The 63,611-nt window shown below is 41.4% G+C and overlaps 1 protein-coding gene across 1 annotated transcript; it reads right to left on the bottom strand.

The window, feature by feature from the left end:
* Positions 1-4,229: 4,229 nt before the first annotated feature.
* LOC117526489 (globoside alpha-1,3-N-acetylgalactosaminyltransferase 1-like) lies at positions 4,230-36,545 on the bottom strand. The gene is made up of 5 exons (XM_034188559.1): positions 36,454-36,545; positions 33,830-33,946; positions 28,509-28,642; positions 21,712-21,789; positions 4,230-4,557 (listed from the first exon to the last, which is right to left on the bottom strand). Exons 1-5 carry the CDS (start codon positions 36,484-36,486, stop codon positions 4,410-4,412), a joined length of 510 nt encoding a protein of 169 aa, XP_034044450.1. The 5' UTR covers positions 36,487-36,545; the 3' UTR covers positions 4,230-4,409.
* Between the last annotated feature and the right edge of the window lie 27,066 nt (positions 36,546-63,611).

Consider the following 63,611-nt stretch of genomic DNA (forward strand, 5'->3'; position numbering starts at 1 on the left):
TCCAGCCACAACCTGCAGGAGTACACTGACACCGTACTGTCTTACATTAAGAACTGTGTTGACACTATCACCATCAACAAAAGGGTCAGGGTTTTTTCCAACCAGAAACCCTGGATGAACAGCGTAGTCCAGTCCCTATTAAAAAGCCGCAACATCACCTTTAAATCAGGGGACAGGGCCCTGTACAGCGCAGCCAGGTCTGACCTGAAAAGAAGCACATATTGCGCCATTTTGGGATTATTTTTCATTGATATGCTTATAATACTCAGTTATACATGCTGATAACTGCTGGTAATCTCATCCATATAAAATCCTAACAACAGTGGTGGGCATCTTGTTCCAGAAAGTGTGGAATTCAACCTGTACACCACTTTTTAAATTTTGTGAATAGGCCGAGTATAACTTGAATTATGATTAATAATTTATGCAATTTTTTTTTCCTGGATAATATGCTCATATTTGCTGTGCATATTGTAGACACCTGCAGGAAACGGCTCATTTCCTCATTCTACTGCTGGAGAGAGAGGGGTGGGAAGAAACACGACTCCCTCATCTTCTGCAGGAGAAAGGGTTGTGAAGAAACATGACTGCCACTTTACCATTGGTGGAAAACTGAGACGCGAACTAATCAAAATCACCAACTCTGCATGGGTTTGATGACAACACACAGATCCCATGTAGCTGTGCGTGTGTGTGCATGCATGTGTGTGTGTGTGTGTGTGTGTGTGTGTGTTTTGCAAACCGACCTTTTCTTCCTTCTCTCTCTGTCTGCTACGGAACCTGGGAGAGGTCACTTAGAGTGATTTTTTTTTTTTTTCTGGCTCTGATAATTTATGCAGACATTTTCCTTTAACTGAGCCCTCGAATTAATAAAATCTGTGCACGTTTTCCTTTTTCTCTGGCAATAATTTGTGAGAACATTTTCCTTTATTTGAGCCCTCAAATTAATAAAACATGAGCAAATTAAAGGCCAAAACTGAGCTCTTAAAATATGTATTTCATGCTCACATTAAGTCATTTCTGACATTTTCTGACAAATGTCTCCTGCTTGTTCACCAAAAGCAGATAATTTAATAATTAGAATTTTTTCTGTCATCTGACTTGTTGTTGTGTGGGCCGCTGAAGAGGAGGTACTGCTGGCCCACCACCACCAGAGGGCGCCCCGCCTGGATTGCGGGCTCCAGGCACCAGAGGGCGCTGCCGCCTCACAGGAGCAGCCCAGGTGACAGCCGTCACCCATCACCTGAAACAGCTGGCATCCATCAGCTGAGGGGTATATCAGCTGGACGGCATCTCCATCTCATTGCCGAGATATCGTTCTACCAGGAAGGTAACGCACTCAGCCAGTCATCTCATTTCTGAGGAATAACCTTTTTGCTTGTGCTTAAGACAGCTGAAGACTGAACTAGATTCATATCGGATAAGTACCCTACACTGCAGTATTGTTTGTGACTAGAGGTGGAGGTGGTGTTTCCACCCTACGTGTTGCTGGGTGCAGCCGCACCCACATCTGACTGTTTCTGTTCCTCGCCAGCAGTACCGGATCCGACGAGCGGAGGCAGTGGCCACCTGGGAGTTCGGGACTTGGCGGCTCCAGTATTCCCGGGGTTCGGTGGCAGAGGAAATCGGGTGGTTCCGGTTCGACTCGGACGGACGTCTCCTATCGTCGAGCCTGCCCACACGACACCAGTGGAATTGGTTTATTTTTACAATTGTGATCTGTTGTGTTTGTGGTGCGAATTCACAACAGTAAAACCTTGTTATTTGACTTCTTCATTGTCCGTTCATTTGCACCCCCTGTTGTGGGTCCGTGTTCCTCACTTTCCCCAACACTTGTTGTGCGTTTCAATCTTCAAACTACTGTTTCACTCCTTAAAAAAGTTAGAATTTCTTTTATGGAGAAATTTCTGGGATTAATCCAACATCACTACACTTCAACAGCACGAAGCTCGGCGTTTTGAAGCACATAACACAGCCCAGCCACTCACTTATGGTGTCAAGTTGTTTCATAATTTAAACATCAAAAGCACCTCCAGACATAATTTTAACAAGCTCTAAGAAACTTCAACTACAGCAGCAGCATAAAGCATTACAATCTGCAGAATTACACATTTATTTCTAAGTACATTTTACCCAGAATACATTGCATTGGTCCAACTTGAAGTGGTGGTGTCAGTGATTATTCACGTTTCGGCACGAGTCAGTAAATAGAAATCAATGGTATGGCCTTTGAAAATTAAGGGACTGCGCATAAAAATGTCTGCAACTCCTTAATAGTTAATCCAAAGTTTCTGATAAGCCCTTTAAATGAAATCACTTCTTCTTCACTTCTTTAATCAGTAAATAAATGAATAAAGGCTTTTGAGTTTAGGTAGGTAGTGAATTTATTTGTCTTTCAATCACCAAAATTGATCACAATTGTTTGCCAGTCAATATGAAGACTGGCAGAACCAGATAAATTGAGGTACTGATCAGTATGTGGATATGGACTGATTTTTTTTTTTTTTTTTTTTACATTTTCATCACATTTACAATAACAAGATCACCAATGTAATATTTAATTGTTAAGCATCAGAATTAATCTGAACTGTAACCCAGTCCCATTTATTTCTTATGGTGTTAGACCCAATCTCAATTCTTTTTTCTACCCCTTCCCCTTCCCCTTGGCCCTACCCCTACCCCTACTTTTACTCCTTTAGAACAAGGGGTAAAGCGAAGGGGTATGCCTCTTGCCCTATGAATTGAGACATCCCTCCGCCTTAGGGGAAAAAAAATTGCCTATCTCATGAGTTTGACGTTATCATGTTGCGTCGCTTAAAGTGCCGTCTTCACTGTTTGTCAACATGGCAACCGAAGTGCAACTTGTTGCAGTAGCCTGTTTGCTCTTTTTATTTTCTCGCCTTTCTGCATCAATGCAAAGAAATAGAAGGAGTCGCAGATTTCTTTGTAATCATGTCAGAGAATTTTGTGGTATTAATAATTAATTTAATTAATTAGTAATTGATAATAATAATAATAATAATAATTAATAGTATTAACAGTTGATTAGTTAATTAGGAATTAATGTTAATCACACTAATAATAATAATTAATCATTAATAATAGTAATAATTAATATTGTTAATTGATTAATAATTAATTTATTGATTAGTAATTAATTAATTAGTAATTAAAATAAATAAACACTTGAAATATATCAGTCTGTATGGAATGAATGTATACATTATACAAGTTTCACTTTTTGAATGGACTTACTGAAATAAATCAATTTTTTCATGATATTCTAATTATATGACCAGCACCTGTATGTAAGATATGGGCTGCATCTAGTTCTGTTAACCTAATATTCCCATTTTTTTGCATCCAACACTATTTCCTTTAGAAATTTCCTTGACAAAAATAATAGCAGTCTATTAGGACGTCAGGTTATGTGTTTGCACATATACGTGTGTGTAATATTTTCCAACTTACTCCGATTGGTGAAACTCCTCATTTTCTGCCCGAAAGCGAATTAGGAGATGAGTGTGCTCAGCGCTCCCTGTTTCTTTACAAAATACACACGGGTTACAGGCGTTGAAATCCAGGGATCGTTATCATCTAAAGATTTATAACCATACAAATTAACGTGCTTATCTTTTATCATGATTTTCTCCATTGTGAGATATAAAAGTGTCTTATTGTAGCGTTCTTGTGTATATGTATTATAACGCCTCAGCACACGAGCGGTGTTACGATATTCCTCAGAACGACAATATACGCAACATGCATCCAGCAGCATACACGTTGCTGTCATAGACAATTACCTGTAAAGTTTTTTGGCAAGTTATAACTTTCTAAACAGTGTAAGTTGTAATGAAAGCCACTTACGTTTGTGCGATTCTTTTGGTGCCATGTTTGTTTCTTTGGAGACAGCAGTAAGCTCCTCCAACCCCTCTAAATGGAGTGTGCATCCAGATCCACTCCGTTTGGAGGGGTTTGTAGCCCTCCGCCTCCCCCTCCACCTTGCTCCAAAAAGAGAATTGAGACACCCCTCTGTCTCTCGTGCCCGCGTAAAACCAAGGGGAAAGGGTAAGGGTAAGGGCCAAGGGGTAGAATTGAGATTCAGCCTTAATCCCCGCATAATAGACCCAGCCCATTCATTATGTCCTCTGTAGGGGACCAAAAAGTTAAACTGAAAGATACCTTTTCCCACTCAGTTATCAGGAGGATATGCATGGTACGTATGCCATTTAGAAACAACAAGAAAGCTGGAGCTTAATAATTACCCCACAAATGATTAAACCCTGTCAAGAATAGACACATTTTTTGATATTGTGAAATAAAGCATGTTGGACCTAGGTATAGGTCTGTATTGTGATGAGTGCCCTTCCTTAAAACCCATAACCAATGGTTGTCTTCTGATAACTATGTCAGTGCCCACCATTAGGCCGCACTTCTTTATAGTTCTTGACCAGTTGAGAAATCCTGATGACTCTGAGGTTGTCTGGTTTACGATCATAGTCGGACCACAGATACTCTGGAGACAGCACCTTGGTTGGTTTGTTGTCTAAGAAGTACCTGCATGGCAAACACATATACATACATTTACTTTCTCTGAAACATGAGAATCCAACTTTTCCAGTGATATTAAAAAATATAACATAACACATAACACTTAATTGGGCGAAAGAAGGAGAAACCGGCCGAAAATCTGCAAACAAAAAAACAAAATGGGGAACCGCGAAACATTCCACCTGCTGTAGGGAGGGACACATACATGAATACAGTGCGAGCACAGCAGCGAAGCAAACAAATAAAAAAACTCCACAATTTATAATACTTAATTCCTGTTATAAAGAGTGGACTTAGCCGCGTAGACGTACACCAGGAAGTAATGAAATGATGTGGATTATTATGCCAGTATGGCTGGCATAGTATCTTACTATGCTTTTCACCCTTTTAATTTCATCTTATTAGGAAAGAGGGTGACCCTCTGCTTGGGCCATGCTACAGACATAAATTACAGAACAATTCACAAAAACAAATATACAGGAAATGCTGTTGGTGCACAGGACAGGAGGGTCTTCAGCACAAATACCACACCCATCTCTGGATGGAGCTGCACCTTAAACAGAGAGAAAAAACAGAATCAGGCATCAGAAAGACAAGAAATACAGTATAATTTGCCAGCATTAAACAACAAGAAAAACAGAAGAAATACTAAGGTGATCGCCGGCCATTAGCCCTAAGCATCACGAAAAGAGAAAGCTCTATGACCTGCAGACTTCTTATTCACCTTAGAGACACAAAGTTTTAACGCAAGTGGCGCAATCATGTTAATTGTACTTTTGAGCACTGAGTTTAAAGTATCCACAAGTCTGTCAACTGATTGGGTATTTACCAAATGTGAAGCTAAGACATCAGGCAGTCTAGCTTTGAGTTCAGTCTTAGTTGAGGAGTTCATGCATCGCCGTAGTGATATATAAGGTTGTTGTTCCACTCAACACGGCAGCGAAACTGTAAACTTAATAAGTGAGTGATCAGAGACCACTGATGTAAGAGGCATGATGTCAATATTCATGACAGCAATGCCACGTGCGAGAACCAGATCCAGGGTATTTCCACTAATGTGCGTCGAGTCCCGAATGCATTGCTGAAATCCTAATGTATCCACAATTTGTTATGTGTCGACGCGGGTTGAGGAGCGAACCTGCGTCTGACGGAACCCAGCGCTAAAATAACCAGAAAGTGGTTCCAATAACAAAAACAATTTATTTATTCACCCTCTGGTGCATAATAAAGTGTAAAAACTAAAATAGCATCATTATGGTGGAGTGAAGGCTGGCACGCTCTCCAGCGCCCAAAAGGATCGAAGCCCGGCGTTTCTGGACTCACAATCACCGCCAAACACCCCCCAGGTGGACACGACAAACCGACTCTCTGCGAAGGATAGAAGAGATGAGGTAAGTCAGCAGTTACAACTAATATCCTTCAAAAGACACACACCATCAGCAACACATTCAGGTCTGCATTTTAAGCTTTATGCAAATGAGCAGCTTCTCACAACAGGTGGAGGATCACTTGTCCGCACGCCACAGCAGTGAGAAGCGAGCTGCACAATGCAAATCTACTGCGTAACAAAATACCAAGTTACTATCAACAAGTAGTCAAACAATTAATCACCTCTGATGTGTGCTGACAGCATGTGTCCGTCACCCCTCCTGCCTCACAGGCTCGATGCGTCAAACCCAGGCGCGGGTCCTCAGCGTCTCACAAACGAACATCACAAGGTCGAGTTCCCGGCAATTCTGCTTGAATCACACATGACTTAAATGCAGAACTCCATCCAATTATCTGCTTCAGCTGAAAGTCTTTAAGGCTGCACGTGAGCACCATTCACAGGTGCTGCACATGATGTTGATGAGGGTGAAGGACTCTTCAGCCAGCACCTTCTCCACAGACAAATCAGTTTTCATGCCACCTGGAGAGCAAAGAAAAGAAAAGAACACCAAAATGTCCAGCCACACCCCCCAACACACAACACAATTTCCATAAATGATTTGCAGAGGGAATCAGAAGGCTTATTTATATGAACATTAAAGTCACCAATGATCAGAATGTTATCTGCACTAGTTGACAAGTTAGAGATGAACGCACCAAATTCATCTAAGAATTCAGAATATGGGCCAGGAAGCCTATATACAGTGACAAAGTAATACGACTGATTTTTATTCTTCTGACCTTGGCAATGCGTAGTATCCTGAGCAGAGCGGAGAATCAGATGCTCAAACAAGTTATATTTGTGACCCCCAACAGCTAATAAGCTAAAACCTGGATTTATAAATAAGAGCAACAACCCCCGCCTTGCTTCGGCATCACGAGGGACATGACTAAATGCATATGCTGGTGGGCATGCCTCATTTAAGGGGAGAACAGCTGTAGGTTTAAGCCAGGTTTCACATACCCAATCATATCTAAGTGATGATCAATAATTAGATCATTAATCAACAATGATTTTGAGGACAGTGATCTTATGTTAATGAGACCCAGACTAAGGACCTCAGTGGTGTTGACAGTTGAACTGGTTGGGTTTAGGGGTGGTTCCAGAGTAGCATATATAAGATGCCTAGAAGTAGGTTTAGGTTTGAGACATTCCACGCGCGTTGTAGGTAGCAGACACGAAATCTCAACTATTGTGGGAACAACCACTGGGCCATCCTCAATTTCAACATCATCCAATGTAGTAATGGGTATTAAGGTTTGCAAGCATATCCCTCTATGATTTTATGGACATGTCTACGGAAGCAGGCCACAGTCTCAACTTGCTGAATTTCCCTCCCTGGCAGATAAACTGCACTATCACCATAGGGGATTTTCTGCACTAATTTCCCCGCTAAGGTAATGGATTCCACATCCACATTTGTCATAAGCCTTGCAGGGTCTCTAATCTCTTGCTCCATGGCCTGCTGTAAATTCCTAATGTTACCCTCCCTGTAGACCTCTATCTATGTTTGCAGACAAGATGGTGGCGGCTTCCCCAGTGGGGTGTAGGCCATCTGGTATCAGCAAGCCATGGCGGCCCCAGAACGAAGGCCAGTTATCAATAAAGCTAAAGCCTTGCTGCCTACAAAATTGCACCCAGCCACCTATTTAAATGATGTCCAGCCTGCTAAATGTCTCATCAATACCCCGGGAGGGGAGGGAACCAGAGACTATTAATCGATGCTGACACATCTTTCTGGCAAGGAAACAAGTCCTCTCTATGTCCATTTTTGTGACCTCTGAGTCCCTCATCCTGACATCATTGGTGCCTACGTGAATAACTATGTGACTATATCTCTTCATGTTCCTTAGTCTGTCTTCCCTTCTGCAGTGTCAGCACCCTAAGATGGGATGCAATGTCGGAAGCTCTGGCCCCAGGAATACATTTAACATCAGCCGGCGTCTGTAACCTGACTTTGCGGGTGATAGAATCGCCTATCACTAAAGTCCGGTGTTTCGGCCTAGAGACAGAAGTGGAAGTCACTTGTGGGCTCAGAGAATTCACATCAGGCAATTCCAAGGGGGAGAACTGATTCACAGTTCGTAGTGGTGAGTGTGATCGGGGTACCACAACCAGGCACCAAGCCCTACGGGGCTTCTTCGCCTAGCCACAGTCCGAAAGCTGTCCTCCACAGCTGGCATTTCTAGGCTAATGCTAATGGGCTCACTTGCCGGCCCAACACTAACCTCATCTGGAGTGCCCGTAACATCTAACTCCACTGCACTAAGAAGCTGCTCTAACTTATAGGCACGGCTCTCTAAGAGAGCCACCCTATCTTCCAACATCACGCAGGATTTTCAGAGGGCGTAAAATAGGTAATGTCGTGTACTTTGTGCAATAAGAAATTCAAGAGTAGAGCCAAGCAAGCACGAGCTACACAATACGGATAAGCTAACCACTCCTAAGGCTCACACAGGATTCACACAGACGTAAATAAATTAATTAAAATTCACAGCAGTTACACTGAAAAGGTGCAGAAGTATTAGCTTGTAGGAACAGTTAAAAAAAAAAACTCCTCCAAGTAAACCACTCGTAAGATAGAGTAAAGTACCAAGCTAAAATTCACAGCAGTCACACTAAAAAACTAACAGAAGTCTTAAAGTAGACCTGCATTGAAATAAATTGCAGTCAGATCTTGGACCAAAAAAATGACTTATATTTACACAATAAGATCCTTCTGAATGTAGTAAAGTAAATCTGCAAGCCCAGCTCTGTCATTCAACAGAGAAATCTTAGTTTAAAAATTACAAATTTACAGCAAAAATTTAGCCCTCCGCAAAACTGTCAGCACATCCGGGACGCTGCCGAGACGTCAGAGAGAAGACACTATCCCGGCATGCATTGCGCGCGCCAACTGTAATTTGTGGATTTACATCAGTTTGCATCTCTTACAAAAGCATCGTTTTATTGTCTTATAGAGGGTTTTCACGTGACGTATCTGTCACGTAATTTGTGTCCCGTGGCCATTCTGGATTACAACGTGGTGGCTGCTGTGGATTACACTTCGTGCATTTGGCAAACAATTGCAGAAGTTTCAACGTCGGCGTGAGAAGCCTCACGGCACCGTGGCGCTGTGAGAGATCCGCCGCAAGAAATCCCTGGCTCCAAGAATTTATTTTATTTGGCAACAAATTATATACAATACAATAAAATACCGCAGAGGATAACACAAGAACGCTTCCAATATGAATGCTTATTACAATTGTTCCTCATTGTTATTACATACATTTAATCAGGTCCCATCTTATCTTTGGGACCTCATAGTACCATATCACCCCAATAGAGCGCTTCGCTCTCAGACTGCAGGCTTACTTGTAGTTCCTAGGGTTTGTAAGAGTAGAATGGAGGGCAGAACCTTCAGCTTCAGGCTCCTCTCCTGTGGAACCAGCTCCCAATTCAGATCAGGGAGGCAGACACCCTCTCTACTTTTAAGATTAGGCTTAAAACTTTCCTTTTTGCTAAAGCTTATAGTTAGGGCTGGATCAGGTGACCCTGAACCTCCCTTAGTTATGCTGCTATAGACTTAGACTGCTGGGGGTTCCCATGATGCACTGAGTGTTCTTTCTCTTTTGCTCTGTATGCACCACTTCTGCATTTAATCATTAGTGATTGATCTCTGCTCCCCTCCACAGCATGTCTTTTTCCTGGTTCTCTCCCTCAGCCCAAACCAGTCCCAGCAGAAGACTGCCCCTCCCTGAGCCTGGTTCTGCTGGAGGTTTCTTCCTGTTAAAGGGAGTTTTTCCTTCCCACTGTTGCCAAGTGCTTGCTCACAGGGGGGTCGTTTGACCGTTGGGGTTTTTCCGTAAGTATTGCATGGCCTTGCCTTACAATATAAAGCACCTTGGGGCAACTGTTTGTTGTGATTTGGTGCTATATAAATAAAATTGATTTGATTTGATTGTGGTCCTCGAGCACCGAGCTGCTGATCCGCAAGCTGCCCTTCCAGCGCCTGGTGAGAGAAATCGCTCAGGACTTCAAGACCGACCTCCGCTGTCTTGCGGTACGTTTGGTGGTATACATTTCTTTTATTGTTGCTTGAAAATGATTTTTGGGACTTTTCCATACGCCCTTTGATTGAGTGGGTGTCGCATTGAAAATGTACTGTCTTTAGCCTCCGGTGTTACCGTCGCGGGGTACGGATGCAGGACCTGCAAGAATTCAAGTCATTAAAAGATATAAACCCTTTCTCAGTGGCCACGGAGCTCTGCAGCTCCGATTACCGACACCGTGCGGCGCTGCGGATTTTTGCCGCAAGAAGTCTGTCCTTGCGGGCAACAGGTGTTACTGGCCGCTCCGCATCAAAACAGAGAAGAACGTCGCCCGCTGTCGATGTCGCCGCTGATCTGAGCATGCAGAGCTGTATCTCGCATTCATTGCAGCTTACTTTGGATGTTGAAATCCGGATGTGTATAACAGTAACATTACTAACAGATAAAATCAATTTCAATGCGGGATCGGACTGAAGGCTTTTTTTTTTTTTTTTTTTTTATCGGACTGAAGGTGCAAGCGCGTCGTCTTCTCCCCGACGTCATGGAAATGACCCGGATGTACAAACTGTTTTCACGGAGGGCTAAATTTTAGTGCAAATTTGTCATTTTAAACGAAGATTTCTCTGCTGAATTACAAATTTGGGCTTACAGATTACTTTACTGCATTCATAAGGGTCTTATAAATACATATCAGCTATTTCTTCTGAGATCTGACCACATTTATTTCAATGCAGGTCTACTTTAAAACAGGAGGGGTCAAACTAGCTAACACAAGCTAACCTCTAGCGAAAATGCAAGCCACTCCTAAGATTTACACAGAGAAAAAATAACGACCTAAAATTCACAGCTGAAAAACTAACAGAAGTATTAAACAGATAAAAAAGAACAGCTATAAAAGTAACTGTGGGGGAAGGGGGGGAGTTTGACCTAGCTAGCGAAAGCTAACTGCTAGTGACTGCTAACTGCTAGCGAATGCAAACCACTTGCGATTCACAACAGGACTGTAGTTAAATAAGGTTCAGAGGAGATACACTTAACAACCAGAAGAGTGCTAAACAGAAATAAAAGAAACGTATACAACCGTGTAAAGTTCAGATGAGCGTCACAACAGCAAACAATCCCTCAGAAGCAAGTTGCCAGATCTATGAGCCAAACAAGCCAATGTCATTTACCATTTTACCATTTATAAATGAAAATTAATTGAAAATTACAGTTCAATTTCAATTCATCTCATGAAGACATCAGCCGGGCTCTCATCTCATGAAGAGCCGGCCCTGTTTCATGAAAACATCAGCCAGCATGGCATGTCCAGTGTACAGTGGTCCGCCGGTGACCGCGTTGTAAATGTGATATTTGTTTTCATTATTACAATGTGGGGAAATACCGCAGCTGAAGTGATATGTGTTCTAATTTATTTCCACATAAGGACAGCATGCCAACGTCCACACCTCATGGTGAAGTTATGTTAGGTCATATTCTCGAAGCCACTACAGGTGTTGTCCAGCTGTGACTTGCGAGCCCAGACATCTGAATAGCTGCAGGTGGCAGGAACACACCCACCTTTGTCTGTGGATTTCGTCAGCTCACAGATAAAAAGGCTCACTCTCTGTTCCTTTGTTCTGTGATTTTTATTTTATGTATGTATTATTATTTTTCATCATTATTTTTCTGTCTGATGTCTGTGTTTTTAATTTGACACCTTGCGTGCACGGTCAGGTCCAGCTGGCAGGCATCGTATGTCTGTCGTGTGTGTATACGAGGTCTGTGAGAAAAGTATCTGACCTTTTTATTTTTTTCAAAAACCATATGGATTTGAATCACGTGTGATTGCATCAGCCAAGCTTGAACCTTTGTGCGCATGCGTGAGTGGTTTTTCACGCCTGTCGGTTGCGTCATTCGCCTGTGAGCAGGCTTTGTGTGAGCACTGGTCCACCCCTCTCGTCGTTTTTTTATTGCGAATAAATGTCTGAACGATTTGGAGCTTTGCTGCATCAATTTTTTTCCAGAACCTGTGAGAGACCTCCAGGTGGACACCGTTCGGAAAATTAATATGGCTTTCAGGGACGATTTTGTGGGGATTACACAGATTAAGGAGTGTTAGTGCCACTTTAAGGACGGCCCACAGCGTCTGAGAGCGCTGAGAGCGGACATCAGCACTTTTTCGGTGCATTCCACTGTGACAGAAGATTTGGCCATGAAAAGAGTGGCTGTGAAATTAATGCCGATGGCTTCGGCACGAAGCTGCCGACGGCAAAAGCGCCTTTGTGTTGAAGTCTCACAGGACATGTTGTGACATGCCCACCTCTTCCACAATTTCTCGGATAGTCACACGACTGAAAAGTCCCGAAAGCCGTCTGAATCATCCGAATGGTTTCCACCTGGTTGTCACCCAGTTTCTGGCAAAATTTGATGCGGCGCTGCTCCAGTTGTTCCGTCTTTTTCCTTGAAATGAAAATCAGCCGAGCGCGCTGCACACGTGCCACACAAAGGCTGCTTACCAGGAATGATGCAATCGACAGCGTGAAAAAGTTCACGTATGCGCAAGAAGGTTCAAGGTTTCCTCATGCAAACACGTGATTCAAATCCATCAGGTTTTTGAAAAATAAAAAGGTCTGATACTTTTCTAACAGACCTCATATATGTCTGATCTTGTGTACCCGGAATAAAAGTTTTACTGTAAGCAGGCCATTGAAGTAATGAGAGTTCTTTTTCTAATTTATATTGCCGTATTATTTTCAGCCACGTTTCCAAGTACAACATGTTATCACATCCACTTTATTAGATTATTCTTTTATTACATCTGTTTCTGCAATAATACTTGAAATTTCTCTTCCCTGTTGTAGCAGAAAGCTGTGATCAAACAACCAACATCTTAAGCTTGCATTAAGAAGAGGCCTTGGACTCCTTCAAAGAAAAGAAGGAACCCATACAGCAAGGCCTGGTATATCTCCAGGTACCAAAGAGGAGACAGTTTAAGCCATGCACGCTTGGATCTGTCAACAAAACCCACCATATTCAGGATTTAAGATTACCCCAAAGTACATTTCACACATAGCTGCGAATCCTTATCAGATTCCCAGACCAGAGCAACTCAAACTTCCCCCTCACATAACAAACGAAACCTCCACAGAAGACACCTTTTTCACCAAAAGTCCTGAAAAATGTTTTTCACACTAAACTCAAAAGAAAACAGCTCACTGAAAGATTACTCTTAAGGTGACGATATTGCAAAGGTTTTTGTGGTTGAAATCAACCCAAAAATTACCTATTTTGCATTTCTGCTAGATAAATCCAGGTCTACCATGGAACAAGAGTGACCCCTGTGGAACGACTTGGGAAGGACAGGTTAATTGATTTCCTGCAAGACTCAAACTCCTAACCTCATTTAAAAAGGGAGTTCATTGTATTGTTGTAGTAAAAGAACAAAAAAAAAAAAAAAAAAAAAAAAAAAGAGAAAAGGAAACATGTCACTCTTTTCTATGCATGCATGAAAGTGTTATATTTGATGTGTTTATACCTCTGTTCATTGGGAATGTTTACTTAATGTGTTCTCTTTTATATTATATATAATATGTATATATAATATATATATATATATATATATATATATATATATATGTGTGTTGCGTGTGTGTGTGTGGTATATAATTCCAGGTAAACCAGTTACAAGATTTATTCTGCAGGACATGGTTTGGTTTCAAAGCGGAATGTTGGAGCCATGCTGATTTATATACATAAAACTAGACAAAGGAAACTCCAGAAACTACGTTACCCAGAATTCTTGGGGGTGGAGCTTGTTAAACCTTTAAAAAGACCTCGCGCCCGGGAAGTCGCTCGCTTACGCTCCGCTCATGCTCTTTTTTTCCGGCCCTTTCTTTTCCGTGGGTCTAAAGACGCGCCTGAAGCCGTTAATTTTTATGACCCTTTGTCTAAAGCCACGTGCTACTTAAGACTAATTCTTGTTTGGCGTACCGATAAGAATTTACTTTATTTTTCCGACAGATAACTTTTGTAACCTTTGTCAAGTTAAACGCGCTGGCGCATTAACTTCCTTTTTCGAATTTTCAAATTAAAACCTTTTTCTTCTAAAAACTCAATTCCTTTTACAAACCTTTTTCTTATAAAGTCAGCTATTTTTACATTGAATTCTGATTTGACTAAGCTTCCAAAAAGACGACGACGAAAGACAAATTTTGATTTTTGATAGAGAATAAAGACGGTCAAACATTTATTCTGACGAGCCAGCCACCAGAGCGCTGCAAAGGAAAAACATCCAGGTCAGCTGAAACGTCCACAGCGACTTGAACTGTCGCCGCGAAATCCACAGCGATAACAGAAATCATCCTCGCCACTGACGAGACAGAGCGGGTCGGACCGACAGAGCCTTTTGTCAAGGTCCTTGACGAAGCTGTGTGGCGGACAGAGCGTCGACTGAACCAGACGATTTCAGCATCGGACCTCACGGAGACTCGCTGTATTTCGCAAGTAAGACTGTGCTATGTTGTCAGATAAACAGAGTGGCTTTATTTAACTCTATTCAAAATCATTAATCTTCTCTCAGGTCAACAGTACTAAAGTAAATTACCTGTTAAATTAGAACGAATCTTACTCCTAAAATTCCCGCTACGAAACCAAACTATCAGAACATCGTATAATCATTGCTAATTGAATGTCGCCTTCCTTAATTTGCTCACTGTGATATGTCCTGTTATTTAACTCCTGCTAGAGTTAAATATCTTAAACGTGTGAAGTTGTCTGTGATTTTGTATGGCTTTACAGAGGGTGTCGGATCTGACCTGCGGAGCTTATCTTTTAGAAACTGAGACTGATTAATTAAACCGACACTGATTAATTAAATTGAGACTAATCAATTGAGTGTTTAGACTCATAAGGACTTATCCTTTGAAATAAGTGGTACCCCGATATAAAATTATCCACAAGTGATAATTTTCAATATTCCAAAACATTATTATATTCATCCTGTGGTTTTCCCCTACACTGTATATATTGTCCAATATTTTCCATTTTGAGACATAATTTGCATCACACCAATTTAATACAGGAGTGATTTGGGCAGCATAGTAGTATTCCTTGAGATTAGGCAGTGCCATGCCTCCCCCATCCTTTCCAATTTGTAATTTTTCAAATTTTATTCTGATTTTAACCATTCCATATGAACCTTGAAATATCTCTGTCCCATAATTTAAACTGTTTTCCTGGTATTTCAATACGAAGTGCCTGAAAGAGATAAAGGAGTCAAGGCAGGATGTTCATTTTCACAGTATCAGTTCTGGAACTTAAATCCAATATAAGAGGTTCCCACCTTCTGAATTCATTCTTTAATCATTCATTAATCTCTTATCTACTTTTGAAATATTTATATCTTATAATTTATCTAATGTTTTGGTTAATGAGACTCCAAGATAGGACATCTTATTCGAGTTCCAGTTCAAATTATATCGCTTTTTTAGAGTTTCAGATGGAGAATAGTTTATTGTCAGTATTTGTGTTTTTGCCAAATTTAATTTGTATCCAGTAAAACCCATACATCTCTAGTTTGTGAATTAAATTAGGTAAAGATGACTCTGGGTCTTTTAGGTAGCATATTACATCATCTGCAAAAAGTCCCACCACATGTAAGTCATTCCCAATCTGTATTCCTTTGAAATCCTCACTTTGTCAGATGAATTGTGCTAGTGGTTCTGTATAAGTTGCAAACAGAATAGGTGACAGACTACATCCTTGATGCGCTGAACGTTCTAGTCTTATAGAGTCACTCAAATTACCATTTACTTTAATTCGGGCTGTAGGTGATTGGTATAATGTTCTTGCACACTGTACGGTATTTGAATTAAAACCAAATCTGGTTAGAGTCTCATACAAAAAATCCTAACAGACACTATCAAATGCTTTCTATGCGTCAAGACGTACTATAGCAGCTTGTATTTTTCTTTCTTTAATATTTCCTATAATATAAAGACTCCTCCTTATATTGTCTCTGGTTTGGCGACCTTTTATGAATCCTGTTTGATCTTCCTCTGTTATATCTCCAACAAATTGTTCAAATCTTTTAGCCATTATAGAAGTACAAATTTTGTAGTCTACATTAAGAACAAATATTGGCCTGAAGTCTGCACACGTTTCACTTTTTTTCTTTTTTGGAATAATGGTTATAATTGCTTCCCTCCACGAAGGTGGATGAACTCCTTGCCTCAATGTATAATTGAATGATGTTTCCATTAATGGTATAAGTTCAGTACTAAAAGATTGTACCATTCTGATGGTAGTTCATCACTACCTGGTGTTTTATTTGTTTTGAGTTTACCTACTGCCTTCTCTATTTCAATTTTTTTTTATAGAAGATGTAAGTAGATCATTTTGTTTAGTGTCAACTGAAGTTAAATCTAAATTATGTAGAAAGTTTCTCGTTCTATTTCTTTCAGTTCATGTGTAAATTGATCTGATTTATCTTTCTTTAATTTATAAACTGCTCTTTCTACTTGCTGTTTTTTTAAGTGTCCTTGTAAGTAATCTGCTTGCTTTAGGCCCCACTCCATAGTAACACTGTCTAAGGCAGTGATTTTCAACCTTTTTTGAGCCGCGGCACCCTTTTTAGATTTACAAAATCCTGCAGCACACCACCAACCAAAATAATATTATAATGCTATTACCTCTGGTTTTGCGCAAAACCAATTATCGCAATAGAAAATTGATACAGAAAACACTGCATTTCGAAAATCCCCAAGCATTTTGCGCTCTGATCTCAAGTAGGGCTGTCACGATTAGGAATTTCTGGAGATGATTAATTGTCAGACAAATAATTGCGATTGACGAATATATTGTCTTTTTTTTTTTGCTTTTTTTCCCCTTCTTTATATTCTACTATTGTAGTATAATTACACAACTCTGGAAGAACGTTTGGCTTCTGTGAGTGGAGAAACTGGGAATAGTGCAACATTTTTATTTTTATCTTCATTTTACATACAGTCCCAACTTTTTCTGAATTGTGGTTGTTTCTGTTGCATTTTCTGAAATTGTTTCTCCTCATCAGTCACGTTTTGTGCTTAAACACTGCATTAAGCTCAAGATTGAACAAATAAATACTCGTACCTTTGGGAAAATAACAGCTGTTAAAGTTCAGAGTTCTCACCTGCTTTTTGTGATCTGTGCGTCTGAACATTGTTTTTTTTTTTGTGGCTCAGTTCATTCATATATTCTCATTTTTAAATATGTTTTTAAAGATATTTGACCGTTTATTTCATCTCATGATCTCATAAATTCAGCATACGAAGCGCACATGGTGTGAACAGGACGGTAACGGCAGAATCACACCTTTAGAGAAAGTTCAGAGAGAAGTAAAGGCAGCTTCACGTTTTGGTTTGTTTACTCGGGTTAAAATCCTCTCTCTGCTCCGCGCTCGCTGCGCTCTGAACGTGTCGCGCCTGCATTCAGGAATCTCCCTCACCCACCCCCTCACAGTCTGCAGCCTGTTAACTCCGCGCGCGCACACACAGGCAGACACACACACCGACAGCTCCGCATTTTAGACGGCTTTTGAAGGAGACGGCACTGTTTTAATCGGCCGTCAGCCTCCTTGTTATTGTCCCGCCTTAAGACGAGAGCGAGGCTGCAGCACGTTTGACGTCAGATTCTGAGTCGTTTTATGCTTTATGGATAAAATAATTCACGGTAATCGCGAATATGAAAAATAATCGCGAATATGAAAAATACCCACGGCACCCCCGACGATCGATCACGGCACCCTAGGGTGCCGCGGCACCCCGGTTGAGAATCACTGGTCTAAGGAATCTGGCTTTCTTTTCAAGTTCTGAAGTTAATAGTTTATCTATGTTGTTTCTGATGTCTTTTATTTTTGATCTTAAGTCAGAATTTAAAGTAATTTTATGTTCATTTTCCAATATTTCAAGTTTTCTTTTTTCTTTCTGGTATGTTTCTAGCTTAGCTTTTTTGAGTGCTGCAGTCTTGGAAATGAGCTTTCCCCTTATAACCGCTTTTAAGGCATCCCATAAAATAGTTGGGTTAACCTCTTCGTTATCGTTTTCATCCAGATATTTTATTATATTGTTTTTAATTTCTTCCTTGATAAGTTTATTGTTCAAAAGATCTACGTTACGTCTCCTTAAAGTATTACGTACTCTAGAATTAAGATTTAGTTTCATTGTCAACAAGGAATGATCAGACAGAATTGTCTCTTCAATTTTACATTCTCGTATTCTGTATAGATCTACTTTATTCATGAAAATATAATCAGTTCGAGAATAACTTTTGTTTGGTGCGGAGTAATGCGTATAACCTCTTTTATCTGGGTTCAATTCCTGCCAAGTATCTGCAATCCCAAATTCCTCAAGACAGGTTTTAAATTTTTTTGTGACAGGATTTTTTAACTTTTTATTATTTGTGGTTTTGAGCTTGTGGTTCATCGGTATATTGAAATCACCACCCCAAATCAGTATTCCTTCTGATTCTGCAACTATTTGATTGGTGAGATTTGTAAAAAAAAAAAAGAAGCTTGCCACTATTAGGCGGGGCATAAATATTAACCATTGTAATTTTTTCATTTTCTAGTAAGCCTTTTACAGTAATATATCTTCCTTCCTTATCACTAATTTCCTGGGCGCACTCAAATTTTACAGTATTATGCACAAGTATTGTTACTCCTCTTTTGCATCCATGTCTAAAAGTACTGTAATACAGTTTAGTATAACCAAATCCCTTTAATTTGTCATTTTCTTGTCTGTATAGATGAGTTTCTTGTAAATAAACAATTTGTGCTTTTTCTTTCTTAAGCATAGACATGACTTTCTTTCATTTTATAGGGTTATTCAGACCATTTACATTCAGCGACACTATCTTAATGTTATTATCCATTATTTATAACATGTCAAGAGTACCCTTTGTTTCCTTCCCCATGACCCAAACAACAGGGAAAAAAAAGAAAAAAGAGAAACCTGAACATCATGAACACAGAACAGTTGAACTTCCAAAAAGAGGGATTACACAAATCCCTGTTGGTCCCTGTTGGTGCGGTGAGGGTATAGCACCACTTACTTGCGGAGGCCCTCTCTAGTAAAAGAAAATCCCAAACCTGTGGTAATCCTCCCATACTAGAAATGTCCAACATTTAGTGAGGCCGTAGTTGGTGCTCTTAACATTTTTATCCAGTTTCTCAACTAAACCTATCAATATTTTAACAAATTAAGTGTTTTTGTCTCTTAAACAACCTGTATTGTTTTAACTCACTTCACATCCACGTCCTTTATTATGAAATAATTTAAAATTATAAAATTAAATTGTTAAATTATAAGATAACTTTCATATCTGCCTTGTTTACATGTATATACTTATTTCAAACTGGTTGACGTTGAAACTCAGTGAGCTTCTCCTTAGCACGATGTCCCACGCTGTCTCCCACACACCTCCACGGAATCAACTCCTCCAGTCTCTCCTCCGCTGCTTTACACCGATCCGCTCTCTTCATCCACGTTAGTTTAAGTCCTCTCCTAATCAAATCCTGCGCCGCCTCGTCCGCACTGTCATAGATCTGTAGTCCAGAGTCCCAAAACACTCATCTTTGTGTATGGTGTCTGAAATCTAATGCCCCTTTCTTTCAATGCAGCTTTTATTGGGCCATATGCCTTGCGTTTTTTAATAATATCAGACGCATAGTCATTGTCAAAATACAGCCGTTTGCCATCAATCTCAATCTTCGTTTGCCATGCCTTTCTGAGCACCATTTCTTTGACTTGAAACTGCAAAAAGTGAACAATTATCGATCTTGGTGCTGCTGGAGGGGCCGGTTTCGGGATCAGTGCTCTATGGGCTCGCTGTATTTGGAGCTGGACTCCGTCTGGTAGCTTAATGTGTGTATTTATCAGCTCTGACACAAAGTCCATGACAGATTTGCCCTCTTTTCTTCTACAACGCCATATATTTGCAGATTATTTCTTCTACCATGGCTCTCCAAGGCTACAGTCTTCTCCTGCATATCGTTGTTTTGTCTAATCGAGGAAAGCAGTGTTTCTTTCATCACTACACATGCAGCTTCCAGATCTTTATTGCGTGACTGGGCGTCGGCGATGTTAGCTTTCTGGCTCTCAAAGTTTTGTAACATCTTGTCCTTAAACTCTCTGAAGTCATCTTACATAGTCTTCCGCATTTCGTCTTTAAAGCCACCGAGCTCCTGCTTTATGTCTCTCTTGAAATCCAATATCTCTTTCATGAGTGAGGAGATGCTTGCTAACAGTGTATCTTGCTTGGTATTGGCGGTAGCCTCCTCCGTGCTAACATTAGCATCTTCCTCGCTTACATCTGCGCTATCTTCGACGTTGTCGTTTACCTTCGCTGTTTTCCCGTCAGGTCTGCAAGGCTTAGGCATTTTCCTCCTTTACAATTTAATGCACTTTGTATTTGAAGTATTCGTGTATCTCCAGGAGGTATTTTTCGACACCGACTCGGGGGAGCTCTTTACATTGCGTCCATCTTGGGTCCACCCCACTAGGAAGTCCTCTGTCTCTGCCATGTAGACTTTAAAGGTCTTAATATGTCCATTTTATGGTGAAATGAACAAGTTTACACTTGCAAAATAAAAGACAAGAAGGATGTCATATCTGGAAGTGTTTGTCAGGCATGTACAGTCAGACATGCACGTAAACCAGCAGGTAAACACTTGGTACCAGTCCAAAGATATAACAGTGGGGGGGCATCTATAGCAGCCACAGAAGTGCTATCAGATGAAAGCAGATGCGTTCTTCCAAATACCATTGAGCTTCTCAGCGGCGCTTGCTAATCTCAGTCGCATGTTGGTGGCACATCTGCAGGGCAGGGTCAACTGTAGGGCAGGCACTGACATCTCTGAGTCCCACTGCTTCCTATTCTGGGGAGAGGCACCTGTCTGATTTTGCGTAATATCGAATAATTCAATTGAATTTAGGTGTCATATTAAACAAATAATTTGTTGTTCTTTTAACTTATGCAAATACTGTCATTAAATGCTCAAAGGGGTCAGTCCAATGGGACAGTACAGCAGTCATATATTAGGACTGCTCCATCACATGCCATGACTGCGATGGTACAAGGTGTCGGTTTGGAGAAATGCAGAGTTTCAATCCCTCTGTAAGCAGGCCCAGGGTCAGAACAACACTGGTGAAGAATGGTGAGTAACCTACTGAAAGTTTCCTCAAATTAATGTCTCCTTGTCTACCTTCACAGTCATTATAGCTCACTTTCTCAGCTCCTTATGCAGCCCAGAACTACAATTAACCTATTAACTACGGTTTCTGTGGATGATATTCAAAGTTCTTTCAGAAATGAAACATCTGCACCTGGAAACCTGGTGACTCCAGGGTAATCCCTGGGAAATTTCAGGGCCTGGTCACAGAAGAACTCCATATTCCATTCATGTCATTATTTGTATCCCTGGCTATACATCTTCCAGCTTGGTTGCATGGAAACTGAAATAGTCTGACCCTGGATGTGGACACTGCACAGAAGGCAGTCTGTAGTTCATAGTCTGTGGTCACAGTGCACAAACCTGACACTTTTATAGATCCTACAGTTCCACACAACTCAAAGTTTTGGAAGGTAGAACCTGAGTATTACTTTTAGCCTAAAACTCCAGAGTCCATGACAAAAAGTTAAAAAAGTAACAAGTGTGCTATACGTTGAGCTAAATGCATGTACTTGTTGAGATGACTCTCTTCCTGCCATACAGCTTCAATCTGGTTCTTGGCATCCTCCTGTGACTGCTCATAACAAGTTCTGAGGAAGGAAAGAAGAAAATTCTATCTCAGCTTTTAACTGAAGCAACAGTATTTAGCAAAATATAAATTGAGGCAAATAGTTTTCCCACCTACAAAGAATGGAGAGGTCTGTAGTTTTTTTTAATTTTTTTTTTTATCATAGATACACTTCAACTGTGAGAGACAAAATCTTAAAAAAAAAAAAAAAAAAAAATCAGAAAATCACTGAGATTTTCAAATAATTTGCATTTTATTGTTTGAAATCAGTATTTGATCACTTACCAACCAGCAAGAATTCTGACTCTCGCAGACCTGTTAGTTTTTCTTTAAGAAAGCTTCCTATTCTGCACTCTTAACCTGTATTAATTGCACCTGTTTGAACTCATCTGTATAAAAGACACCTGTCCACTCAAACAATCACACTCCAACCTATCTACCATTGTCAAGACCAAAGAGCTGTCTAAGGACACCAGGGACAAAACTGCAGACCTGCACAAGGCTGGGATGGGCTACAGGACAACAGGTAAGCAGCTTGGTGAGAAGACAACTGTTGGTGTAATAATTAGAAAATGGAAGAAACACAAGATGACTGTCAGTCTTCCTCGGTCTGGGGCTCCATGGAAGATCTCGCCTCTTGGGGTACGAATGATTGTGAAAAAGCCCAGAACTACATGGGAGGACCTGGTCAATGACTTGAAGAGAGCTGAGACCACAGTCGCAATGATTACATTAGTAACACACTACGCCAACATGGTTTAAAATCCTGCAGGGCAGCGAGGTCCCCCTGCTCATGGATGATTCAGAGGAGGCATGGGAGAAGGTCATGTGGTCAGATGAGACCCAAATAGAGCTGTTTGGTATCAACTCCACTCACTGTGCTTGGAGGAAGAGAACAACCCCAAGAACATTGTCCCAGCTGTGACGCGTGGGGGTGGAAACATCATTTTGGGGGTGTTTTTAGGCAAAGGGGACAGGACGACTGCACAGTATTGAAGAAAGGATGGATGGGGTCATGCATTGCAAGATTTTGGCGAACAACCTCCTCCCCTCAGGAAGAGCATTGAAGATAGGGTATTGTATCACTTCCTGTTCCGGAGCACAGCGGTGTTTTGCTGTATCTGTTAATTTTGGCTCTCTGTTGGGACTGTTTACACAGAGACTGCTACCTGCTGCTTTGGACTTTGAACTAATAGTCTTTTTCAAGACTTTTTTACTTTTTTACCTTTTTATTTTATTTTTTTTTTACTTTTTTACTTGACTCTACTGGTGGTCGGCTCTCACTGCGGTATTGTATCACTTCTTGTTCCGGAGCACAGCGGTGTTTTTCTGTATCTGTTAGCTGTTTGATCTGCGCAGTTAGATTGATCTAGTTATCTAGATTACGATTTGTTTCCCAGTGTAATCTTTACGTGCCTTAACTAAAGCACTCCTTCTGCTGAATCACCTCTAAATTATTTACACATTATTCGCTTTGCGTGTTTTTAGGAATCCGCTAGCTTAGCGTAGCTACTAGCTCTTAGCCGATTTAGCATGGCGGCTTCTCCTGTCTCTCCCGCACTTTTCTGCTCTGGGTGTGAAATGTTTAGTTATTCCTCGGCCTCCTTTAGCAGTAATGGTACTTGTAATAAGTGTAGCTTATTCGTAGCTTTGGAGGCCAGGCTGGGCGAATTGGAGACTCGGCTCCGCACCGTGGAAAATTCTACAGCTAGCAAGGCCCCTGTAGTCGGTGCGGACCAAGGTAGCTTAGCCGCCGTTAGTTCCCCCCTGGCAGATCCCGAGCAGCCGGGAAAGCAGGCCGACTGGGTGACTGTGAGGAGGAAGCGTAGCCCTAAACAGAAGCCCCGTGTACACCGCCAACCCGTTCACATCTTTAACCGTTTTTCCCCACTCGACGATACACCCGCCGAGGATCAAACTCTGGTTATTGGCGACTCTGTTTTGAGAAATGTGAAGTTAGCGACACCAGCAACCATAGTCAATTGTCTTCCGGGGGCCAGAGCAGGCGACATTGAAGGAAATTTGAAACTGCTGGCTAAGGCTAAGCGTAAATTTGGTAAGATTGTAATTCACGTCGGCAGTAATGACACCCGGTTACGCCAATCGGAGGTCACTAAAATTAACATTGAATCGGTGTGTAACTTTGCAAAAACAATGTCGGACTCTGTAGTTTTCTCTGGGCCCCTCCCCAATCAGACCGGGAGTGACATGTTTAGCCGCATGTTCTCCTTGAATTGCTGGCTGTCTGAGTGGTGTCCAAAAAATGAGGTGGGCTTCATAGATAATTGGCAAAGCTTCTGGGGAAAACCTGGTCTTGTTAGGAGAGACGGCAGCCATCCCACTTTGGATGGAGCAGCTCTCATTTCTAGAAATCTGGCCAATTTTCTTAAATCCTCCAAACCGTGACTATCCAGGGTTGGGACCAGGAAGCAGAGTTGTAGTCTTACACACCTCTCTGCAGCTTCTCTCCCCCTGCCATCCCCTCATTACCCCATCCCCGTAGAGACGGTGTCTGCTCCCAGACTACCATAACCAGCAAAAATCTATTTAAGCATAAAAATTCAAAAAGAAAAAATAATATAGCACCTTCAACTGCACCACAGACTAAAACAGTTAAATGTGGTCTATTAAACATTAGGTCTCTCTCTTCTAAGTCCCTGTTGGTAAATGATATAATAATTGATCAACATATTGATTTATTCTGCCTAACAGAAACCTGGTTACAGCAGGATGAATATGTTAGTTTAAATGAGTCAACACCCCCGAGTCACACTAACTGTCAGAATGCTCGTAGCACGGGCCGGGGTGGAGGATTAGCAGCAATCTTCCATTCCAGCTTATTAATTAATCCAAAACCCAGACAGAGCTTTAATTCATTTGAAAGCTTGTCTCTTAGTCTTGTCCATCCAAATTGGAAGTCCCAAAAACCAGTTTTATTTGTTATTATCTATCGTCCACCTGGTCGTTACTGTGAGTTTCTCTGTGAATTTTCAGACCTTTTGTCTGACTTAGTGCTTAGCTCAGATAAGATAATTATAGTGGGCGATTTTAACATCCACACAGATGCTGAGAATGACAGCCTCAACACTGCATTTAATCTATTATTAGACTCTATTGGCTTTGCTCAAAAAGTAAATGAGTCCACCCACCACTTTAATCATATCTTAGATCTTGTTCTGACTTATGGTATGGAAATAGAAGACTTAACAGTATTCCCTGATAACTCCCTTCTGTCTGATCATTTCTTAATAACATTTACATTTACTCTGATGGACTACCCAGCAGTGGGGAATAAGTTTCATTACACTAGAAGTCTTTCAGAAAGCGCTGTAACTAGGTTTAAGGATATGATTCCTTCTTTATGTTCTCTAATGCCATATACCAACACAGTGCAGAGTAGCTACCTAAACTCTGTAAGGGAGATAGAGTATCTCGTCAATAGTTTTACATCCTCATTGAAGACAACTTTGGATGCTGTAGCTCCTCTGAAAAAGAGAGCTTTAAATCAGAAGTGTCTGACTCCGTGGTATAACTCACAAACTCGTAGCTTAAAGCAGATAACCCGTAAGTTGGAGAGGAAATGGCGTCTCACTAATTTAGAAGATCTTCACTTAGCCTGGAAAAAGAGTCTGTTGCTCTATAAAAAGCCCTTCGTAAAGCTAGGACATCTTTCTACTCATCACTAATTGAAGAAAATAAGAACAACCCCAGGTTTCTTTTCAGCACTGTAGCCAGGCTGACAAAGAGTCAGAGCTCTATTGAGCTGAGTATTCCATTAACTTTAACTAGTAATGACTTCATGACTTTCTTTGCTAACAAAATTTTAACTATTAGAGAAAAAATTACTCATAACCATCCCAAAGACGTATCGTTATCTTTGGCTGCTTTCAGTGATGCCGGTATTTGGTTAGACTCTTTCTCTCCGATTGTTCTGTCTGAGTTATTCTCATTAGTTACTTCATCCAAACCATCAACATGTTTATTAGACCCCATTCCTACCAGGCTGCTCAAGGAAGCCCTACCATTATTTAATGCTTCGATCTTAAATATGATCAATCTATCTTTGTTAGTTGGCTATGTACCACAGGCTTTTAAGGTGGCAGTAATTAAACCATTACTTAAAAAGCCATCACTTGACCCAGCTATCTTAGCTAATTATAGGCCAATCTCCAACCTTCCTTTTCTCTCAAAAATTCTTGAAAGGGTAGTTGTAAAACAGCTAACTGATCATCTGCAGAGGAATGGTCTATTTGAAGAGTTTCAGTCAGGTTTTAGAATTCATCATAGTACAGAAACAGCATTAGTGAAGGTTACAAATGATCTTCTTATGGCCTCGGACAGTGGACTCATCTCTGTGCTTGTTCTGTTAGATCTCAGTGCTGCTTTTGATACTGTTGACCATAAAATTTTATTACAGAGATTAGAGCATGCCATAGGTATTAAAGGCACTGCGCTGCGGTGGTTTGAATCATATTTGTCTAATAGATTACAATTTGTTCATGTAAATGGGGAATCTTCTTCACAGACTAAAGTTAATTATGGAGTTCCACAAGGTTCTGTGCTAGGACCAATTTTATTCACTTTATACATGCTTCCCTTAGGCAGTATTATTAGACGGTATTGCTTAAATTTTCATTGTTACACAGATGATACCCAGCTTTATCTATCCATGAAGCCAGAGGACACACACCAATTAGCTAAACTGCAGGATTGTCTTACAGACATAAAGACATGGATGACCTCTAATTTCCTGCTTTTAAACTCAGATAAAACTGAAGTTATTGTACTTGGCCCCACAAATCTTAGAAACATGGTGTCTAACCAGATCCTTACTCTGGATGGCATTACCCTGACCTCTAGTAATACTGTGAGAAATCTTGGAGTCATTTTGATCAGGATATGTCATTCAAGTGCATATTAAACAAATATGTAGGACTGCTTTTTTGCATTTACGCAATATCTCTAAAATCAGAAAGGTCTTGTCTCAGAGTGATGCTGAAAAACTAATTCATGCATTTATTTCCTCTAGGCTGGACTATTGTAATTCATTATTATCAGGTTGTCCTAAAAGTTCCCTAAAAAGCCTTCAGTTAATTCAAAATGCTGCAGCTAGAGTACTGACGGGGACTAGAAGGAGAGAGCATATCTCACCCATATTGGCCTCTCTTCATTGGCTTCCTGTTAATTCTAGAATAGAATTTAAAATTCTTCTTCTTACTTATAAGGTTTTGAATAATCAGGTCCCATCTTATCTTAGGGACCTCGTAGTACCATATTACCCCAATAGAGCGCTTCGCTCTCAGACTGCAGGCTTACTTGTAGTTCCTAGGGTTTGTAAGAGTAGAATGGGAGGCAGAGCCTTCAGCTTTCAGGCTCCTCTCCTGTGGAACCAGCTCCCAATTCAGATCAGGGAGACAGACACCCTCTCTACTTTTAAGATTAGGCTTAAAACTTTCCTTTTTGCTAAAGCTTATAGTTAGGGCTGGATCAGGTGACCCTGAACCATCCCTTAGTTATGCTGCTATAGACGTAGACTGCTGGGGGGTTCCCATGATGCACTGTTTCTTTTTCTTTTGCTCTGTATGCACCACTCTGCATTTAATCATTAGTGATCGATCTCTGCTCCCCTCCACAGCATGTCTTTTTCCTGGTTCTCTCCCTCAGCCCCAACCAGTCCCAGCAGAAGACTGCCCCTCCCTGAGCCTGGTTCTGCTGGAGGTTTCTTCCTGTTAAAAGGGAGTTTTTCCTTCCCACTGTAGCCAAGTGCTTGCTCACAGGGGGTCGTTTTGACCGTTGGGGTTTTACATAATTATTGTATGGCCTTGCCTTGCAATATGGAGCGCCTTGGGGCAACTGTTTGTTGTGATTTGGCGCTATATAAAAAAAATTGATTGATTGATTGATAGGTGGTGGTTGGGTCTTCCAGCATGACAATGACCCGAAACACACAGGTGGGCAGGTGATGGTGTCGTGGTTAAGCGTTGGGCTTCAGACCAGAGGATCCTTGGTTCAAATCCCAGCCTGACTGGAAAATCACTATTGACCCTTGGGCAAGGTACTTAATCCCCAGTTGCTCCCGGTATATAGTGAGGACCTTGCATGGCAGCAGCCTGCCATCGGTGTGTGAGTGTGTTTGTGTAAATGGGTGAATACGAGGCATAATTATAAAGTGCTTTGAGCATCTGATGCAGATGGAAAAGCGCTGTATAATTGCAGTCCATTTACCATTTACAGCCAGGGCAACTAAGGAGTGGCTCTGTAAGAAGCATTTCAAGGTCCCGAAGTGGCCTCGCCAGTCTCCAGACCTGAACTCAATAGAAAATCTTTAGAGGGAGCTAAAACTCAAAACCTGAAAAATCTGGAGAAGATCTGTGTGGAGGAATGGACCAAAATCCCTACTGCAGTGTGTAAATTTATCCAAGAATTACAAGAAACGTCTGACCTCTGTAATTGCAAACAAAGGTTTCTGTTCCAAATATTGAAGTCTGTTTTTCTGTTGGATCAACTACTTATTTCATGCAATAAAATGCAAGTGATTTCCTGAATTTATTTTTTAGATTATGTCTCTCACAGTTGAAGTGTACCGCCAATAAAAATCCTCTCCATTCTTTGCAGGTGGGAAAAGTTGTAAAATCAACAACAACAAATTACAAATGTTCTGGCCATACCTGTGACTTGAAATAAACTACTTATACTCTGGAATAAATCAGAAACAACATAACTTAGACGTGTCTATCTTACTTTATTAGTTTGTACATGTCCTCCAAGTATCCACCCCAGACAGCTGCAGTGTAATAGTAATCTCCTTGTCCAGCTGGAATGTAGGCTCTGGACTCAGGACGACGCTCATATGGAAAGGCATCCCTCTTTGTGTTCTGAGTAATAGAAATAATGAATGAATGAATAAATAAATACAACAAGCCAGAGAGGCCATGAAGACCCTGTGATTAGGAACAAGGATTCACAGGCAACTTGGACCTCTGTCTTTATTTTATTATTTTTGTTTTCTCATGTTAAAAAATGCCAGTATTTACCAAAATAAAAGGTTCACTGGTCCTTACTTGTATCAATCTGAAGCCAGAATTCAAATATGAACATACAGCCATTTTTAGGAAGCTTACTTAGGAAGCTACTGGTAATTTTGCAGACTCACACATTCACTTGACTCATTGACTGACAGACTGCGTGCCACATGGATGTTATTACCAGTGGTGGCACAGCTAACCGGAAAGTCAGCTTTGACAACCACTAATCGGCCAACTGAAAAGTTAACTTTTATAGCGCTAAACCCATAAAAAATTAACGGAAGCTCCAGCTAGCTTTTAGTATTGGCTTGGCACATTATCAGCAACTGCTAAACTTGTTTCAACTTTCAGCATGCAGAAGCTTCTGAGTAAATTCAATGCAGCACTTACGAGGTCTGTCCATAAAGTATAGGTCCTTTTAATTTTTTCAAAAACTATATGGATTTCATTCATATGTTTTAACGTCAGACATGCCTGAACCCTCGTGCGCATGCGTGAGTTTTTCCACGCCTGTCGGTGACGTCATTCGCCTGTGAGCACTCCTTGTGGGAGGAGTCGTCCAGCCCCTCGTCGGAATTCCTTTGTCTGAGAAGTTGCTGAGAGACTGGCGCTTTGTTTGATCAAAATTTTTTCTAAACCTGTGAGACACATCGAAGTGGACACGGTTCGAAAAATTTAAGCTGGTTTTCAGTGAAAATTTTAATGGCTGATGAGAGATTTTGAGGTGATACTGTCGCTTTAAGGACTTCCCACGGTGCGAGACGTCGCGCAGCGCTCTCAGGCGCCATCATCAGCCTGTTTCAAGCTGAAAACCTCCACATTTCAGGCTCTATTGATCCAGGACGTCATGAGAGAACAGAGAAGTTTCAGAAGTCATCGGTTTCAGCATTTTATCCGGATATTCCACTGTTAAAGGAGATTTTTTTAATGAAAGACGTGCGGGCGGATTGCAGCGTCGGCTCGCAGCCGCCGCGACGCTCCGCCACAGGAAAAACACCTCTGTTGGAAGCCTTAAGAACAAGTTGGAACATGTCCAGCTGTTAAACAATTTCTCATATACTCACTCCACTGAAAGCCATCAAAAGCCGCCTGGATTTTACAAATGGTTATCAACACGGAGGTGTTTTTCCTGTGCCGCTGCACCGCGCCGGCTGCGTCCCGACGCGCGGACCCGTCTGCACGTCTTTCATTAAAAAAATCTCCTTTAACAGTGGAATATCCGGATAAAATGCTGAAACCGACGACTTCTGAAACGTCTCTGTTCTCTCATGACATCCTGGATCAATAGAGCCTGAAATGTGGAGGTTTTCAGCTTGAAACAGGCTGATGATGGCGCCTGAGAGTGCTGAGCGACGTCTCGCACCGTGGGAAGTCCTTAAAGCGACAGTATCACCTCAAAATCTCTCATCAGCCATTAAAATTTTCACTGAAAACCAGCTTAATTTTTCGAACCGTGTCCACTTCGATGTGTCTCACAGGTTTAGAAAAAATTTTGATCAAACAAAGCGCCAGTCTCTCAGCAACTTCTCAGACAAAGGAATTCCAACGAGGGGCTGGACGACTCCTCCCACAAGGAGTGCTCACAGGCGAATGACGTCACCGACAGGCGTGGAAAAACTCACGCATGCGCACGAGGGTTCAAGCATGTCTGACGTAAAAACATATGAATGAAATCCATATAGTTTTTGAAAAAAATAAAAAGGACCTATACTTTATGGACAGACCTCGTATGTCTTAAAACACCCTGTCGGCTGCTGCAAAGACATCTCACTTACCTTTCACGGTGGCAGAGTAGATCAAACGGAAGGCACTTTCCCTCATGGCTTCATTTGTAAACAGACTATTCCGGACAGTTTATCAACACATTAACAGCAACTCTGTCATTTTCACAAAGTGAACATATCGCACTTTTAAAGAAATGCGTGAATTCTGAAGGTTTGACAATTAAACCGACACAAGCGCCACAAGTCATTATGGGAAATCAGACTATTCTTATCACCCCCCGTCAAAATGCATAGAACACTGCCATCTACTAGATGGGAGTGTGAAAAGTGGCCAACATGCTGTCACACTTCACAAACAGAATTTTCAGGTTTGCAAATGTTACAAATGGAAAAATGACGTATCTACAAATACACATCTATTTGCAAAAAACAACACAAGTTACAAATCTGAAATTTGTTTGTGAAACACAAAACACATTTGCATGTACACACTGTTTTTTCAAGCAGACACTGTCGATCACAATGCACTGCAGCAGTGCGTTATGAGAGTTCGGGGTTAGTTTGATTTTTATTATTGTAGTACATGTTAGTTTAGGAGGGTTGCTAGTTTTATAGATTTGTTGTGTTTTTATAGTTCAAGGAATGTAGATAGTTTGGTGAAGAGTGATGCTTTGACCATGAGTAAAAACACCGTTGCAATTTATCTCTTTTTCCACCATCTGCGCTGCTATGGTGAAAGTAAATTACTTTCTCTCTGTCCGTCCAGCTGCATTGGCAGCCGACCCACCTCCTTCTGCTGGTGGAGGGTGGAGGGCTAAGTTCCTTATCGCAGCCTGGTTGTTGCAAAACACCCAATAGACAGGAGTTAATGTTTGGTTTTAGGGTTTACAAATGTTTTTGACCATTTGGTCTTACTCACTATGCCAGCAAAGAAATGTTAGTGGACTGAAAGTTAACAGAACTAAAGTCAGTGGAAGCTAATTAATCTGCTGATGTTTTCAAAATTAACTGAAAACATACATACATGTCAACCCCTTTGAGGGTCCACCTGTATAACCAAGTGAGAAAATCCATAAAATCAACACAAAATCCTTATAACCTCCAAATCACACCAAAAAACAGTTTTATTACAGTACACACAACTGCATAGTGGTATCACATAACTGGGCTTTTGTCCACATAGTTGCCACAGTGACATTAAAGTCAGGATCATTAGTATTTCCTCCACAGTTGAATTTCAAACAATAGAGATCTAGTATTCATGCTTCAAGCTGAATTTGATAGAACTGAATGTGCCAAATTTAGTTATTTTTTACAGAAACAAGAACTGTGTGTCAGTAGTGGAAATACATTAATAAAATGAAAAATAAATCGAATATAATGAACAAAATAAAACATACCTCAGAACTTCATCAAGTGTATCGAAAATCGCCTCGCCAGTGCCAATGTTGCAGACTGGCATGTCGATGATCCTTGACTTGCCCCTGTGTTTATTAGGGATGGGTATCGATAAGATTTTATTCATATCGATACCATTATCAATTCCGCTTATTGATCTGATTCCTTATCAATATCTCTTGTGAATTTTTTGTGCACTAAAAGTAGGCTTTACAGGTTTTCTATGTCAGCAGGTCAAAGAGCTTTTTCTTGTTGTGCACCCGCTCTGTGGAATGGTCTTCGTGCGACTGTGAGACAGTCGGAGTCTGTGGACATTTTTAAGTCAAGACCTAAAGCCTATTTTTATCCTCTTTCTTATGAATAGTTTTTATTTTTTATCTGTTTTATTCTTTTACTTCTGTTTTTAATTATGTATTCAAATTTTTTAATTTTTATTTATTTTATTTTTTTATGTTGAACTGTTCTATGTGAGGCGCCTTGAGACGGATTTTATTGTGATTTGGTGCTTTATAAGCCGATTAAATTGAAATTGAAAAAACATTTTATTTTATTTATTTTGGGAGAAAAAAAAACGTTTTAATGTAGTAGTTGTAGTTTCTTGTTTGTAAGAGGTGTCAGTTTATTTAAAGCGGCAATTCATTTTGAAGATGTTAATTCCGACCGGACTCTCTCGGCAGAGAGCCCTGCAGTGTTTGGAGCTGTGCCAACAGAACGGAGGATGATTCTCGTTTGACTGCAAAAAAAAACATGAGTTCCAGTTACTGACTTTAATCCACAAAAAAGTGACTCACGATATTTTAATGGCTTTGAGAGGGGTTAAGAAGCGGACTTGCCGTTTTTGAAGAGCAGTGAATCAAAGAACCAACAAACTAGTGGATTGAAGCATTGCTTCAATGGTTCACGCTTCAGAGGGAGTCACGCTGCAGAAACGGTTGATTACAGACCCACTGCAGCCCAAACCCTGAATATCTGTAAGACTATATTCTACATCTGTATGACTCTGAAACTCAGAAAAATCTGTATAATTTATGGACAATCCGTATAGGTTGACATGTATGAAGATAATCCGCTAATGAAAAAGTTAGCTTTGCTAATTAGCGTTTAGCAGAACTGTGTCCACCACTGGTTTTTACATATCAACATTTTGTTTGTCCTCACTGGCCGGGGTCCAGTGATGTGGCACAAGTATCCATCCCCTGACTTGTCTGAAGAAGACTGGCTGTAAAAGTGATGGCTTATATTAAGGGGTAACTTACTTATTCACACCATCATTTTGGCTTTTTTGGTTTTTATTTGATTTAATTAATTATGAGGATTACTTTTCCCTGCATGTTCAAAAGGCATAATTTTATAAATTTTAAGATAAAAAAGCCTGAGTTATTATTTTTTTTTTTGAGGTCTTAAAAAATTTCAAACATTTAAAAGCTCAGAGGTGCACAAACTTTTCACAGCATCATATAATGTTTTGAACCTCAAAACTAATGTTTTTACTCTTTTTGGTGAGTGGAGTAGGGGTCTTAATTACATTTTATTTTGTGTAATTTGAACCATGAATGATGGAAAATTCAAAACATAGTTCAGGAGAATTTTTTAAAGCAATGGTCTGAAGGTCAAGAAAGTGTTCACCATCTTTGGCTGTTCAGGCAAATCTGCCTCATATTTCTTCCTTTTATCTCCCATTTTTGACTGATGACACATTAACACCACACCAGTCTCCAACTTCATGCAGTTTTGTTGAAGGAAATAGTTTACAGTGTTTAATCCTGCAGCCTACAGAAAAATGGCTGGCTACTTTTACTCTGACAGAGACTCTGACTGTATGTTGTTTACCAGTGTACCTTATATTCACATTGATACATTTACATGAGATGAAACACTTTCATGAAAACAATAACTGTAAGAAAGAGAGCAAAACCTGGTAGTACGCTCGGTGAAGTACAGCAGACAGTCGGCTTAGAGATTCGGCCCCAAAACGAGCATAGAAGACACTATCAATGTCCATCATAAACAGGTAGTCCGCTTCATCTCGAATCTGAAAACAATGCAGTTGAGTTGTTAAGACTGATGGTATTGACAAGATGTGATATTTCACACATTCTAACTGAAGTTTCACTTAAATGTTGACATTCTGATGATATATTCACTAACTATGACATATTTCCAACATGAGTTCGCTAAATATGCACTAAAAAATTCAGAGCTCCTCTTCAAAAAGACAATCTAAAAGAAAAAAAAAAACGAAACTCCACTGCTATGCTGTCACTTCTTATTAGGGTTCAGATGGCAAATGAAAATCATGATTTGACAAGACAGCTATTGAATAGCTGATGACAAATCTCGACAACTAATTTATAATGATCAGTGAAACTACAAATTACTTTGATTTAAAACAAACTGCAGAAAATCAAGTTGAAAACATGGTATTAAACACAGTAAGCTCCATGAAACAGTACAACCCCTGGCAAAAATTATGGAATCACCGGCCTCGGAGGGTGTTCATTCAGTTGTTTAATTTTGTGAAAAAAAAGCAGATCGCAGACATGACACAAACTAAAGTCATTTCAAATGGCAACTTTTCTGGCTTTAAGAACCACTATAAGAATCAGGAAAAAAAGATTGTGGCAGTCAGTAATGGTTACTTTTTTAGACCAGCAGAGGAAAAAATTATGGAATCATGAAAAACAAAAGAACGCTCCAACACATCACTAGTATTTTGTTGCACCACCTCTGGCTTTTCTAACAGCTTGCAGTCTCTGAGGCATGGACTTAATGAGTGACAAACAGTACTCCTTCATCAATCTGGATCCAACTTTCTCTGATTGCTGTTGCCAGATCAGCTTTGCACATTGAAGCATTGTCATGGACCATTTTCTTCAACTTCCACCAAAGATTTTCAATTGGATTAAGATCCGGACTATTTGCAGGCCATGACATTGACCCTATATGTCTTTTTGCAGAGGAATGTTTTCAGTTTTTTGCTCTATGGCAAGATGCATTATCATCTTGAAAAATGATTTCATCATCCCCAAACATCCTTTCAATTGATGGGGTAAGAAAAGTGTCCAAAATATCAGCGTAAACTTGTGCATTTATTGATGATGTAATGACAGCCCCCAGGCCTTTACCTGACATGCAGCCCCATATCATCGACTGTGGAAATTTACATGTTCTCTTCAGGCAGTCATCTTTATAAATCTCATTGGAACAGCACCAAACAAAAGTTCCAGCATCATCACCTTGCCCAATGCCAGATTCGAGATTCATCACTGAATATGACTTTCATCCAGTCATCCACAGTCCACAATTGCTTTTCCTTAGCCCATTGTAACCTTGTTTTTTTCTGTTTAGGTGTTAATGATGGCTTCATTTAGCTTTTCTGTATGTAAATCCCATTTCCTTTAGGCGGTTTCTTACAGTTTGGTCACAGACGTTGACTCCAGTTTCCTCCCATTCGTTCCTCATTGTTGTGCATTTTGGATATTTGAGGACATATTGCTTTAAGTTTTCTGTCTTGACGCTTTGATGTCTTCCTTGGTCTACCAGTATGTTTGCCTTTTAACAACCTTCCCCCGTTGTTTGTATTTGGTCCAGAGTTTAGACACAGCTGACTGTGAACAACCAACATCTTTTGCAACATTGCGTGATGATTTTACCCTCTTTTAAGAGTTTGATAATCCTCTCCTTTGTTTCACTTGACATCTCTCATGTTGGAGCCATGATTCATGTCAGTCCACTTGGTGCAACAGCTCTCCAAGGTGTGATCACTCATTTTTAGATGCAGACTAACGAGCAGATCTGATTTGATGCAGGTGTTAGTTTTGGGATGAAAATTACAGGGTGATTCCTAATTTATTCCTCAGAATTGAGTGAATCCATATTTTTTCCCTCTGCTTCGTCTAAAAAAGTAACCATTACTGACTCCCAACAATTTTTTTTTTTTCCTGATTTCTTAAAGCCAGAAAGTTGCCATTTGAAATGACTTTAGTTTTGTGTCATGTCTGTGATCTGCTTTTTCTACAAAATTAAACACTGAATGAACATCCTCCGAGGCCGGTGATTCCATAATTATTGCCAGGGGTTGTATTTGTGGGTACAACTTGATGAAAGACATTTATTCAAAGCTTAGTGCACGATGTCAGTGGATGCTGGCCTGTACTGGGTAATGTTTTATTTCTGTCCTCAGTGTGACAGTCTATGCAAGGGTACCCCTGTTTCTGTTTCTTTCATGTGGTTAGGTGATGGTGTAATGTTTAAGCAGTGGGCTTGAGACCAAAAGGATTCTAATTTCTATCCCCCACCTAGCTGGAAAATCGTGAAGGGCCTTTGGGCAAGACCTTAATCCCCAAGATGCTTCCGATGTGTAACAAGCATCTTGCATGGCCGCACCCTGACATCGGTGGGTGAATGCGAGGCATTACTGTAAAGTCCTTTAAGCATCTGATATATTTGAAAAACCGCTATATAAATGCAGTCCATTTTCCATAAAAAAAAAAAAGATTTTGTATTTGATCCTTTGTTAGTGGCAGTGACATCACTTACCTGCTTGTCAATCAGAATGGCTGCCCATTTCATCCTACCAAGAACTACATCCTGCCAGCGAACGGCAGAAGGAACAGGGACGACTGTGATGTTCCGACCCCACACAATGCCACCTGACCAGCCGCAAAACAAATCAAACAAAACTAATTTTAATGATGCCCCTTAAGAACATTCAACATTCTTACTTGTGTGAAGCTCCTTGAGGCAACTTTGTTGTGATTTGGCGGTATTAAAATCAATCAAAACCTAATGTTAGGTTTTACACATAGGCAGGGCGCTTTACGATTGTCATATTCGGTCTTTCTTGGCACATTCCTGACATTCTTAACATGACTTAACACATCTGAATAGGTTTCTTAATGATGGTCTCGGTGCATGATTTTCATGGAGCATGTTTTTGGCTGTCCAAAAATCTTCCACAAATGTCACCCACCACCCTCAGTTTGCCTCATGTCGTGGAGGTTGCAGCTGTGTGTTGATCGGTCTTGATTAGTGGTGATCCTCAATAGAGCATGATCGCATTCTTCTCTGAAGTGCCATAGTATTAAAGGCACGCTGCGGTGGTTTGAATCATATTTGTCTAATAGATTACAATTGTTCATGTAAATGGGGAATCTTCTTCACAGACTAAAGTTAATTATGGATTCCACAAGGTCTGTGCTAGGACCAATTTTATTCACTTTATACATGCTTTCCTTAGGCATTATTAACGGTATGCTTAAATTTCATTGTTACGCAGATGATACCCAGCTTTATCTATCCATGAAGCCAGAGGACACACACCAATTAGCTAAACTGCAGGATTGTCTTACAGACATAAAGACATGGATGACCTCTAATTTCCTGCTTTTAAACTCAGATAAAACTGAAGTTATTGACTTGGCCCCACAAATCTTAGAAACATGGTGTCTAACCAGATCCTTACTCTGGATGGCATTACCCTGACCTCTAGTAATACTGTGAGAAATCTTGGAGTCATTTTGATCAGGATATGTCATTCAAAGCGCATTTTAAACAAATATGTAGGACTGCTTTTTTGCATTTACGCAATACTCTAAAATCAGAAAGGTCTTGTCTCAGAGTGATGCTGAAAAACTAATTCATGCATTTATTCCTCTAGGCTGGACTATTGTAATTCATTAATCAGGTTGTCCTAAAAGTTCCCTAAAAAGCCTTCAGTTAATTCAAATGCTGCAGCTAGAGTACTGACGGGGACTAGAAGGAGAGAGCATATCTCACCCATATTGGCCTCTCTTCATTGGCTTCCTGTTAATTCTAGAATAGAATTAAAATTCTTCTTCTTACTATAAGGTTTGAATAATCAGGTCCCATCTTATCTTAGGGACCTCGTAGTACCATATTCACCCCAATTAGAGCGCTTCGCTCTGCAGACTGCAGGCTTACTTGTAGTTCCTAGGGTTTTGTAAGAGTAGAATGGGAGGCAGAGCCTTCAGCTTTCAGGCTCCTCTCCTGTGGAACCAGCTCCCAATTCAGATCAGGGAGACAGACACCCTCTCTACTTTTAAGATTAGGCTTAAAACTTTCCCTTTTTGCTAAAGCTTATAGTAGGGCTGGATCAGGTGACCCTGAACCATCCCTAGTTATGCTTGCTGTAGACGTAGACTGTGGGGGGTTCCCATGATGCACTGTTTCTTTCTCTTTTTGCTCTGTATGCACCACTCTGCATTTAATCATTAGTGATCGATCTCTGCTCCCTCCACCGCATGTCCTTTTTCCTGGTTCTCTCCCTCAGCCCCAACCAGTCCCAGCAGAAGACTGCCCCTCCCTGAGCCTGGTTCTGCTGGAGGTTTCTTCCTGTTAAAGGGAGTTTTTCCTTCCCACTGTAGCCAAGTGCTGCTCAAGGGGGTCGTTTTTGACCTGTTGGGTTTTACATTATTATTGTATGGCCTTGCCTCTACAAATAAAGCGCCTTGGGGCAACTGTTTGTTGTGATTTGGCGCTATATAAAAAATTGATTGATTGATTGACATGCTCACAATAAACCCTGCTGCACTGCGTTCAGTTTCATTGCTGCAGTATGCTGGAATACAGTGACACCAAGTCAGCTAAAGGTTTCGTTTCAATGCTCATCAGCGCGCTCCTGCAGGTGTTCCACTGCTGCTGCTGTCCCTGATATTTGGGAAAATGTGCAAGAGAGGCTGCGTGGAGACACATCTGGCTCTCTCCGTCTTCTCTCTGCCACTTCATGGCACAGAGCCCAACTAAGCATGCAGTCATAAAGTTTGCTGTGGATTTTGAGGAGCAAACTGGAGTGGTCTGACTTGTTCAGCAACTGATGGATGAATATGGGTGGGTGTGTGTGTGGAGACAAGTCGCCTCATTCACAACGTGACAGAACGCAATAGCGCACAACAGTGCAGAACATTATTCTTGACCGTGCGTAATGGTTCCTTATACAGTAGTGTTCAGAATAATAGTGCTATGTGACTAAAAAGATTAATCCAGGTTTTGAGTATGTTTCTTATGTTACATGGGGAAACAAGGTACCAGTAGATTCTCACAAATCCAACAAGACCAAGCATCGATATGCACACTCTTAAGGCTATGAAATTGGGCTTTAAGTAAAAAAAAAAAGTAGAAAAGGGGGTGTTCACAATAATAGTAGCATCTGTTGTTGACGCTACAAACTCAAAACTATTATGTTCAAACTGCTTTTTAGCAATCCTGTGACTCACTAAACTAGTATTTAGTTGTATAAACACAGTTTTTCATGATTTCTTCACATCTGCGAAGCATTAATTTTGTTGGTTTGGAACCAAGATTTTGTCATTTACTAGAGTGCTTGGGGTCATTGTCTTGTTGAAACCCCATTTCAAGGGCATGTCCTCTTCAGAATAAGGCAACATGACCTCTTCAAGTATTTTGACATATCCAAACTGATCCATGATATCTGGTATGCGATATATAGGCCCAACACCATAGTAGGAGAAACATGCCCAATCATGATGCTTGCACCACCATGCTTCACTGTGAACTGTGGCTTGAATTCAGAGTTTGGAGGTCGTCTCACAAACTGTCCACGGCCCTTGGACTCAAAAAGAACTTTTACTCATCAGTCCATAAAATATTCCTCTATTTCTCCTTAGGCCAGTTGATGTGTTCTTTGTCAAATTGTAACCTCTTCTGCACCTCTTTATTTAACAGAGGGACTTTGCGGGGGATTCTTGCAAATAAATTAGCTTCACACAGGCGTCTTCTAACTGTCACAGCACTTACAGGTAACTCCAGACTGTCTTTGATCATCCTGGAGCTGATCAATGGGTGAGCCTTGCCATTCTGGTTATTCTTCTATCCATTTTGATGGTTGTTTTCCGTTTTCTTTCACGCGTCTTTTTTTTTTTTTTTTTCATTTTAAAGCATTGGAGATCATTGTAGATGAACAGCCTATAATTTTTTGCACCTGCGTATAAGTTTTCCCCTCTCCAATCAACTTTTTAATCAAACTACGCGGTTCTTCTGAACAGTGTCTTGAACGTCCCATTTTCCTCAGGCTTTCAAAGAGAAAAGCATGTTCAACAGGTGCTGGCTTCATCCTTATATAGGGATTCACACCTATTCGTTCCACAAAATTGACGAACTCACTGACTGAATGCCACACTACTATTATGTGTGAACACCCCCTTTTCTACTTTTTTTTACTAATAGCCCAATTTCATAGCCTTAAGAGTGTGCATATCATGAATGCTGGTCTTGTTGGATTTGTGAGAATCTACTGAATCTGGTACCTTGTTTCCCATGTAACAATAAGAAACATACTCAAAACCTGGATTAATTTTTTTTAGTCACATAGCACTACTATTATTCTGAACACAACTGTAATTCACCAGCGACTCATCACATTTGTGATCAGTGGCCAAGAATGTATACTTCATGGCATTCGTGACTTGTCATCTATGTGTAAATGCAGCATAAGTTTATTACCTCTCAAGTCATTGGAAAATTGTTGAAAATCATGTCTTCTCTCTTAGTAACATGCCAATACATTTCTCTGTGAAGAGATCTTGTACATAATGTGAACAACTGTAGAATCTGAATGATCAGAAACTGTGGATTGTTATTATGGATTTATTTTTGTCTCTTGCACATCTGAACAAAATACAAGCTTGCAATATGTGCCAAGAATCAGCCTGCCCATCAGAACATTTGCCATGATATCTCTGTGGGGCTTATGCCCAATCTAGCTAATCTCAGCTCAGCAACAAGCCTTTGCAATCAGCCCATAATTTCATTATGGGCTGATTGCAAAAACATTTTGCTTATTGAGACTGTATTATTTGAGTTAGTTAGGCATGTAAAATTTTGACACATTCACTTCAAGGAAGCCTACTGGCTACCAGAGGAGCTGCAACAGTGCAAGATTGGCCGTTTTAATTATTTATTTATTTTTTGCATTTAACTTATTTTTTCAATCAGCCACATGGGTGTGCAGCCAGTACATTCTGAGTGCCGGTCCAAAGCCCGGATAAATGAGGAGGGTTGCGTCAGGAAGGGCATCCGGCGTAAAACAAGCCAACCCAACTATACAGACTCAGAATCGAATTCCCATACCGGATCGGTCGCGGCCCAGGTTAACATCCGCCACCGGTGCTATTGCCCAACAGGGTGCCGGTTGAAATTGGGCTACTGCTGGGCGAAGACGACGAAGAAAAGGAGGAAAACGTTGCTACGAACAGCGGGAGAAGAAGAAAACTAGAAGGGTGGAAATGAGAGTGGGGACTTTGAATGTGGTAGTATGACTGGTAAAGGGAGAGAGCTAGCTGATATGATGGAGAGGAGAAAGGTAGACATATTGTGTGTGCAAGAGACCAACTGGAAGGGAAGTAAGAGCAGGAGCATCGGCGGTGGGTACAAGTTGTTGTACCATGGTGAGGACAGGAAGAGAAATGGTGTTGGGGTCATTTTAAAGGAGAGTATGTTAAGCGAGTGTCTGACAGGGTGATGTGTAAAGTTGGAAATTGAAGGGGTGATGATGAATATCATCAGTGCATATGCCCCACAGGTAGGTTGTGAGATGGAGAAAGAAGATTTCTGGAGTGTATTAGATGAGGTGTGGAGAGTGTGCCCAAGCATGAAAGATTGGTGATAGGAGCAGACTTCAATGGGCATGTTGGTGAAGGGAACAGAGGTGATGAGGAAGTAATGGGTAGATATGGTATCAAGGATAGGAATGGGGAAGGACAGATGGTAGTTGATTTTGCAAAAAAGATAGAAAGCTGTGGTGAATACCTACTTTAAGAAAAGGAGGAGCACGGGTAACATAAGAGTGGAGGAAGGTGCGCACAGGTGGACTACATTCTTTATAGGAGATGCAAGCTAAAAGAAATCACAGACTTTAAGGTGGTAGCAGGAGAGAGTGTCACTAGACAGCATAGGATGTTTGTTTGTAGGATGACTTTAGAGGTAAAGAAGAAGAGGAGAGTGAGAGCTCAACAAGGATCAGATGGTGGAAGCTGAAGGAGGAAGACTTGTGTGAAATTTAGCGAGCAGGTGAGAGAAGCACTAGTTGGAGGGGAAGCAATTTTGGACAACTGGAAAAGTACTGCAGATGTGGTGAGGGAGACAGCTAGGGCAGTACTGGGTATGACATCTGGACAGTGGAAGGAAGACAAGGAGACTTGGTGGTGGAATGAAGAGGTCCAGGAAAGCATAATCAATCAATCATTTTTTTTATTTTTATATAGCGCCAAATCACAACAAACAGTTGCCCCAAGGCGCTTTATATTGTAAGGCAAGGCCATACAATAATTATGTAAAACCCCAACGGTCAAAACGACCCCTCTGTGAGCAAGCACTGGCTACAGTGGGAAGGAAAAACTCCCTTTTAACAGGAAGAAACCTCCAGCAGAACCCAGGCTCAGGAGGGGGCAGTCTTCTGCTGGGACTGGTTGGGGCTGAGGGAGAGAACCAGGAAAAAGACATGCTGTGGAGGGGAGCAGAGATCGATCACTAATGATTAAATGCAGAGTGGTGCATACAGAGCAAAAAGAGAAAGAAACAGTGCATCATGGGAACCCCCAGCAGTCTACAGTCTATTAGCAGCATAACTAAGGGATGGTTCAGGGTCACCTGATCCAGCCCTAACTATAAGCTTTAGCAAAAAAGGAAAGTTTTAAGCCTAATCTTAAAAGTAGAGAGGGTGTCTGTCTCCCTGATCTGAATTGGGAGCTGGTTCCACAGGAGAGGAGCCTGAAAGCTGAAGGCTCTGCCTCCCATTCTACTCTTACAAACCCTAGGAACTACAAGTAAGCCTGCAGTCTGAGACGAAGCGCTCTATTGGGGTGATATGGTACTACGAGGTCCCTAAGATAAGATGGGACCTTGATTATTCAAAACCTTATAAGTAAGAAGAAGAATTTTAAATTCTATTCTAGAATTAACAGGAAGCCAATGAAGAGAGGCCAATATGGGTGAGATATGCTCTCTCCTTCTAGTCCCCGTCAGTACTCTAGCTGCAGCATTTTGAATTAACTGAAGGCTTTTTAGGGAACTTTAGGACAACCTGATAATAATGAATTACAATAGTCCAGCCTAGAGGAAATAAATGCATGAATAGTTTTTTCAGCATCACTCTGAGACAAGACCTTTCTGATTTTAGAGATATTGCGTAAATGCAAAAAAGCAGTCCTACATATTTGTTAATATGCGCTTTGAATGACATATCCTGATCAAAAATGACTCCAAGATTTCTCACAGTCTTACTAGAGGTCAGGGTAATGCCATCCAGAGTAAGGATCTGGTTAGACACCATGTTTCTAAGATTTGTGGGGCCAAGTACAATAACTTCAGTTTTATCTGAGTTTAAAAGCAGGAAATTAGAGGTCATCCATGTCTTTATGTCTGTAAGACAATCCTGCAGTTTAGCTAATTGGTGTGTGTCCTCTGGCTTCATGGATAGATAAGCTGGGTATCATCTGCGTAACAATGAAAATTTAAGCAATACCGTCTAATAATACTGCCTAAGGGAAGCATGTATAAAGTGAATAAAATTGGTCCTAGCACAGAACCTTGTGGAACTCCATAATTAACTTTAGTCTGTGAAGAAGATTCCCCATTTACATGAACAAATTGTAATCTATTAGACAAATATGATTCAAACCACCGCAGCGCAGTGCCTTTAATACCTATGGCATGCTCTAATCTCTGTAATAAAATTTTATGGTCAACAGTATCAAAAGCAGCATGAGGTCTAACAGAAACAAGCACAGAGATGAGTCCACTGTCCCGAGGCCATAAGAAGATCATTTGTAACCTTCACTAATGCTGTTTCTGTACTATGATGAATTCTAAAACCTGACTGCAAACTCTTCAAATAGACCATTCCTCTGCAGATGATCAGTTAGCTGTTTTACAACTACCCTTTCAAGAATTTTTGAGAGAAAAGGAAGTTTGGAGATTGGCCTATAATAGCTAAGATAGCTGGGTCAAGTGATGGCTTTTTTAAGTAATGGTTTAATTACTGCCACCTTAAACGCCTGTGGTACATAGCCAACTAACAAAGATAGATTGATCATATTTAAGATCGAAGCATTAAATAATGGTAGGGCTTCCTTGAGCAGCCTGGTAGGAATGGGGTCTAATAAACATGTTGATGGTTTGGATGAAGTAACTAATGAAAATAACTCAGACAGAACAATCGGAGAGAAAGAGTCTAACCAAATACCGGCATCACTGAAGCAGCCAAAGATAACGATACGTCTTTGGGATGGTTATGAGTAATTTTTCTCTAATAGTTAAAATTTTGTTAGCAAAGAAAGTCATGAAGTCATTACTAGTTAAAGTTAATGGAATACTCAGCTCAATAGAGCTCTGACTCTTTGTCAGCCTGGCTACAGTGCTGAAAAGAAACCTGGGGTTGTTCTTATTTTCTTCAATAGTGATGAGTAGAAAGATGTCCTAGCTTTACGGAGGGCTTTTTTATAGAGCAACAGACTCTTTTTTCCAGGCTAAGTGAAGATCTTCTAAATTAGTGAGACGCCATTTCCTCTCCAACTTACGGGTTATCTGCTTTAAGATACGAGTTGTGAGTTCTACACGGAGTCAGCACTTCTGATTTAAAGCTCTCTTTTTTAGAGGAGCTACAGCAATCCAAAGTTGATCTTCAATGAGGATGTAAAACTATTGACGAGATACTCTATCTCACTTACAGATTTTAGGTAGCTACTCTGCACTCTGTGTTGGTCTATGGCATTCGAGAACATAAAGAAGGAATCATATCCTTAAACCTAGTCTACAGCGCTTTCTGAAAGACTTCTAGTGTAATGAAACTTATTCCCCACTGCTGGTAGTCCATCAGAGTAAATGTAAATGTATTAAGAAATGATCAGACAGAGGGCGTTTTCAGGGAATACTGTTAAGTCTTCTATTTCCATACCATAAGTCAGAACAAGATCTAAGATATGATTAAAGTGGTGGGTGGACTCATTTACTTTTTTGAGCAAAGCCAATAGAGTCTAATAATAGATTAAATGCAGTGTTGAGGCTGTCCTTCTCGCATCTGTGTGGATGTTAAAATCGCCCCACTATAATTATCTATCTGAGCTAAGCACTAAGTCAGACAAAAGGTCTGAAAATTCACAGAGAAACTCACAAGTAACGACCAGGTGGACGATAGATAATAACAAATAAAACTGGTTTTTGGGACTTCCAATTTGGATGGACAAGACTAAGAGTCAAGCTTTCAAATGAATTAAAGCTCTGTCTGGGTTTTGATTAATTAATAAGCTGGAATGGAATGATTGCTGCTAATCCTCCGCCCCGGCCCGTGCTACGAGCATTCTGACAGTTCGTGTGACTCGGGGGGTGTTGACTCATTTAAACTAACATATTCATCCTGCTGTAACAGGTTTCTGTAAGGCAGAATAAATCAATATGTTGATCAATTATTATATCATTTACCAACAGGGACTTAGGAAGAGAGAGACCTAATGTTTAATAGACCACATTTACTGTTTTTAGTCTGTGGTGCAGTTGAAGGTGCTATATTATTTTTTCTTTTTGAATTTTTATGCTTAAATAGATTTTTGCTGGTTATTGGTAGTCTGGGAGCAGGCACCGTCCTCTACGGGGATGGGGTAATGAGGGGATGGCAGGGGGAGAGAAGCTGCAGAGAGGTGTGTACGACTACAACTCTGCTTCCTGGTCCCAACCCTGGATAGTCACGGTTTGGAGGATTTAAGAAAATTGGCCAGATTTCTAGAAATGAGAGCTGCTCCATCCAAAGTGGGATGGATGCCGTCTCTCCTAACAAGACCAGGTTTTCCCCAGAAGCTTTTGCCAATTATCTATGAAGCCCACCTCATTTTTTGGACACCACTCAGACAGCCAGCAATTCAAGGAGAACATGCGGCTAAACATGTCACTCCCGGTCTGATTGGGGAGGGGCCCAGAGAAAACTACAGAGTCCGACATTGTTTTTGCAAAGTTACACACCGATTTAATGTTAATTTAGTGACCTCCGATTGGCGTAACCGGGTGTCATTACTGCCGACAGTGAATTACAATCTTACCCAAATTTACGCTTAGCCTTAGCCAGCAGTTTCAAAATTTCCTTCAATGTCGCCTGCTCTGGCCCCGGAAGACAATTGACTATGGTTGCTGGTGTCGCTAACTTCACATTTCTCAAACAGCGTCGCCAATAACCAGAGTTTGATACTCGGCGGGCTGTGTCGTCGAGTGGGGAAGGAAAAACGGTTTAGAAATGTAACGGGTTGGCGTGTACACAGGGGCTTCTGTTTAGGCTACGCTTCCTCCTCACAGTCACCCAGTCGGCCTGCTTTCCGGCTGCTCAGGATCTGCAAGGGGGGAACTAACGGCGGCTAAGCTACCTTGGTCCGCACCGACTACAGGGGCCTGGCTAGCTGTAGAATTTTCACGGTGCGGAGCCGAGTCTCCAATTCGCCCAGCCTGGCCTCCAAAGCGTACGAATAAGCTACACTATTTACAAGTACCATTCCTGCTAAAGGAGGCCGAGGAATACTAAACATTTCACACCCAGAGCAGAAAAGTGCGGGAGAGACAGGAGAAGCCGCCATGCTAAATCGGCTAAGAGCTAGTAGCTACGCTAAGCTAGCGGATTCCTAAAAACACGCAAAGTGAATAATGTGTAAATAATTTAGAGGTGATTCAGCAGAAGGAGTGCTTTAGTTAAGGCACGTGAAGATTACACTGTGAAACAAATCGTAATCTAGATAACTAGATCAATCTAACTGCGCAGATTAAACAGCTAACAGATACAGCAAAACACCGCTGTGCTCCGGAACAGGAAGTGATATAATACCGCAGTGAGAGCCAACCACCAGTAGGAGAATAAGGAGAGAATAAGGAGAAAGAGGTTGGCGAAAAAGTTTTGGGATAGTCGGAGAGATGAAGAAAGTAGACAGGAGTACAAGGAGATGCGGCGTAAGGCGAGAAGAGAAGTGGCAAAAGCAAAGGAAAAGGCATATTGCGAGCTGTACAAGAAGTTGAATAGTAAGGAAGGAGAAAAGGACTTGTACCGATTGGCCAGACAAAGGGACAGAGCTGGAAAGGATGTGCAGCAGGTTAGGGTGGAAAAGATGCACATGGTAAGTGCTGACAAGTGAGGAGTGTGTGCTGAGAAGGTGGAGGGAATATTTTTGAAGAGTTGATGAATAAAGAAAATGAGGGAAAGAAAAGGCTGGATGATGTGGCGAGAGTAAATCAGGAAGTAAAAGAGATTAGCAAGGAAGAAGTGAGGGCTGCTATGAAGAGGATGAAGAGTGGAAAGGCAGTTGGTCCAGATGACATTCCAATGGAGGCATGGAAATGTCTAGGAGAGATGGCAGTAGAGTTTCTAACCAGATTGTTTAATAAAATCTTGGAAAGTGAGAGGATGCCTGAGGAGTGGAGACGAAGTGTGCTGGTTCCTATTTTCAAGAACAAGGGTGATGTGCAGATCTGCAGTAACTACAGAGTCATAAAGCTAATCAGCCACAGCATGAAGTTATGGGAAAGAGTAGTAGAAGCTAGGCTTAGAAAACAGGTGAAGATCTGTGAGCAGCAATATGGTTTCATGCCGAGAAAGAGCACTTACAGATGCAATGTTTGCTCTGAGAATACTGTTGGAAAAGTACAGAGGACAGAAAGAGTTACATTGTGTGTTTGTGGACTTAGAAAAAGCTTATGATAGGGTGCCAAGAGAAGAGTTGTGGCATTGTATGAGGAAGTCTGGAGTGGCAGAGAAGTATGTTAGGGTAGTGCAGGACATGTACAAGAATAGTGTGACAGCGGTGAGATGTGCAGTCGGAATGACAGATCTCAAGGTGGAGGTGGGATTACACCAAGGATCAGCTCTGAGTCCTTTCTTGTTTGCAGTGGTGATGGACAGGTTGACAGATGAGATCAGACAGGAGTCCCCATGGACTATGATGTTTGCAGATGACATTGTGATCTGTAGTGAGTAGAGAGCAAGTTGAGTCTAGTCTGGAAGTGGAGATATGCTTTGGAGAGAAGGGAATGAAAGTCAGTAGAAGCAAGACTGAGTACATGTGTGAATGAGAGGGAGCCCAGTGGAATAGTGCAGTTACAAGGAGTAGAAGTGGTGAAAGTAGATGAGTTTAAATATTTGGGGTCAACTGTTCAAAGTAATGGAGAGTGTGGTAGAGAGGTGAAGAAGAGAGTGCAGGCAGGGTGGAGAAAGGTGGCAGGAGTGATTTGTGACCGAAGAATATCAGCAAGAGTGAAGGGGAAAGTTTACAAAACAGTAGTGAGACCAGCTATGTTGTATGGTTTAGAGACAGTGGCACTAACAAAAAGACAGGAGGCAGAGCTGGAGGTGGCAGAGCTGAAGATGTTGAGATTCTCTTTGGGAGTGACAAGAATGGACAAGATTAGGAATGAACATATCAGAGGGACAGCTCAGGTGGGACGGTTTGGAGACAAAGTCAGAGGCGAGATTGAGATGGTTAGGACATGTGCAGAGGAGGGACCCAGATATAGGGAGAAGGATGCTGAGGATGGAGCCACCAGGCAGGAGGAGAAGAGGAGACCAAAGAGGAGGTTCATGGATGTGCTGAGAGAGGACATGCAGGTGGTTGGTGTGACAGAGGAAGATACAGAGGACAGGGTGAGATGGAAACGATTGATCTGCTGTGGCGACCCCTAACGGGAACAGCCGAAAGACGAAGAAGAATAATGTGTGGATTTGACATTATTGAAATGATGGCAATATTTGTGGGAGTTCATTTGTTGCTGCATCTTTGTAAAGGCACACACTCTTGAGTCCCCACTTGAGCCTTTCCCATTAGTGTGACATTAAACTACTGTCAGAGCAACAAGAACAGCAGACTTGCAAAAAGATAGAACAAATGGTGTGTGCTATTGTTTTTATTGTTATTATTATTTTTACTGATTACTGCTTAACACTCGGGGCCCAAGCTTTTCTCTTCTACCTGTAAAGCCCACGGAGAGTCAAATGACCCTGTCTAGCTGACTTGGCTAGCCACATTCTTGTGTTTGCATATTTGCTGTCTGTGTGTTCTGAGACTTCCTTGTTTACATAACAGAAGTAGCTCTCCACAGGGGATCTTGGAGTCACTTGCCTGCTTAGCTGAAAGGGCTGCGTATGAAGCAGGAGTTGTGTGCAAAACGTGTAAAATTACAGCTGCCTAGATTGCTACAACTATTTGTTACTGTAACCTGTACCTGTTGTATATTTTGGTTTTCTTTTGGTGTGTTTTTGGTACATTTCAATACAATTCAGAAAACAAAATTTCATCTCTCCCCCAGGGTAAAGTTATTTATCCACCTAAACACAAATCAGCAGCCCTTTCAGACAGCAAATATGCAAACACAAGAATGTGGCTAGCCAAGTCAGCCCCTCCCTTGGGGTGTTCTGAGACTTCCTTGTTTACATAACAGAAGTAGCTCTCCACAGGGGATCTTGGAGTCATTTGACTATCTGTGGATTTTAGAGGTAGATTGGTCATTTGACCAGACCTTGGCCTTCTGGGTGTTAAAGGGTCGAGCAATTGTCCCCCAAAAGGACGATGAGTTTGATCTTCAGTTACAGGTAAGAGCCAAAATGTCATTACTTTTTCATATCATGCAGATAATCAACTAGTTTCTTCAGACAAGCTACACAGTCTGCTCAGGGAAAAAATGTCCTATGACTTAATTAAGAAACAACAACTCACTTGAGGAACGTCTGTTCACTGTCAGTGAAGATGTAGTAAGTAACCCTGAAGTCAACCAGAAAATACTTTTCCCCCGACTCCAGAAAGCCCTTCAGGAATCTCGTGTATCTGGTTTAGAAAATATCAGTTAGGAAGATATGACAATATATGGAAAACTAACACCATAAACCACCCATTCCCAGACAGAACAATGAGGGCCACTTTGAAATCTAAATATTCTCTGGGACAAACTGAAATCTTATTAAAATCTTTTTTTGTCTGTTGTTTATGCATACGCACCAAACAGCAGTTCAGAGTATCCAGCTTTCTTGGAGACTGAGGGGGATCCTGGAAAAGGTTCCTGCTGGAGACTCCTTAGTTCTACTGGGGGATGTCAATGCTCACTTGGGCAACAATGGAGAAACCTGGAGGGGAGTGATTGAAAGGAATGGCCTCCCTGATCTAAACCCGAGTGATCTTTTGTTGTTGGACTTCTGTGCTGGGCATGAATTGTCCATAACAAACACTTTGTTCAAGCACAAGAGTGTTCTTAAGTACATTTGGTACCAGACCACCCTTGATCAAAGCTCGACGATAGATTTTGTAATCGTGTCATCAGACTTGCAACCAGGCGTCTTGGACACTCAAGTGAAGAGGGGGCAGAGCTGTCAACGGATCACCACCTGGTGATGAATAGGCTTTGATGGCGGGTAAGGCATCAAGCCAACATAGACATAACATAGACTGAAACATGTTGTGGGGGTTTCCTGGGAATGTTTGGTGGAAGAGCTTGTCTGGATGGCCTTCAACTTGCTCCTCTGAAGAAACTTCTTCCAGATCCCGAGGGAGGTCAGGGACATGGAAACAGAGTTGTCCATGTTCAAGGCCTCCAATGCTAAGGTGGCTGCTTTGAGCTGTGGCCAAAAAGTTGTTGGTGCTTGTCATGGTGGCAACCCAAGAACTCACTGGTGGACTCCAGTGGTAAAGGAATCCATCAGGCTGAAGAAGGAGGCCTTATGTGTTTGGTTGGCACAGAGGTCTCAGGAATCAGCGGACAGGTATCGGCAGGCCAGAAGGACTGCAGCCTTAGTGGTGGCTTAGGCAAAACCTCTTTCATGGGAAGAGAGGCTATGGAAAATGACTTTTCAGCCAGCCTCAGTGCGGCTCTGGCAAACTGTCAGAGGATGGCTAGTTTTGTGATCTCAAAGTTGCTTCTCTGCCTTTGCAGATGTTGTGGTTCTGTTGGCTTCATTAGGTGGTGAGCTCCAATGTGCACTGAGCAGGTGTGAAGCTGACTGTGGAGCAGCTGGGATGAGAATCAGCATCTCCAAATCTGAGACCATGGTCTTTTGTCAGAAAATGGTGGTTTGTTCCCTCTGGGTCAGGGGAGTTACTGCTCCAAGTGGAGGAGTTTAACTATCTTGGGGTCTCGTTCATGAGTGGCGGTAAATTGGAGCGTGAGATTGATAGATGGCTTGGGGTGGCATATGAAATTTTACAAACGTTGTACTGGTTCATCATGATAAAGGAGCTGAGCCGGAAGGCGAGGCTCTTAATTTACCAGTCAATTTATGCTCCTATCCTCACCTATGTTCGTGAGCTTTGGGTTATGACTGAAAGAATAAGATCGCCAATACAAGAGCAGAAATGACATTCCTTCGTTGGGTATCTGGGCTTACACTCCTGGAAGGGGTGAGAAGTTCAATTATCCAGTAAGGACTCAGAGTAGAGCCGCTACTTCTTTGCATGGAAAGGAGCCAGTTGAGGCAGTTCAGGAATCTGGTGAGGATGATCCCTGGTCGCCTCTCTGAGGAGGTCTTGTAGACATGTCCAACAGCGAGGAGGCACCAGGAAAGACACAGGACACTCAGGAAAGATTATATTCCCAGCTGGCTTGGGAACACGTTGGAATCCCAGGAAGCATTACAGGATTTGGCTTTACTTACTTCCCAACAGCAAACACCAGGACAGCGACTCTGGGATCCATTTTCTTATAATTGCATCAATAACCACTGGATCAAAGGTTCCATCCCAAACCAGTGGAGCATTCCAGTTTGTCACGGAGTTCACATCAGTACGTCTGGAGAGATCAAAGAGAGTGAGACTGGATATTTAACAGAACCTCATGACACAATACACATCAGTACATGTGGCGCATTGCACTACACTGCAATATGATGCATGTTCTGATACAGTGTAATACTCTCTATATCCATCTATCCATCCATCCATTTTCTTCCGCTTTATCCGGAGTCAGGTTGCGGGGGCAGCAGCTCAAGCAAAGCCGCCCAGACCTCCCGATCCACACATACCTCCTCCAGCTCCTCTGGGGGAACCCCAAGGCGTTCCCAAGCCAGCCGAGAGATGTAATCCCTCCAGCGTGTCCTGGGTCTTCCCCGGGGCCTCCTCCCATTGGGACGTGCCCGGAACACGTCTCCAGCGAGGCGTCCAGGGGCATCTGGAAAAGATGCCGAGCCACCTCAACTGACTCCTTTCGACGTGGAGGAGCAGCAGCTCGACTCCGAGCTCCTCACGAGTGACGGGGCTCCTCACCCTATCTCTAAGGGAGCGCCCAGCCACCCTGTGGAGGAAACTTATCTCGGCCGCTTGTACTCGCGATCTTGTTCTTTCGGTTATGAGCTAAATCTCATGACCATAGGTGAGGATCGGAACGTAGCTCGATCAGTAAATCAAGAGCTTTGCCCCCCTACTCAGCTCTATCTTCACCAAGACGGTCCGATACAGCGACCGCATCACTGCAGATGCTGCACTGATCCGTCTATCGATCTCACGCTCCATCCGTCCCTCACTCGTGAACAAGACCCCGAGATACTTAAACTCCTCCACTTGAGGCAAGGACACTCCACCGACCTGAAGAGGGAAAAGCATCTTTTTCCGGTCGAGAACCATGGCCTCGGATTTGGAGGTGCTGATTTTCATCCTGGACGCTTCACACTCGGCTGCAAACCGCCCCAGTGCACGCTGAAGGTCCTGATTTGACGAAGCCAACAGAACCACATCATCCGCAAACAGCAGAGACGAGATTCGTGGTTCCCAAACCAGACCCCCTCTACACCCTGGCTGCGCCTAGAAATTCTGTCCATAAAAATAATGAATAGAACCGGTGACAAAGGGTAGCCCTGGCGGAGGCCAACGTGCACTGGAAACAGGTTTGACTTACTACCGGCAATGCGAACCAAGCTCCTGTTTAGGCAAAGGGGACAGGACGACTGCACAGTATTGAAGAAAGGATGGATGGGGTCATGCATTGCAAGATTTTGGCGAACAACCTCCTCCCCTCAGGAAGAGCATTGAAGATAGGGTATTGTATCACTTCCTGTTCCGGAGCACAGCGGTGTTTTGCTGTATCTGTTAATTTTGGCTCTCTGTTGGGACTGTTTACACAGAGACTGCTACCTGCTGCTTTGGACTTTGAACTAATAGTCTTTTTCAAGACTTTTTTACTTTTTTACCTTTTTATTTTTTTTTTTTTTTTACTTTTTTACTTGACTCTACTGGTGGTCGGCTCTCACTGCGGTATTGTATCACTTCTTGTTCCGGAGCACAGCGGTGTTTTTCTGTATCTGTTAGCTGTTTGATCTGCGCAGTTAGATTGATCTAGTTATCTAGATTACGATTTGTTTCCCAGTGTAATCTTTACGTGCCTTAACTAAAGCACTCCTTCTGCTGAATCACCTCTAAATTATTTACACATTATTCGCTTTGCGTGTTTTTAGGAATCCGCTAGCTTAGCGTAGCTACTAGCTCTTAGCCGATTTAGCATGGCGGCTTCTCCTGTCTCTCCCGCACTTTTCTGCTCTGGGTGTGAAATGTTTAGTTATTCCTCGGCCTCCTTTAGCAGTAATGGTACTTGTAATAAGTGTAGCTTATTCGTAGCTTTGGAGGCCAGGCTGGGCGAATTGGAGACTCGGCTCCGCACCGTGGAAAATTCTACAGCTAGCAAGGCCCCTGTAGTCGGTGCGGACCAAGGTAGCTTAGCCGCCGTTAGTTCCCCCCTGGCAGATCCCGAGCAGCCGGGAAAGCAGGCCGACTGGGTGACTGTGAGGAGGAAGCGTAGCCCTAAACAGAAGCCCCGTGTACACCGCCAACCCGTTCACATCTTTAACCGTTTTTCCCCACTCGACGATACACCCGCCGAGGATCAAACTCTGGTTATTGGCGACTCTGTTTTGAGAAATGTGAAGTTAGCGACACCAGCAACCATAGTCAATTGTCTTCCGGGGGCCAGAGCAGGCGACATTGAAGGAAATTTGAAACTGCTGGCTAAGGCTAAGCGTAAATTTGGTAAGATTGTAATTCACGTCGGCAGTAATGACACCCGGTTACGCCAATCGGAGGTCACTAAAATTAACATTGAATCGGTGTGTAACTTTGCAAAAACAATGTCGGACTCTGTAGTTTTCTCTGGGCCCCTCCCCAATCAGACCGGGAGTGACATGTTTAGCCGCATGTTCTCCTTGAATTGCTGGCTGTCTGAGTGGTGTCCAAAAAATGAGGTGGGCTTCATAGATAATTGGCAAAGCTTCTGGGGAAAACCTGGTCTTGTTAGGAGAGACGGCAGCCATCCCACTTTGGATGGAGCAGCTCTCATTTCTAGAAATCTGGCCAATTTTCTTAAATCCTCCAAACCGTGACTATCCAGGGTTGGGACCAGGAAGCAGAGTTGTAGTCTTACACACCTCTCTGCAGCTTCTCTCCCCCTGCCATCCCCTCATTACCCCATCCCCGTAGAGACGGTGCCTGCTCCCAGACTACCAATAACCAGCAAAAATCTATTTAAGCATAAAAATTCAAAAAGAAAAAATAATATAGCACCTTCAACTGCACCACAGACTAAAACAGTTAAATGTGGTCTATTAAACATTAGGTCTCTCTCTTCTAAGTCCCTGTTGGTAAATGATATAATAATTGATCAACATATTGATTTATTCTGCCTAACAGAAACCTGGTTACAGCAGGATGAATATGTTAGTTTAAATGAGTCAACACCCCCGAGTCACACTAACTGTCAGAATGCTCGTAGCACGGGCCGGGGTGGAGGATTAGCAGCAATCTTCCATTCCAGCTTATTAATTAATCCAAAACCCAGACAGAGCTTTAATTCATTTGAAAGCTTGTCTCTTAGTCTTGTCCATCCAAATTGGAAGTCCCAAAAACCAGTTTTATTTGTTATTATCTATCGTCCACCTGGTCGTTACTGTGAGTTTCTCTGTGAATTTTCAGACCTTTTGTCTGACTTAGTGCTTAGCTCAGATAAGATAATTATAGTGGGCGATTTTAACATCCACACAGATGCTGAGAATGACAGCCTCAACACTGCATTTAATCTATTATTAGACTCTATTGGCTTTGCTCAAAAAGTAAATGAGTCCACCCACCACTTTAATCATATCTTAGATCTTGTTCTGACTTATGGTATGGAAATAGAAGACTTAACAGTATTCCCTGATAACTCCCTTCTGTCTGATCATTTCTTAATAACATTTACATTTACTCTGATGGACTACCCAGCAGTGGGGAATAAGTTTCATTACACTAGAAGTCTTTCAGAAAGCGCTGTAACTAGGTTTAAGGATATGATTCCTTCTTTATGTTCTCTAATGCCATATACCAACACAGTGCAGAGTAGCTACCTAAACTCTGTAAGGGAGATAGAGTATCTCGTCAATAGTTTTACATCCTCATTGAAGACAACTTTGGATGCTGTAGCTCCTCTGAAAAAGAGAGCTTTAAATCAGAAGTGTCTGACTCCGTGGTATAACTCACAAACTCGTAGCTTAAAGCAGATAACCCGTAAGTTGGAGAGGAAATGGCGTCTCACTAATTTAGAAGATCTTCACTTAGCCTGGAAAAAGAGTCTGTTGCTCTATAAAAAAGCCCTTCGTAAAGCTAGGACATCTTTCTACTCATCACTAATTGAAGAAAATAAGAACAACCCCAGGTTTCTTTTCAGCACTGTAGCCAGGCTGACAAAGAGTCAGAGCTCTATTGAGCTGAGTATTCCATTAACTTTAACTAGTAATGACTTCATGACTTTCTTTGCTAACAAAATTTTAACTATTAGAGAAAAAATTACTCATAACCATCCCAAAGACGTATCGTTATCTTTGGCTGCTTTCAGTGATGCCGGTATTTGGTTAGACTCTTTCTCTCCGATTGTTCTGTCTGAGTTATTCTCATTAGTTACTTCATCCAAACCATCAACATGTTTATTAGACCCCATTCCTACCAGGCTGCTCAAGGAAGCCCTACCATTATTTAATGCTTCGATCTTAAATATGATCAATCTATCTTTGTTAGTTGGCTATGTACCACAGGCTTTTAAGGTGGCAGTAATTAAACCATTACTTAAAAAGCCATCACTTGACCCAGCTATCTTAGCTAATTATAGGCCAATCTCCAACCTTCCTTTTCTCTCAAAAATTCTTGAAAGGGTAGTTGTAAAACAGCTAACTGATCATCTGCAGAGGAATGGTCTATTTGAAGAGTTTCAGTCAGGTTTTAGAATTCATCATAGTACAGAAACAGCATTAGTGAAGGTTACAAATGATCTTCTTATGGCCTCGGACAGTGGACTCATCTCTGTGCTTGTTCTGTTAGATCTCAGTGCTGCTTTTGATACTGTTGACCATAAAATTTTATTACAGAGATTAGAGCATGCCATAGGTATTAAAGGCACTGCGCTGCGGTGGTTTGAATCATATTTGTCTAATAGATTACAATTTGTTCATGTAAATGGGGAATCTTCTTCACAGACTAAAGTTAATTATGGAGTTCCACAAGGTTCTGTGCTAGGACCAATTTTATTCACTTTATACATGCTTCCCTTAGGCAGTATTATTAGACGGTATTGCTTAAATTTTCATTGTTACGCAGATGATACCCAGCTTTATCTATCCATGAAGCCAGAGGACACACACCAATTAGCTAAACTGCAGGATTGTCTTACAGACATAAAGACATGGATGACCTCTAATTTCCTGCTTTTAAACTCAGATAAAACTGAAGTTATTGTACTTGGCCCCACAAATCTTAGAAACATGGTGTCTAACCAGATCCTTACTCTGGATGGCATTACCCTGACCTCTAGTAATACTGTGAGAAATCTTGGAGTCATTTTTGATCAGGATATGTCATTCAAAGTGCATATTAAACAAATATGTAGGACTGCTTTTTTGCATTTACGCAATATCTCTAAAATCAGAAAGGTCTTGTCTCAGAGTGATGCTGAAAAACTAATTCATGCATTTATTTCCTCTAGGCTGGACTATTGTAATTCATTATTATCAGGTTGTCCTAAAAGTTCCCTAAAAAGCCTTCAGTTAATTCAAAATGCTGCAGCTAGAGTACTGACGGGGACTAGAAGGAGAGAGCATATCTCACCCATATTGGCCTCTCTTCATTGGCTTCCTGTTAATTCTAGAATAGAATTTAAAATTCTTCTTCTTACTTATAAGGTTTTGAATAATCAGGTCCCATCTTATCTTAGGGACCTCGTAGTACCATATTACCCCAATAGAGCGCTTCGCTCTCAGACTGCAGGCTTACTTGTAGTTCCTAGGGTTTGTAAGAGTAGAATGGGAGGCAGAGCCTTCAGCTTTCAGGCTCCTCTCCTGTGGAACCAGCTCCCAATTCAGATCAGGGAGACAGACACCCTCTCTACTTTTAAGATTAGGCTTAAAACTTTCCTTTTTGCTAAAGCTTATAGTTAGGGCTGGATCAGGTGACCCTGAACCATCCCTTAGTTATGCTGCTATAGACGTAGACTGCTGGGGGGTTCCCATGATGCACTGTTTCTTTTTCTTTTTGCTCTGTATGCACCACTCTGCATTTAATCATTAGTGATCGATCTCTGCTCCCCTCCACAGCATGTCTTTTTCCTGGTTCTCTCCCTCAGCCCCAACCAGTCCCAGCAGAAGACTGCCCCTCCCTGAGCCTGGTTCTGCTGGAGGTTTCTTCCTGTTAAAAGGGAGTTTTTCCTTCCCACTGTAGCCAAGTGCTTGCTCACAGGGGGTCGTTTTGACCGTTGGGGTTTTACATAATTATTGTAGGCCTTGCCTTACAATATGAGAGCGCCTTGGGGCAACTGTTTGTTGTGATTTGGCGCTATATAAAAAAAATTGATTGATTGATTGATAGGTGGTGGTTGGGTCTTCCAGCATGACAATGACCCGAAACACACAGGTGGGCAGGTGATGGTGTCGTGGTTAAGCGTTGGGCTTCAGACCAAGGATCCTTGGTTCAAATCCCAGCCTGACTGGAAAATCACTATTGACCCTTGGGCAAGGTACTTAATCCCCAGTTGCTCCCGGTATATAGTGAGGACCTTGCATGGCAGCAGCCTGCCATCGGTGTGTGAGTGTGTTTGTGTAAATGGGTGAATACGAGGCAATTATAAGTGCTTTGAGCATCTGATGCAGATGGAAAAGCGCTGTATAATTGCAGTCCATTTACCATTTACAGCCAGGGCAACTAAGGAGGTGGCTCTGTAAGAAGCATTTCAAGGTCCCGAAGTGGCCTCGCCAGTCTCCAGACCTGAACTCAATAGAAAATCTTTAGAGGGAGCTAAAACTCAAAACCTGAAAAATCTGGAGAAGATCTGTGTGGAGGAATGGACCAAAATCCCTACTGCAGTGTGTAAATTTTCCAAGAATTACAAGAAACGTCTGACCTCTGTAATTGCAAACAAGGTTTCTGTTCCAAATATTGAAGTCTGTTTTTCTGTGGATCAACTACTTATTTCATGCAATAAAATGCAAGTGATTTCCGAATTTATTTTTTAGATTATGTCTCTCACCAGTTGAAGTGTTACGCGCAATAAAAATCCTCTCCATTCTTGCAGGTGGGAAAAGTTGTAAATCCAACAACACAATTACAAATGTTCTGGCCATACCTGTGACTTGAAATAAACTACTTAACTCTGGAATAAATCAGAAACAACATAACTTAGACGTGTCTATCTTACTTTATTAGTTTGTACATGTCCTCCAAGTATCCACCCCAGACAGCTGCAGTGTATAGTAATCTCCTTGTCCAGCTGGAATGTAGGCTCTGGACTCAGGACGACGCTCATATGGAAAGGCATCCCTCTTTGTGTTCTGAGTAATAGAATAATGAATGAATGAATAAATAAATACAACAAGCCAGAGAGGCATGAAGACCCTGTGATAGGAACAAGGATTCACAGGCAACTTGGACCTCTGTCTTTATTTATTATTTTTGTTTTCTCATGTTAAAAAATGCCAGTATTTACCAAAATAAAAGGTTCACTGGTCCTTACTTGTATCAATCTGAAGCCAGAATTCAAATATGAACATACAGCCATTTTTAGGAAGCTTCTTAGGAAGCTACTGGTAATTTGCAGACTCACACATTCACTTGACTCATTGACTGACAGACTGCGTGCCACATGGATGTTATTACCAGTGGTGGCACAGCTAACCGGAAAGTCAGCTTTGACAACCACTAATCGGCCAACTGAAAAGTTAACTTTTATAGCGCTAAACCCATAAAAAATAACGGAAGCTCCAGCTAGCTTTTAGTATTGGCTTGGCACATTATCAGCAACTGCTAAACTTGTTTCAACTTTCAGCATGCAGAAGCTCTGAGTAAATTCAATGCAGCACTTACGAGGTCTGTCCATAAAGTATAGGTCCTTTTAATTTTTTCAAAAACTATATGGATTTCATTCATATGTTTTAACGTCAGACATGCCTGAACCCTCGTGCGCATGCGTGAGTTTTTCCACGGCCTGTCGGTGACGTCATTCGCCTGTGAGCACTCCTTGTGGGAGGAGTCGTCCAGCCCCTCGTCGGAATTCCTTTGTCTGAGAAGTTGCTGAGAGACTGGCGCTTTGTTTGATCAAAATTTTTCTAAACCTGTGAGACACATCGAAGTGGACACGGTTCGAAAAATTTAAGCTGGTTTTCAGTGAAAATTTTAATGGCTGATGAGAGATTTTGAGGTGATACTGTCGCTTTAAGGACTTCCCACGGTGCGAGACGTCGCGCAGCCCTCTCAGGCGCCATCATCAGCCTGTTTCAAGCTGAAAACCTCCACATTTCAGGCTCTATTGATCCAGGACGTCATGAGAGAACAGAGAAGTTTCAGAAGTCATCGGTTTCAGCATTTTATCCGGATATTCCACTGTTAAAGGAGATTTTTTTTAATGAAAGACGTGCGGGCGGATTGCAGCGTCGGCTTCGCAGCCGCCGCGACGCTCCGCCACAGGAAAAACACCTCTGTTGGAAGCCTTAAGAACAAGTTGGAACATGTCCAGCTGTTAAACAATTTCTCATATACTCACTCCACTGAAAGCCATCAAAGCCGCCTGGATTTTACAAATGGTTATCAACACGGAGGTGTTTTTCCTGTGCCGCTGCACCGCGTCGGCTGCGTCCCGACGCGCGGACCCGTCTGCACGTCTTTCATTAAAAAATCTCCTTTAACAGTGGAATATCCGGATAAAATGCTGAAACCGACGACTTCTGAAACGTCTCTGTTCTCTCATGACATCCTGGATCAATAGAGCATGAAATGTGGAGGTTTTCAGCTTGAAACAGGCTGATGATGGCGCCTGAGAGTGCTGAGCGACGTCTCGCACCGTGGGAAGTCCTTAAAGCGACAGTATCACCTCAAAATCTCTCATCAGCCATTAAAATTTTCACTGAAAACCAGCTAATTTTTCGAACCGTGTCCACTTCGATGTGTCTCACAGGTTTAGAAAAAATTTTGATCAAACAAAGCGCCAGTCTCTCAGCAACTTCTCAGACAAAGGAATTCCAACGAGGGGCTGGACGACTCCTCCCACAAGGAGTGCTCACAGGCGAATGACGTCACCGACAGGCGTGGAAAAACTCACGCATGCGCACGAGGGTTCAAGCATGTCTGACGTAAAAACATATGAATGAAATCCATATAGTTTTTGAAAAAAATAAAAAGGACCTATACTTTATGGACAGACCTCGTATGTCTTAAAACACCCTGTCGGCTGCTGCAAAGACATCTCACTTACCTTTCACGGTGGCAGAGTAGATCAAACGGAAGGCACTTTCCCTCATGGCTTCATTTGTAAACAGACTAATTCCGGACAGTTTATCAACACATTAACAGCAACTCTGTCATTTTCACAAAGTGAACATATCGCACTTTTAAAGAAATGCGTGAATTCTGAAGGTTTGACAATTAAACCGACACAAGCGCCACAAGTCATTATGGGAAATCAGACTATTCTTATCACCCCCCCGTCAAAATGCATAGAACACTGCCATCTACTAGATGGGAGTGTGAAAAGTGGCCAACATGCTGTCACACTTCACAAACAGAATTTTCAGGTTTGCAAATGTTACAAATGGAAAAATGACGTATCTACAAATACACATCTATTTGCAAAAAACAACACAAGTTACAAATCTGAAATTTGTTTGTGAAACACAAAACACATTTGCATGTACACACTGTTTTTTCAAGCAGACACTGTCGATCACAATGCACTGCAGCAGTGCGTTATGAGAGTTCGGGGTTAGTTTGATTTTTATTATTGTAGTACATGTTAGTTTAGGAGGGTTGCTAGTTTTATAGATTTGTTGTGTTTTTATAGTTCAAGGAATGTAGATAGTTTGGTGAAGAGTGATGCTTTGGACCATGAGTAAAAACACCGTTGCAATTTATCTCTTTTCCACCATCTGCGCTGCTATGGTGAAAGTAAATTACTTTCTCTCTGTCCGTCCAGCTGCATTGGCAGCCGACCCACCTCCTTCTGCTGGTGGAGGGTGGAGGGCTAAGTTCCTTATCGCAGCCTGGTTGTTGCAAAACACCCAATAGACAGGAGTTAATGTTTGGTTTTAGGGTTTACAAATGTTTTTGACCATTTGGTCTTACTCACTATGCAGCAAAAGAAATGTTAGTGGACTGAAAGTTAACAGAACTAAAGTCAGTGGAAGCTAATTAATCTGCTGATGTTTTCAAAATTAACTGAAAACATACATACATGTCAACCCCTTTGAGGGTCCACCTGTATAACCAAGTGAGAAAATCCATAAAATCAACACAAAATCCTTATAACCTCCAAATCACACCAAAAACAGTTTTATTACAGTACACACAACTGCATAGTGGTATCACATAACTGGGCTTTTGTCCACATAGTTGCCACAGTGACATTAAAGTCAGGATCATTAGTATTTCCTCCACAGTTGAATTTCAAACAATAGAGATCTAGTATTCATGCTTCAAGCTGAATTTGATAGAACTGAATGTGCCAAATTTAGTTATTTTTTACAGAAACAAGAACTGTGTGTCAGTAGTGGAAATACATTAATAAAATGAAAAATAAATCGAATATAATGAACAAAATAAAACATACCTCAGAACTTCATCAAGTGTATCGAAAATCGCCTCGCCAGTGCCAATGTTGCAGACTGGCATGTCGATGATCCTTGACTTTGCCCCTGTGTTTATTAGGGATGGGTATCGATAAGATTTTATTTCATATCGATACCATTATCAATTCCGCTTATTGATCTGATTCCTTATCAATATCTCTTGTGAATTTTTTGTGCACTAAAAGTAGGCTTTACAGGTTTTCTATGTCAGCAGGTCAAAGAGCTTTTTCTTGTTGTGCACCCGCTCTGTGGAATGGTCTTCGTGCGACTGTGAGACAGTCGGAGTCTGTGGACATTTTTAAGTCAAGACCTAAAGCCTATTTTTATCCTCTTTCTTATGAATAGTTTTTATTTTTTATCTGTTTTATTCTTTTACTTCTGTTTTTAATTATGTATTCAAATTTTTTAATTTTTATTTATTTATTTTTTTATGTTGAACTGTTCTATGTGAGGCGCCTTGAGACGGATTTTATTGTGATTTGGTGCTTTATAAGCCGATTAAATTGAAATTGAAAACATTTTATTTTTATTTATTTTGGGAGAAAAAAAAACGTTTTAATGTAGTAGTTGTAGTTTCTTGTTTGTAAGAGGTGTCAGTTTATTTAAAGCGGCAATTCATTTTGAAGATGTTAATTCCGACCGGACTCTCTCGGCAGAGAGCCCTGCAGTGTTTTGGAGCTGTGCCAACAGAACGGAGGATGATTCTCGTTTGACTGCAAAAAAAACATGAGTTCCAGTTACTGACTTTAATCCACAAAAAAGTGACTCACGATATTTTAATGGCTTTGAGAGGGGTTAAGAAGCGGACTTGCCGTTTTTGAAGAGCAGTGAATCAAAGAACCAACAAACTAGTGGATTGAAGCATTGCTTCAATGGTTCACGCTTCAGAGGGAGTCACGCTGCAGAAACGGTTGATTACAGACCCACTGCAGCCCAAACCCTGAATATCTGTAAGACTATATTCTACATCTGTATGACTCTGAAACTCAGAAAAATCTGTATAATTTATGGACAATCCGTATAGGTTGACATGTATGAAGATAATCCGCTAATGAAAAAGTTAGCTTTGCTAATTAGCGTTTAGCAGAACTGTGTCCACCACTGGTTTTTACATATCAACATTTTGTTTGTCCTCACTGGCCGGGGTCCAGTGATGTGGCACAAGTATCCATCCCCTGACTTGTCTGAAGAAGACTGGCTGTAAAAGTGATGGCTTATATTAAGGGGTAACTTACTTATTCACACCATCATTTTGGCTTTTTTGGTTTTTATTTGATTTAATTAATTATGGAGATTACTTTTCCCTGCATGTTCAAAAGGCATAATTTTATAAATTTTAAGATAAAAAGCCTGAGTTATTATTTTTTTTTTTTGAGGTCTTAAAAAATTTCAAACATTTAAAAGCTCAGAGGTGCACAAACTTTTTCACAGCATCATATAAATGTTTTGAACCTCAAAACTAATGTTTTTACTCTTTTTGGTGAGTGGAGTAGGGGTCTTAATTACATTTTATTTTGTGTAATTTGAACCATGAATGATGGAAAATTCAAAACATAGTTCAGGAGAATTTTTTAAAGCAATGGTCTGAAGGTCAAGAAAGTGT

Source organism: Thalassophryne amazonica, chromosome 2 (genome assembly GCF_902500255.1).
Source record: "Thalassophryne amazonica chromosome 2, fThaAma1.1, whole genome shotgun sequence".
Lineage (NCBI taxonomy): Eukaryota > Metazoa > Chordata > Actinopteri > Batrachoidiformes > Batrachoididae > Thalassophryne > Thalassophryne amazonica.

Coding starts and splice junctions, on each gene's coding strand:
- LOC117526489 (XM_034188559.1), bottom strand. CDS start 36,486: ATGAAATGGGCAGCCATTCTGATTGACAAGCAG. Junction 33,947..36,453: donor CCATTCTGATTGACAAGCAG/GTAAGTGATGTC, acceptor CATTGTTTTCAG/ATTCGAGATGAAGCGGACTA. Junction 4,558..21,711: donor GAAGAGAGTCATCTCAACAA/GTACATGCATTT, acceptor TTTGCCATGCAG/GTACTTCTTAGACAACAAAC.